This window comes from Mycena indigotica (genome assembly GCF_014461135.1).
Source record: "Mycena indigotica strain 171206Taipei chromosome Unknown Mind.scaff0013, whole genome shotgun sequence".
Lineage (NCBI taxonomy): Eukaryota > Fungi > Basidiomycota > Agaricomycetes > Agaricales > Mycenaceae > Mycena > Mycena indigotica.
In genome coordinates, this window is record NW_023503012.1 from 1,237,554 (window position 1) to 1,298,501 (window position 60,948).

General features: G+C 50.2%; 7 protein-coding genes across 7 annotated transcripts; 4 read left to right on the top strand and 3 right to left on the bottom strand.

The window, feature by feature from the left end:
- Positions 1–13,635: 13,635 nt before the first annotated feature.
- On the top strand, positions 13,636–15,491 carry MIND_01273500 (uncharacterized protein; the record flags this gene model as incomplete). The annotated part of the gene is made up of 5 exons (XM_037369212.1): positions 13,636–14,165; positions 14,211–14,469; positions 14,520–14,642; positions 14,797–15,390; positions 15,435–15,491. The coding sequence occupies 5 exons, from the start codon at positions 13,636–13,638 to the stop codon at positions 15,489–15,491; spliced, it is 1,563 nt and encodes a 520-aa protein (XP_037214418.1).
- A 2,701-nt stretch (positions 15,492–18,192) lies between these two features.
- Positions 18,193–18,651, bottom strand: MIND_01273700 (uncharacterized protein; the record flags this gene model as incomplete). The annotated part of the gene is made up of 2 exons (XM_037369213.1): positions 18,193–18,510; positions 18,562–18,651. 2 exons carry the CDS (start codon positions 18,649–18,651, stop codon positions 18,193–18,195), a joined length of 408 nt encoding a protein of 135 aa, XP_037214419.1.
- A 15,367-nt stretch (positions 18,652–34,018) lies between these two features.
- MIND_01273800 (uncharacterized protein) lies at positions 34,019–37,518 on the top strand (the record flags this gene model as incomplete). Its single annotated transcript, XM_037369214.1, has 16 exons — positions 34,019–34,070; positions 34,121–34,236; positions 34,288–34,344; positions 34,389–34,423; positions 34,472–34,535; positions 34,586–34,607; positions 34,661–34,714; positions 34,762–34,911; positions 34,957–35,068; positions 35,122–35,153; positions 35,521–35,760; positions 35,884–36,313; positions 36,362–36,971; positions 37,018–37,133; positions 37,186–37,280; positions 37,331–37,518. The coding sequence occupies 16 exons, from the start codon at positions 34,019–34,021 to the stop codon at positions 37,516–37,518; spliced, it is 2,373 nt and encodes a 790-aa protein (XP_037214420.1).
- Positions 37,519–37,708: 190 nt separating this feature from the next.
- Positions 37,709–39,552, top strand: MIND_01273900 (CAP10 domain-containing protein; the record flags this gene model as incomplete). Its single annotated transcript, XM_037369215.1, has 6 exons — positions 37,709–37,856; positions 37,910–38,268; positions 38,319–38,432; positions 38,483–38,711; positions 38,755–39,254; positions 39,307–39,552. The coding sequence occupies 6 exons, from the start codon at positions 37,709–37,711 to the stop codon at positions 39,550–39,552; spliced, it is 1,596 nt and encodes a 531-aa protein (XP_037214421.1).
- A 4,699-nt stretch (positions 39,553–44,251) lies between these two features.
- MIND_01274000 (uncharacterized protein) lies at positions 44,252–46,535 on the top strand (the record flags this gene model as incomplete). The annotated part of the gene is made up of 11 exons (XM_037369216.1): positions 44,252–44,509; positions 44,593–44,664; positions 44,713–44,827; positions 44,877–44,914; positions 44,959–45,151; positions 45,199–45,362; positions 45,411–45,669; positions 45,714–45,753; positions 45,806–46,075; positions 46,119–46,205; positions 46,250–46,535. The coding sequence occupies exons 1-11, from the start codon at positions 44,345–44,347 to the stop codon at positions 46,533–46,535; spliced, it is 1,689 nt and encodes a 562-aa protein (XP_037214422.1). The 5' UTR covers positions 44,252–44,344.
- A 1,418-nt stretch (positions 46,536–47,953) lies between these two features.
- On the bottom strand, positions 47,954–49,153 carry MIND_01274100 (Lipase-3 domain-containing protein; the record flags this gene model as incomplete). The annotated part of the gene is made up of 5 exons (XM_037369217.1): positions 47,954–48,519; positions 48,569–48,642; positions 48,701–48,770; positions 48,819–48,839; positions 48,892–49,153. The coding sequence occupies 5 exons, from the start codon at positions 49,151–49,153 to the stop codon at positions 47,954–47,956; spliced, it is 993 nt and encodes a 330-aa protein (XP_037214423.1).
- A 712-nt stretch (positions 49,154–49,865) lies between these two features.
- On the bottom strand, positions 49,866–50,583 carry MIND_01274200 (uncharacterized protein; the record flags this gene model as incomplete). The annotated part of the gene is made up of 2 exons (XM_037369218.1): positions 49,998–50,583; positions 49,866–49,942 (listed from the first exon to the last, which is right to left on the bottom strand). The coding sequence occupies exons 1-2, from the start codon at positions 50,566–50,568 to the stop codon at positions 49,866–49,868; spliced, it is 648 nt and encodes a 215-aa protein (XP_037214424.1). The 5' UTR covers positions 50,569–50,583.
- Positions 50,584–60,948: the final 10,365 nt, after the last annotated feature.

Consider the following 60,948-nt stretch of genomic DNA (forward strand, 5'->3'; position numbering starts at 1 on the left):
TCCATCGGTGGCAGCAAATGCCCCAGTAAGCCGTGGATGACGTTCGATAATCAAGCTATTGAGCTGCTCGAGCTCTTTGTCGGTCCTTGGCCATTGAATGCGAGCTTCTGGTGATTGTTGGAGACACTGGGCTGATTTGGAAATTTACCCCTTTGGAACGTTATAAGATAAAGGCAAGAGTAAATTCCAGATTTTTCTGACTATTTTTTATGTGATAAAATGGCTATATAAATGATAGCTTTTGACACAAAGAAAATCTATGAACAAAGCTGTTCTTTTTCCACCAGAAAAACTGGAAGTAAAACTGTCTGATAAATGCACACATTTACTTACTAATTTGAGCTGGGATTTTGACAAAGGAAAAACCTAGGTATAAATGCTAGATTTATCTGAGCATTGATCTGCAGGAAAAACCTGAGATTTTTCTGACAGATAAAGCAACAGATAAACTTGTCTTTGTCTTTTAAATAGCAAAATTTTCCGTGGCTTTATCCAGTAGGAAAACCCCACATTTTTTCTTATAGATAAATGTCTGGATTTATCCAAAATTTATCTCTACTTTTTCCTTTGTAGAAATATCAGGTTAAATTGGTGGATAAATATAGCATTTATCTATAAGTTTTACCATGTGTTTGTGTGCTGGAAATATGTCAGCTTTATTCCTGGATTTTCCTTGTAGCAAAAACTATCATTTATACAGGGGTTTTGTTATACAAAAAATCTAGAGATAAATTTGGAATTTAAATATCCATTTATCCTATAACTTTCCCAAAGGGGGAATTCCTACATCAGCCAAGTGAGAACTCCAAGGAGGATCTTCATGGCAAAGTGGAGATATTGGGAGACAGTCGATGGAATAAGGGCAAAGATTTGTTGAAGGGAGATGTCACGCATTGTCGAATTGAGGTAGTGCAGAACGAGACCCAAGGCCCCGGCCGAGTCCAGAGAGCGTGCACCCGGCCGCGAGTGTCCACTTCTCGACACATCGTCCCGTGGTATGGGTGTGTCGAACCCCATCGTAGTGATGAATGTGCGGTCATCACGGCTGGTATAAAGCACCTGCCATGGAGTGTCAATTTGTGGGTTGGGAAGTAGTTGTGGTCGACACAGATACAATCGACTGGGGTTGTGTCAGCGGACTCGGAGCCAATGAGCCTCCATAAATGCCAATAGGGTCACTGCAGTGGTGGCCTTCAACAGGTCTATCTCGTCGTCCTCTTCATCATTTGTCATTTGTTAGTACATTTGGAGGGTAAGCAATGACAATGCAGCCATGGCCGTTTGGTGAAGAGCAGTTTGTTTACGCACTGTTTAGACACATCTCGATCATCCATCAAATTATGTTTTTCTTTCATTTTTCCTTATGGGAAGCCTCCTCGTAAAAAGATGAATTTCTACCTAAAAAAGTGACAGGTTGGCACTGCTCAGGAAATATATCTAATGTATTTTCCCTTACGGGAAGTCACCCATTCTAACTTCTGACTTAGAATGACTCACCATAATTGTTTCTGACTGTGCATCAACTGTGCATACTGTCCATCAACTGTGCTTTACTATGCAAACTGTGCATTGACTGTGCATTGACTGTGCATTGACTGTGCAAACTGTGCATTTGACTGTGCATGCAGGAACAATAGAGTTTAGTAATAAACTCTTGACTTGAAATGACTCATTTCAATTGTTCTTGACTGTGCATTGACTGTGCAATTCAGAACAATTGAACAAACAATTCAAACCTTGGAGAGTCATACTGACTCATGATGACTCAGCATGACTCTGCCCAGAGGTATAAATGCAGCTCACTTCCCTAGTAGTTACACATCCTCTTTTTGTATCAGATACTACCTGAATTGACACTGTCATTCACTACACCTTACGCTGTGGTTATTACAGAAGCCTTAATCTGAGGTTATATGGAGATCCCCTTACTCTGTGGGTATACAGAAGCCTTTATCCGAGGTTATACGGAAACCCTTTACTCTTTAGGTTAACACAAGCCTTGCTCTGAGGTTATACGGAGAAGCCTGGACTCTGGGGTTAAACAGAGGCCTTACTCTGAGGTTATACGGAGAAAGCCTTAAATCTGAGGTTATACCAAGATTACCATTTCTATTTTCTTTTCACAGTAGCTTTACTGTTTTTGTTATCTCATCTTCTGTAAGGGCAACCCTGGAGACTCCGACGAAAGCCTAGCAGGGGAGGATCCAAAGGGTGAATAAAAGCTACGGAGATACACGGAGGGACCAACCTAGCAGGGGAGGATTCAAAGAGAAGAAACTCTAAGGGTCTGCCTGCTAGGGCGCCAACTATATACTGGTCATCCGTAACTGCCAACGTAGAGCGCAGAAGGCCTGAGCGGCGTCGCAGGCTCTGTCCCAAGGTGACCGTTGGGAGGGTCTTGATGGATCGGTGATTGTGTGGGCGAAGGAGGCCGAGGACAAGGGTCGGGGTAGGTCAGGGCATCCAAGGGGGCGCCGGTCAGATGACGGTCCGAAGGAGGCCAAAGCGGGGGTTCCCCTGACATCACCCCCCCTCTGAATGTGGCGTCCCGACGCATGATACGGAAGGGTAGCGAGTCGAAAGTTGCTGAGGCGATGTGTCGTGGTTTACCTGGGTACCTCCGATAGAAGTCCGCGACTTTGTCAGGCGCGAAGACGCGGTTGAACCGAACCCACGAGTCGTGTGAAGCGTCGTAGCCTTTCCACCTGATGAAGTAGTTAAGTCATTTATACCTTATCCTAGCGTCCAAGATTTCCTCGGCTTCCCATTCGGGGACTCCGTCCTCTAGTTCAGGAGGCAGTTCGTCATAACCAGGTCGTCCATCAAATGGGTCGTCCTTAGCGGGTTCGAGCTTAACAACGGGGAAGACCGGGTGAAGCTTAGCATAGCGCGGGGGGAGGTCTAGCTTGTAGGTGCCTTTGCTAACCTCTGCGAGTACCTTGAATGGTCCGAGGCGCTTATGCGAGAACTTCTCGGAGGGCCAAGTGGTTCTAATGTCAGAGGCGTCGAGCCAAACCTTGTCGCCGACTTGGATACTCGGGGCGTCCGAACGCTTCCGATCGTAGTACCGCTTATACTCGTCCTTGGCTTTAACGAGCGCGGCCTTTGCCTCAGGATAGGCACTCAGTTTTGCTAGCAAAACCTGGGCTACTAGTGAAGGGTGTTACTAGTAAAACCTGAGGAAGGTCACCCCAGTCACGACTGAGTGCTGTGACAAGAAATGTGACATCCAATCAAATGTGAATATCTCAATAAGTTTGATAGCTATGACTAAGCTATTACCAGATATGGAAAGGCAAATCACTATTTTTTCAGGCTGAAGACCCGTATAAACATCTGGGTGGCTTTGTAAGCCAGGGCAAAAGTTTACATCCTAATTGGGTCAAAATTGATGTATCTTGACACAGCCATCAAAAGTACTGATGCCAATCAAAAATCATTCCACACTGATCACTTTATCTTGATGGCATCAATTCCACCATCACTACAGTCAAGTTCCTCATATGAAATAATGTTGGTGAAAGCCCTGCCCCTATTTTATATTGCGGATATTCCATATAAATTTTATTTCTTGATTTATTTATTGTATTTTTATTTTATATTTTCATTTTCTGTTAGTTTTAGCATGTTCAGTATATAAACATGGTCTGTATACATAGTAAAGTATGATGGAATATTTCTCTGAGTCTCCCTAGCCTTTGGTTCAAGCCTAATCACCTTTCTAAAGAGTGTTGTTGGCCGGAAGATATATTAATGGTTATGATTCTGCTTCTCCACCCCAATTTAGATGGAATAATTGTACAATCAGGCCATTCCATATTCCAGAACACAAATTGTGGAATATTTACTTCTCCCCCAAGGCCGTGGAAGGCTAAAACTTATTGCATATTGAGGATATTCCACATGGGGTGATTCCATATGAGGAACTCGACTGTATCATAATCTAACACCCAAATATAAATAAAATAAATTTTCAAAAAAGTGTGACATTTGTGATGTTTGGGCAGTTGCCCACGTTTTGTGAGTAACACCCTTCACCAGTAGCCCAGATTTTGCTAGCAAATCTGAGTGAATGAGCTGTTTGCTTCGGAGACACTGTTCGCTATCCGATCACGAAACTCGTTTACTGACTCCAGCTCAGAGCGGGCACCTGGCTCAAAACCCATTCGGGGGAGCTGACCAGTGTCCGTCATAAAGGGTACCTGTTGAGTGGAGGAGTGAACATGGTTGTTATAGGCGAACTCAGCGGCAGGGATAAGCTCGTCCCAGTCGTCTTGTTGGTAGTTGGTGAAGATCCGGATGTACTGCTCGAGCTCTTGGTTAACGCGTTCGGTTTGTCCGTCGGTTTGCGGGTGGTAAGCCATAGAGGTGGCCGGTTTGACGCCAATTAAGCGCCAGAGTTCGCGCGTGAAGTCAGCGATGAACTGCGAACCACGGTCCGAAATGTCCTTCTCGGGGGTTCCGTGGTGCCTCCAGACGTTCCAATAGTACAACCGGGCAGCTCCGACTGCGTCTACTGTCGTATGGCACTCAGTGAAGTGAGCGCATTTGCCAAGAGCATCGACAACTACCATGACCGCGTCGTACTCATGAGCCTCGGGGAACTCAATGATGAAGTCCACCGTGACGGTGTGCCAGCGTTCGGGGGGGACTTCGGTCGGGTGTAGCTCTCCGTGCGGGAGCCTTCGGAGGGCCTTCGTGCGGCAGCACAAGTCGCAGGTCGCAATATAGCGTCCGATATGGTGGGACATCTGTGGCCACCAGTAGTTACGCGAAACCAGCTCTAGGGTCTTGAACCGCCCGGCATGTCCAGTGACTCGCGTATCGTGGCAGAGCTCGATAATGCGCCTCCTTAGGTCCTTGTCTTTGGGGACTACGACCTTACCGCGGGAGAATGTCACAGATCGTCATAAAATCACAGTTGGATATTTTGACTATATAAGAAACTTCTATGAAGTAACCTATAGTAACATCTCAATAGTTGTGACCATACTGGCCAATCACTAGCTGATGTACAACTGATGAGATGATATTATAATGACTAGAACAGCTATAGACTCTATTTAAGCAGTACTGAGAATGTGCAAATAGCAAGACCAATATGCTTACCAATACAATGCTATTAGTATAGCTATGCCACTTAATGATCATCCATCTGGTATATTGATCTAGTCATATCTCCACCAGTTCTCGATCAATTCAGATGGGCATAGTCCCATACCTCAGGCTTGTGCTACCATATCACTTTTCCATTGTTTTTCTATTTCAAATTGGATCAGGCACAATGATGACTTGATATCTTGATAGGGAATTCATGGATAATCATAATCTAAGTTGTGTTCTAGGAAGATGGAGCTCTGTTATGGCCCTGTAAGACACACATATTTTTTACACACCCTACATACCTGTGCATATGGCATATATCTAGTTATTCCAATCTCCCAATAACTTACTCAGAGGTAAGAAATAACATGAAGGTAGGAAGCATACAGAGGGGTCCCTGGAGGATGTCATACCACTCATTATATTTTATCCATAGAATCTCTTGTTATTTGCTATTATACACATTACTCCTACGACGCAAGATATTGACAATACAGCCATGATCTACTAGTTGATTATGGATCAAAATGTGTCGAGTTCAGTTAATGAGGTATATATAGATACCCACATACTCTGATTGGTCTCTATATATCCTTAGAGGATGAATTGAGGTGAACATTCCAAGACAGGTTGCATGCAGAACTGGTTTACTGAATAATGGGGTCTATAGACTAAGTACTGGACATTGAGATGCATGTATGGGGGTGTTTGGATGTGTACTAGGACCCTATACTGTAATTAGTTGTGGTTCTGGTATGTGTCATCAGAGGTAGCTGAAGACAGGGTAGGTACCCATAAAGAAAAAGAGAGTGTCTTCGCTATTACAACTACTCAGAAAATAATTTTAAGTATAATACAATACTTAAACTCAGGATTGTAAATACCTTCAAATCAACCTGTTCAGCACTTGAATCAACCTTATAGCTATCCTGGATCTCTCACAGTACCATTATCAGTATTATCTATCCCAAGAATGATAGGTCTATCCTGGGTTATCTAGCACCAAGTGTCTCCAGGAATGGGCTGACCCTAACACTTGCTGTGTGATCACCAATTGGTAGGACTATAGGAGACCATCCTCTAGACCTATATCAAGTTGGATCACAAGGTTCCATGCAGTAGGTCCAAAGATATCAGGCACCTTCCCAGCTTTATCCGCCCTAACCAGCAAGAGATCCATAGTTATCTTTAGCAGTTGATAGAGATCAAATACCCCTGATGAGTGGTTTCAGGGCATTTTTAGGGTGATGTTGACTTCAGACTGAAGATGGACATACTAGAGCCTTGATTTGAGATCTCTAGATATATAGATCATCTACCTCATCATGTCGGAGTACCAAATATTTCCTTTACTATGACTGAATAGTCACTACAATGATCATATGATATTATAATATATATTCCCATCCAGTAGTTATCAAGATAGAGGCTCATCAGTTAGACATCAGCTGATAATTAACATAGGTTACTTCATGGAAGTTGTTTATATGGTCAAATTATGCAACTTTGATTTTGTGACGATCTGTGACATTCTCTGATAATTTCCATTTTAGGCACTTTGTCATGCCTATTACTCAATATTACAGTTATCACAATAGTTTGATTTTGTGACATATGTGACTCCCAGTCACTCTTTAGTGACTTCTCCGGAAAATTTGCTTCTTGGGGTGGATGTCACTTATGTCACACAGAGTGACAAACGTGACAGATGCGCGATTTTGTCACACTTGGACTGAGACCCAGATACCAGGAGAATTATAGCAGCTATAGCAGCATAGGATCCTATCTGATTGTAGACTACTTAAAAATGAAATATATGCAAAGACCTAATCATTAGTAGAAGTTCAGCCCCTGTACAGGCCACTAACTGTACACTTTGTTATGTCACAAGTGTGACATACTTCCCAAAAAGGAAATTTTTGCAGTTAAAGAGCAGAATGATCTGAGAATGTCACAGATCGTCACAAAATCAAAGTTGTGCCTTTTGACTATACACACTGTAAAATGGTATTTTTCAGTGTAACTGAAAATGATGCTTTTTATTGTGGTTTCAGATAGTCCTGAAATTGGAACTGAAAACTGTAAGGGCAACCCCGGAGGCCTGAGATCAAGGTCTAGCAGGGGAGGATCCAAAGCGTGAACATTGGTAAGCGAATACAAATGAAGCTGACCTAGCAGGGGAGGATCCAAAGAGAAGAAACTCTGAGGGTCCGCCTGCTAGGTAGCTGACTATATACTGCTTGTCCGTAGCTGCCGCTGTCGGGCACAGAAGGCTTGGGCGGCGTCGCAGGCGAGGTCCCAGGGCGACCGTCGGGAGGGCGTTGACGGATTGGTGATTGTGCGGGCGAGATGGAGGGCCGGACTGGAGTCGGAACCGGAATCGAACCGGAATCGGGCGCGTCTCCGGGCCGAAAGGGAGGTTCCCCTGATATCACCCCTCCCTTTGAATGCGGCGTCTTGACGCATAGACCGGAACGGAATCGAGTCGAAGGTCGCAGAGGCGATGTGTCGTGGCTTGCCAGGGTACTTACGATAGAACTCCGCAATTTTCTCCGGGGCAAAGACGCGGTCGAAGCGGACCCACTGGTCGTGCGATGCGTCGTAGCCTTTCCATCTGACGAAGTAGTTCAGCCGTTTATACCTCACCCTTGTGTCCAAGATTTCCTCTACTTCCCACTCCGGGACTCCGTCCTCGAGGTCCGGAGGGGGCTGGTCGTAGCCGGGGCGTCCGTCGAAGGGGTCGTCCTGGGCGAGCTCGAGCTTGACGACGGGGAAGACCGGGTGGAGCTTCGAGTAGCGCGGAGGGAGGTCAAGCTTATAGGCACCTTTGCTGATCTCCGCGACTATCTTGAACGGTCCGAGGCGGCGATGGGAGAACTTTTCCGAGGGGCGAGTCGTCCTGATGTCAGAGGCATCCAGCCAAACACGGTCGCCAACCTTAAACTCCGGGGACGGAGTGCGTCTCCGGTCGTAGTAGCGCTTGTACTCCTCTTTGGCCTTAGTGAGCGCGGCCTTGGCTTCAGCAACACCAGTGGCGATCCGGTCGCAGAACTCGTTCACCGACTCCATGGCGGAACGGACTCCGGGTTCGAAGCCCATGCGCGGGAGCCGTCCCGTGTCCGTCATGAAGGGGACCTGCTGCGTGGAGGAGTGAACATGGTTGTTGTAGGCGAACTCCGCGGCCGGAATCAGCTCATCCCAGTCGTCCTGCTGGTAGTTGGTGAAGATCCGCAAGTACTGCTCCAACTCCTGGTTGACGCGCTCTGTCTGACCGTCTGTCTGCGGGTGATACGCGGTAGACGTGGCAGGCTTGATGCCGATTAGACGCCAAAGTTCTCGGGTGAAGTCCGCGATGAACTGCGAGCCGCGGTCGGAGACGTACTTCTCCGGAGTCCCATGGTGCCGCCAGACGTTCCGGTAGTAAAGGCGGGCTGCCCCTACTGCATCGACCGTCGTATGACACTCCGAAAAGTGGGCGCGCTTTCCGAGGGTGTCAACGACGACCATGATCGCGTCGTACCCATGGGCTTCGGGAAGCTCTACGATGAAGTCAACGGAGACGGTATGCCAGCGTTCCGGGGGCGTTTCCGTGGGGTGCAACTCTCCGTGGGGCAGTCTCCGGAGTGCCTTGGTGCGACAGCACAAGTCACAGGTCGCAACATACCGGCCGATATGGCGAGACATCTGAGGCCACCAGTAGTTCCGGGAGACCAACTCCAAGGTCTTGAAACGACCTGCATGTCCGGCGACTCGGGTGTCATGGCAGAGCTCGATGATGCATCTCCGGAGGTCCTTGTCCTTTGGTACAACAATCTTTCCTCGGAAATGGAGAAGACCGCCGGAGACGGCCCACTCGTCAGACCGTGAGGAGCGGGGGCCTCGAGCTTGACCTTGAACCTTAAGAAGTTGCCGGGCCGCTAGTGCGACGGGCTCCTCCAGGTCAGGCTCACCGGAGAGGGCATCATGGATGTCGCGGAGGAGTTCAGAGCCGGGACCGGAAACGGAAACGCCCTCGAGTGCGCGGACGTGGAAGAGTTCAGGCCGCAGAAGGACGATATTGGAGTTGTCGGAATCGACTCCGTGGTCGGGTCTCCGGGAGAGGGCATCAGGTCGACCCATGTCGCGGCCAGGTTTGTGGTGCAGCGTGAAATCAAACCGGGAGAGGTACAGGGACCACCGGGCCTGTCTCCGGTTGAGGTGCTGCGTCTTCCTGAAGTACTCCAAATTCTTATGGTCAGTCCAAATCTCGACAGGATGCGCGGCGCCCTCAAGGAAGTGTCTATACTCCTCGAGTGCACGGATGATCGCGAGCATCTCCTTGTCGTGGATTTCGTAGTTGCGCTGGACATCATTTAAGCTTTTGGAATAGAATGCTACAGGGTGCCACTTCCCGTCCGGGGCGGATTGTGAAAGAACCGCCCCCGTTGCATAATCAGAGCTGTCCGCCTCTAGTCGGAAAGACCGTGCGTCGTCCGGAATCGCCAGGACCGGTTCCGAGGTGACCGCGTCCTTGATTGCTTGGAACGCGGAGGCCTCCGCATCGCCCCAAGTCCACTGCTGGTCCTTCTTGGTGAGCACGAAAAGAGGGCGCGCAAGGGTCGAGAAGTCCCGAATGAACCTGCGGTAGAAGTTAGCGAACCCAAGGAACTGCTGAATGTCCTTCTTGTTTTCCGGAGTCGGCCAAGCGGAGATGCCTGCGACCTTGACGGGGTCCATTTCGACGTGGTTGTGGGAGATGATGACTCCGAGGTACTCGATTGACGATTTTTCAAAGTCGCACTTCTCCGCTCGAAGGTACAACTTGTGCTCTCGGAGTCGCCGCAAGACCTCCTGAACAATCTGCCGGTGTTTCCGGAGGTCGGAATGGGCGATCAGGATGTCGTCAAGGTAGATCATGACATCTCCGGAGAGGATGAGGTCCTGGAAAATGTCATTCATCATCGTTTGGAACGTCGCGGGAGAGTTTGTCAGGCCAAAATACATCACCAAGGGCCCGAACAGGCCTCGGTTAGTCCGGAAAGCTGCTTTCCACTCGTCACCTTCCTTGATCCGGACGTTGTTGAAGCCCCAACGGACGTCGAGTTTGGTGAAGTAACGGGCGCCTTTGAGCCGGTTGATGAGGTCGTTGATCAGCGGAAGGGGGTACCGGTTTTTGACAGTCATCGCGTTGAGAGCACGGTAGTCCTGGACGAAGCGGAGTCCGCCATCCTTCTTCTTGACGAAGAAGACCGGAGACGCCATCGGAGACTTGGAGGGGCGAATCCGGCCCGTCGAAAGCCCTTCCTCGATGAACGCGTCGAGCTCGCGTTGCTCGAGGGGCGAGATGGGGTACACCTTGCAGTTGGTGGGCTTAGCGTCGGGGACAAGCTCAATGGCGTGGTCCCAGGCTCTCCGTTCGAGCCTTAGGCGGAGTTTTTTGACAAATGGCACTAGCTATTGCTAGCAGAGCGGTTGTCAAATTTTCTAGCTATAGCTAGTAGGCTGAAACTGTTACTTCTGTGACAGGCTTCTTAATAGTTTATTTAATTACTATTGATCATTTTAGGGAGTTATCATTGATGGGATCAGTAGTAGGTGGACAAAGTGATCCATGTGGAACCATATTTGATTGCCATCAATGATTTGGCTCACTACATCAAGTTACATCATTTCAGTCCAAATTGGGACAAAGCCTTATTCACTTCATACCGGATCATCGGCCTGAAGAAAAGGAGTTAGCAGTATCATATATATATTATATTAATTATATTATCAATATATATATCAAATTGGATCATTATTACCACTTTAAGTGTGACCATTTGTCAAATATCACTAGCTATTGCTAGCTTAGCTATAGCTGGCATCTTTGACAACTGTCCCGCTAGCTATAGCTAGGCACTTGTCAAATAACTACAGCTACGGGTGTCCGTTCTGGTAGCGTATTGAAGGACTCCTTGTTGAAGACGTCCTGGAACTCCTTAGCCCAGTCCGGGATCTCGGAGGGCGGTGGGGTGGAGTTCCTGGCAAAGGCTTCGGCCAGACGCTGTGAGACGGTGCTACCTGCGCGTATCTCCTCTGAGGGACGGAACGAGGTGTAGAAGATGCGGTCACCATCTTCGAGCTGGTCATCTTCGTCATCCGAGTCCGAGTCCGGTGTCAGATCAGGCAGGTCAGAATCGAGACCGGAATTGGAATCATCTCCGTCCTCAGGGCCAGAGAGGTCCATAGTGCAAACCGAGGGGAACGGGCCGGAGCGGAGACGCTTCTGGAGCAACTGGAGTCACCGCAGCTCAGTCCGTTCGACACGCTCCTCCTCGCGGCAGGTCGAGCAATTGCGGGGACACGTGTCATCTTGACCTCCTTGGTTTCCCAATTGATCTCTGGGTTGTGTTTCCGCAACCAGGAGTACCCCAGGATGAGGTCTTGCTTGCCAAGATGGGTGACGGCCAGTTGAACTCGTTCGGCATGGCCTCTGTAGCGCAGGACCAAGTCCGCGATCTGTTTGATGGAGCCGGCATCATTAGGGGTGCCGTCGACATTGAAGACCGGGATCGGCTGATCAAGAGTGCGGACCGGAATGCCATTCCGAGCGACATAGTTCGTGTCAATGAAGTCGGAGGTGGCACCACAGTCGACAAGCCCAGAGAGCGAGAGCTTCAACGCACTGGTGGTGGACTCAAGCTCCAACGGGAGGTGGAGGGAGTCCGCCCCAGGGGCAGCGGCAACAGTGTACTGCTTGGGCAGTTTCTTCTCCCAGGCAGTGAGGCGGCGAAGGACGATGACCGGAGTCGCGGGCGGAGTCGGAGGCGGAGTCGAGGTGGGGGCAGGAGAGGGTGTGTCTTTCGTTTCGGGCTCATTGTAGGGCAAGGAACTGCATTCATCATACAAAGAGGCAAAACGATTTATAGACGCGAACGAGGGCACACCAGTCACTCGTCACGGGGGACAAAATCCTCTCCGGCCATCGACTCCGCTACCGTCTCCGGCAGGGCAGCTGTGTCCGTGTAGCGGGCGATCAACTCCGCTAACATCTCGTCACCGAGTTGTTGGATCACCTCGTCAAGGATGTCCATCAAGCGGACATCGGCGGGGAGGGGGCAATCCCGGGCAAGATGGTTTGGGTCGCCGCACCTGAAGCAGGCGCGACGAGGGGCACCCCGAGCCCTGGTGCGGTCCAACTCCATAGGGACGGGAGCTGCAGGCGCCGGAGCGGGGGCGCGGGCCGCGGGTGGCACGACTGGAGCCACCGGGCGGAAAGGGGCCGGAGCCGGGATGCGGTTGACCGGAAACGGAGTCCGAATCAAACCGCCAGGCGTCTTGGGGGCGGCTGACTTGATCAGCTTGGCCCGGACCAGGGCCTCGTATTGACGGAAGGCCCGGGTGCGCCAGCTAAGGTAATCCCGGAGGTCCAGGGGGTCGTTCGAGGACGTGATTCCGTTGTTGATCAAGGGATCAAGTCCGTGGCGGAACTTGGTCACCTTGACCAACGCGTCTTCGAATCCGGCGAGGTCCATCAGGTCCTCGAAGTCGTCGGTGTACTGGTAGACATCCTTTGTGCCCATGTGATAGGCGGAAGTCTCCAGCTTGGAGAGAGCGTGGCCTGAGATCAAGGTCCTAGCAGGGGAGGATCCAAAGCGTGAACATTGGTAAGCGAATACAAATGAAGCTGACCTAGCAGGGGAGGATCCAAAGAGAAGAAACTCTAAGGGTCCGCCTGCTAGGGAGCTGACTATATACTGCTTGTCCGTAGCTGCCGCTGTCGGGCACAGAAGGCTTGGGCGGCGTCGCAGGCGAGGTCCCAGGGCGACCGTCGGGAGGGCGTTGACGGATCGGTGATTGTGCGGGCGAGATGGAGGGCCGGACCGGAGTCGGAACCGGAGTCGGACCGGAATCGGGCGCGTCTCCGGGCCGAAGGGGAGGTTCCCCTGACACCTACCAGTGATCATGTGGGATGCTGTAGATGGGGTATAACTAGTGGGAAATCTGTTCTCCACCAGGTCCTTATATACACTTAATACTACATAGATCATATGTCCCCAATCGCCATATGTGCTCACTTGTCACATGAATATCTCTATGTGCTAACATATTGGAACAAGATTTTCCAAGCAGAAATTTAGAAAAGGTTTAGTTTACTGATTGATTCATGGGCCTGACAGAGATGATAAAAACTTGGAATACTGAAATGAGTCCTCTAATACAGAAAATGTCAGACTTCTCAATGAGTTTTTTGGCCTAGAAACTTTCTAGTAATCCAATATTTTTTTCAACCTGGATTTTAAAGACAGAAAATATTATTTTAATTTAATTGTCACAGTGTCTCTCATGAAGGGGTCTGGTTGCATGGACGAGTGAACATAATTGTTATAGGCGAAATCCGGCAGCATAAGTCAAACTGTGAAAAAGTCTTGGATTCTGAGAAAGTGGCAGGCACTTGCTCAAAATAGGACAGTATTAGTAGTCTGCACTATGTGGGACTCGAACCCACGGCCTTGTTTTCATCGAGCACGTTTGGTTATGTCATCACACCCTCCTCTCCTTCGCTCTTCCATGTCGCGTTCAACTCCTCTCAAACTCCTGGACCTACCGCCTGAAATCATTCACAGCTGCCTGCTTCTTTTGTCTCTTAACGACCTAGCACACTGTCTACACACAGGCAACCGCCACCTCACACAAATCATGTCGACCTCCCTCGACATTCGTTATCGCGTCGAGCAAGAATTCGCCGGCGTTGAAGAGAATCCGGATTTCCCGGGCTTTGCTCTACTCCCTCTTGATGCGCGGCTGCAGGCACTTCGCGAGAGAGAGCGCCGCTGGCGGGAATTCGCTCCTGTGGCGCGATACTCAATCGAATATCCTCCATTCTCTGGGGTGGCTCGTCTGTGCAGGAAAGATTGTGCGCTGTGGCTCTTTACTGTGGGTGATGACGACGACCATTTTCTGGTGCTGTCTCACACACTCTTCGCTGTGGATCTGGCGCTCGGCGCCCAGCCCGCCCAATGGCGGACCGTTTTTACGGGATCAACCTTCATCGAATTTATATCACTGCAAGAGCACGACTTACTTGTTATCGTTGCAATGTAAACCATCGTGGCCTGTTTTTCTCACTGACTAAGTCTTGTTAGAACACCTTGTGACGACCACAACTCGCGGGTATCGATGGACGCTCTCATTCTAACGCTTTCCAGCAGCACACCCCATCCTCTTGCGGCGGAGCCTAAAATTCACTTGGGTATTAGAAAGGCACTAGATTTTCCCACCCTGAACGTTGATATCGACGTTGCTGGGGATCTCCTCGTGATTTCCACTGTGAAATGGTTCGGAAGACCGCTCGATCACGATTCATTGCGTGTGTTTGATTGGAAACGGGGTGTCCTCATACCGGTATACCCTTTTGTTTCAAAAACTTACTTGCCTGTGTTCATTTCCTTCAGACACAACCAAACCCCAGTCACGGTCCGCGTCTTGCATTTCTGTCTTCACAACACCTGATAGCTCCGAACACCCTTGACAACTCCCTGGACGTTCTTTGCTTCGGAGCATCGGAGACACCGGATGTATGCGTCCAGCCATACAAACTGATGCTCCCCTCGCTCGTCCCTTCTCATCGGATCTCACGTTGGACTACCGAGCTCTATACTTATCCAAACCCACGCCGTGGCCGCATCGAAGTATTACCAAAAGATATCGATGGCGATTGCATGTTTTCAGCGGCGCGCTTTCCCTGCAGCTCCGGAAACATCGCACATTTTCTTCGCATTCAACACTTCATACGGCGGCTATGGTGCCGCCGGCACGAAGCACCATGTACTCGCGATTCGCCCGGCACCCTTGATTCAAATTATTGGTGCATGTACCGCCGGCGGCAACCGCACGATCGCATGGGCGGATTGGGGCCCAAGATGTGCTGGCTGGCTGGATGCTGCTCGGCAAACAACCACTTGTTTGGCCAGCTGCGGCGCGCGCGGGGTCCGTTACGCGCCGGACATTGGCTTGCGAGACCTCGACGGACCACCACAAAGCCCTTCTCGCCTGCAGTTGCTTGACTTTGGCGAGCGGGCGGTGGCCGCCGCACGGAGAAAGCAGAAGTCTAATCAGTTCATCGACCAGGACTCGGAGTTGAAACCTCCTGTCATTGTCGAACCCAGTGCACTCATATTCGGGGAACCTGCGCCGGATAGCAGCGATCTGGCGCCTTTCGCAGAACCTGTCCGCTCGGAAGTGGCCTACGTTCAAATAACCTCGAAGGAGCGGTATGAGTTTGAAGACGTAGTCTTGACGGATGAATGTATTATAGGTCGGAAGGTAAGCTGGCATTATCATAGTTCAGTCGTTCCACAACCGGGCAGCAGAATCTGGACTCTGAGCAGGGGAGGGAAACACTCGACGTGCTATTTTTCGGGTAGATAGGGCATCAATTCGGCGGTCAGCAAAAAACAATTTCTTCACAAGGCTTCAAGTTTAGCGACGATGCCGCCGGCCCAGAGTAACTTAAATGCTAAACTTATTCACGAAAAGAAGCCCGGGCCCACTTGAACAAAGTTGTGAATCATGATGACGATTGCTCAGGAATATTATTACATGCTGAGACTATTACTAGGAGTACACTGGCAATGTATTCGTACGCGCTGCTGAATGGAAAAGAATCTAATAATTAGGGCTCCAACCATTTCCATTTGTAAATATTTACAAATGGTAATAAACATTTAAACACCCATTTATTTGTGAACATGGGCAAACATAAATTAAATACAAATAAATAGTTCAAATGGTTTTCACTCCAAACACACCCAAATCGATCTCAATAGTGTGGTTTAAGTATCTTTGAACCTTAGAAACATTTACACTCATTTTAGAACCAACATTCCATCACTACGAAGTTTATATTACAACTCCTCCTTAGCACTGAGCTGCATTTGATCTTTGATAATTTGGTGATATAATCAATAGGAAATATACTTTGCATTGAAAGGGACTATTGCAGCTTGAATGAACATATTTCTCATTGGTAGATGCATATAGGACATGAAAATTGACATGATATATGGCAAAATTTGTAAACAGACAGCTCAATTTTACTTGATGGGAAGAAACCATTTACAAATAGTTTTAAACATTTATTACTGTTTGTATTTGTGTTTCTATTTTATTTGAAAATTTCACAAACAGAAATAAAATAGTTGGAGCCCTACTAATAATCGAGACCGCGTGCGCGGGCGGTCTGCTGCGGCCTTGCACACCCAGCAGAAGTCATCGACGGCATCGACGTCCCGGTCTATTTGCACGCCAAAGTTCTGTACCCACAAACGTCAGTCGGGCACGTTATGAAAGATTGACCCACCTTGATGCATCGGGTGTGGTTTGCACAGGGCCGGCGGTGGCGCTGGGAGTTTTCGCAGTCGCGGCGATCGCAGTCTACGATGGCAACAACGAGGTGGCGCTGGAAGTGCTGTGGATGGCATAAGCAGAGAGCGAGAGATCTTTGCAAGAGCACGCACGCCCGCAGCGGGTCCAGCGGGTTCCTTCACTGAGGGCAGGGTTAGTAACATTCAACAGTTAGATTAGGCTCATACGCGATGCGGCGGCACATATTTGAAGTGAGTGGAGTGTTTGGATGTTATAGGTTTTGGTTTTCGTGGTTGGGAGGAAGGGGCAAGAGGAACACTCTGAAGTTGTGTACCTTCCCAGTCGGTGCAGCACGAGCTTATAAGTATATCCAACCACCAACGACCGTCGTCAAAGCGCAATGCTCGGCTAGCGAGGGACGCAAGGGGGGTTCAAGATTCGAAACATGGATATAGGGTCGGAAAGTTTTTTTCCGACCCTCTGGGGACCCCCCCCCCCTCCCCCTCCTGCCTTATATAGTAATATATTCTCACGATCAGCGTCATGTGACCACTGATGCGATCAAAAAAGTGGGATAAAAAATTCAATCTTTGTGAAACTTTTTTTTGTGCAAAAATTCTATACATGTGTATGTATATATGTGTAGGTATGCATATACCTGGAGTAGTGATGGCCAGGTTCGGTTCGGGTTTTCGGTTCGAACCCGAACTTAACCGGACCGAACCGAGGTTTGGTGTTCGCGTTCGGCCAAAGGCCTTTCCGAACTGAACCGGAGCTCGGGTTCAGCCGGGTTCGGGCTTTTTTGGCCTAAAAAGGCTGGTTCGGGGCCGGTTTGAACCGGGGTTCGGCGTTCAGGTTCGCTGAATCCGGGTTTTGAACCGAACCGGCAGTCCGGGGTTTGGCCAAACTGGGCCAAGAACCGGACCGAACCGGACTTGGCCATCACTAACCTGGAGCCTTCAGACACACATGGCAGGCCATATCAACTCTTCAACATGTTCACCTCTCATTAATTACCTGATGATGGGCCTATGACAGAGTGGCCTATCCAAGCTTATGGGCCTGAAAGTATGTAGATATAAGTATGAGAGTTGTGAACTATAGAAATTAGAGTGTATACATTATATTTTCAGTGTCTTTACACTCATATAAGGCCCAAATCTTTCATATACAAAAAGTTTTTTTTACCCCCCGGGGACCCCCCCCCCTCCCCCCTACCCCATGTGCCTGATAAGGATCTTGAACCCCCCTTGGAGGGACGGATTGTCGGGAAGACGGCGAAAGTCAAAGCACACAAGCGAAAACGAGTCATAACTCCCGTCCGCTCTTTGTTTGTGCGGCCACATCATGATCGGCATTGCACTGTCGTCACTGTCAGTTGCCGTACACAGACTCGGAACGAGAGCCCGACGGGCCGACGGCCGACCGCACAAACGACGGTAAAAATAAGTAGGATTGGTAATATTCCCCACGAATATTAACCCTCGTTTACATTCGTTGCCTCCACCTCCTCAAACGTTAACCCCACACCCAGTTTCTGACGCTCGGAATGGTCCAGTTCCCCACACGATCCCGCAGGCACCCGTTTTGCGAGGTAAACCGTGCCGTTGGACCCAGTAATACCACTCGCATGTTGTAACGTTAGTGCGACATAATTGATGTTGTAACGTTAGTGCGACATAATTGTGGCCATTATGGTCGACTACGTCCAGAACTTCTATTCCATGGCCTGTCGCCGGTGGAACCGTGCCCATATATGACTCATGAGGTGGTGAGCTCAAAGGAGCGGAGAGTGGGGCGGGCTATGCCCGTGGCACTGAAGGAGGCTCGATCGAAGGGGCTGACTTCGGGGGTGCGGAGGCCGAGAAAGCGGCCGCTCGCTGCAAGTGCTGAGTTGGCAAGGGAGAAGGAGCCGGAGATATTCTCCCAGGAGAGACGGTCGCCGGCGTATAGGTCGAGGGTGAGGCTCCCGAGGGAGCCGGTACTGTTTTCACAGAGAGATTTGGGCTGGTTCCGGGCGGCGACGAGTGTGTATCTGCCGAGAAGGTTCTCCAGGGGATATGGGAGGGACAAAGCGGGCTGTTGTGAATGAGGGAGGCTTATGACAAAGGGGACACTGGTAAAACGCACCAGCCATGAGACTACTCTGTTCGTTGCGGCATCCCAGTGTTTGGGCAAGTCCTTTAACGTCGCATTCTCGTAGTCGTAGTTGCGCGGCATGGTGGAGAAGGCGAAGGGTGGGGGCTCCAGCAATGGAGTCCCAGACCATATATAGCGTGAAAGCCGAGCCTGGCAGCCGTATTGCAGTGAGCGCGGCGTCATCAAGGCACCTTGAGGGACGAACTAGGCATATGAATGACTTGATGTATAGAGATGGGCATATATGGCGCTTCATATACCGCACTGGTATGTGTTACTAGGAGATGAAGGTCGGGCTGCGCGAACGCCGAAAGTTTTTGGCGCAAACTACTAGCGGAGCCTAAAATTGCGCCATTGCGACCGGGCATAGACTTGACGGCAACGGAGACGACGCCAACCTGGGGCATCTTCATGACAAGCACTATGAAGCTCGATTCAACCCCGAAGGCACCAACATGCTCATCGACGTCGCTGGCTGGGGAAAAAGGTGATGGCTGAGTCAGTGCTGAGTCATCAGATCCTCCCACGTCCGTCGGCACTTGTCCTCCCGCCATGACCGACAACTTTCCTCGACTTCCGCCAGAACTCGAGCGTGCGATATTTGAGCTAGTGGCCGAGGTCTATCCCAGGACAAGATCCTCCCTCGTTTGTGTCGCTGCTCGAGTGCGCACCTGGTAATCATGTTCTTATTGTCAGAAATCCTTACTTATACTGAAACACTTATAAGGATTGAGCCGTGGCTCTACAGAACCCTGATTCTTCGCGATAAGCTCACATCCGAGCGTCTCCTGCACCTCCCACTCCAAACCGGCCGACTTCTTCAGGCATTCCGTGCAGCGAATCATCATTGGACGGAAAGCATATCGACCAGCAGACATCTTGGCCCGGGACATACCAGATGCGACTACAGGCAGTTAAACAGATGTGACACTTCCCTTTGGATATCCATTCAGATGCAACATTTACCTTCAGATGTGACACACGGGCACAGATGCAACAGTCTGGTCCAAAAACAGATGCAACAGTAGAAACACGAATATTTTGTTTTAAGTCATATTTGTTAGTATTTGTTAGTGTTGGTTAGTGTTGGTTAGGGTTCAGTTAGGGTTCAGTTAGGGTTCAGTTAGGGTTCGGTTAGGGTTCGGTTAGGGTTCGGTTAGGGTTCGGTTAGTTAGGGTTAGGATAAGGGAAAGGTACGTCTATATATACTGTTGGGGGAAATACTGAGTTAATGTTGTAACTATTTGTTAGGGTTTGGTTAGGGGTTTGGTTAGTTAGGGTTAGGATAAGGGAAAGGTACATCTATATATGCTATTGGGGGAAATGCTGAGTTAATGTTGTAACTATTTGTTAGGGTTTGGTTAGGGTTGGTTAGGGTTATTTTTTGTCAGAGGAATATTAACTACCAGTGTGATACAATCAATTGATTGCTGTTATGGTGTCGCATCTGGGCCATCAAAAATAGACACACCCGCAGGCATGGAACAGACGTGACACCTGTCACCTCTGTTTTCCTGCCTGTTGTCGCATCTGTATAATCCTCATCTTGGCCCTTGCCCCGGATACAACACACATTGCCATCGGTACCACGGTCGACTTTGGTCCCATCTTTGCCGCATTCGGCCGACTACGCCATGTGCACACTGTGAGCATGGACTCGACAACGATGTCCCTGGCCAACATGGCGGACCCAGTACTGCCCGTCTGGGCCACCCTCACGCATCTTGAGCTCGTCAACCGCTGGCCTTTCCAAAACCCGAATATATTCGCCTTCGTCGTCGCTCTCCCCGCGTTAACGCATCTAGCACTCTCCAGCGACCAAGACTGGACCGCGACGCAGCGGCTTCTGGACAGTTGTCTTGAGGAATCAGAGATGACGCTTCGGGCATTTGTAATATTGTGCGATTCTGAGGTGTCCGGGGAGCTTCTCGCGCGAGATGTGGTGCCATTGTTCCTCGACAACCCCCCGCGTTGTCGTTTGCCAGCGCAACACATGGGACGAATGCGCGCGGGAGGGGCCCAACTTTTGGGTGTCTGCAGACACTTTTCTCAAGAGAAAGCAGAATGGCGAGGTAGACGGTGAGTCAATACACCTGCGTAGTAACTCATTCTTATTCTTGCTGCAAAGCCACTGCTTTTCTCGTCCGCCGACCCAAATATCCTAGGAAGAATAAAGGGGCTGTGCCGCGCTCCCAGCAACACCGACCAAAGCTTTCCGCTCGATCATGAACCTATGTGGCTTGAGCCTTTCTACAACGCTTGGGACATTCGTCTTTGCCACAGGCTATGAACATGCCCACCGATGAGTTTCGGTATGGACGCTTGGAACTTTGGTCCACCGCCTATAAAAGCAGCATAGAGCGAATTCCTTCAATACCATCTCACAGTCTGTCCTCTCCCTCACCAATACTCAACCTCTTCGTCGCTTTCTTTCCACAATGTGCCGCCAAATAACGTGAGTTTGACTGCAGGTCTTTCACATTTCTCATCATTTTATCCAGAGAAGGAACTCGTTGGATGCGTTGTGGTGTATGTTTCCTTCTTTCATGCTCGAACTAACAGCTAAAGGCGAACCTATAGCATTACCAAGTCCACACAGTCGTCATGGTCGTCGACTGCCACAGCTACGCCTGCGAGAAGTCTCGCCTGCATCGCTATGGCTGCACCGACTCTACGTGTACCAAGTAGAGATGGCGAGGTTCGGTTCGGTTCAGGTTCAGGCCATTTTTTGGCGAACCCCGAACCTAAACTTCGGTTCAGGTTCAGCTTTGGGCTGAACTCCGAACTGAACTTTAGGTTCAGGTTCAACGCGGTTCGGTTCAGGTTCAGAACGCGTTCGAACTCCGAACTTGACACACGCAAACCTATATATAGTTGGTACCTACAGAACAATGGCAGACAACTACAACAACCACGAGGGATGTAGCGGACGATGACGAAGCCGGCGGCAAAGGCGCAGGGAGCGGGATAACAGCACCGGCGCGGGGTCATCGGCCAGGCCGGTGTTGAGCCCGGGCCCAAGCCAGAGCACGCACCTGCTTCCCCCACGCACCTGGTCCCTCCACCAGCTCCTTCGGCGCCGGTGCGACGCCCAGCCCGCCCCAGCCCCAACGTGCCGCTGCTCGCCTCCCCCGCGGGCCCTCCCTCCTTCCTGCTGGCACCGCGGTCAGCGGGACAATCCTCGGCGTGCTCGGGGCCGCCTGGGCCGTGCTGCTCCTGCCCTGCGTGTGCATCTACCGCGCGCTCCTGGGCCGCGCGGCGCACTCGTAGGGTACCGGTCCCACTGGTGTAGGCGGTGATGGCGGGAGTCAAGAGACAGCTGGCGCTGATACCCCATCCAAATCAGGAATATCGGCCATCTAATCTGATTGATGGGGCGGTCCGGTGCCTCCGGCGTTCGGCGTTCGAACGTGTTCGGACCAGGTTCAAGCAAAACCACCACCGGCCGAACACTGAACTGAACTTCAGGTTCAGGTTCAGCCTTGCGCTGAACTTTGAACCTGAACGCGCGTTCAGTTCGGTCCGGTTCAGGTTCGAACCGGAAGGCCGAACCGGACGCCGCCATCGCTAGTACCAAGGTAGGCCTCGCATCTAGATTTCGTTGCCCTTCTGATATAACTTCTTCACCAGAACTTTGGCCCTAATCTCGAGCGGGACAACGACCGCCTCAAAGAGTTTTGCCGCGAGTGTCGCGCTGCCCGGGGCCAAGCGCCTAGCCGACTTCGCTATATGACCAGCACGAACCATGCTCGTTGGGGCATTGTAACTACTATCATGTATACTTGATGCTATACAACCGTCAACAAGATAGATGGCATCTCTCTACTAGGACCAGGCTGCTCAGTCAATGTGATGGATGACGACCTTGTGCTTTCCGTTTTGCGTCCTCTGATCCTGTTATCAATCTAATATCCAGTGGCAGGAGGAGTGACGAGAATAGTGGGACTGGGACTCGTCAAATGGGACTGAGTCCCACGTTGATGGGCCCAGTCCCACTTTGATGGGGCGAGTCCCATTGCCACGGCGCCAAGAGCGCGTAGCCGAGCATGAGAAAAGCAATCAGAATCGGTAATCAATCAAAAAAACATAAAAGAAGCGCCGCGCAGCGGGCCTCCGTGGCGAGCGGCAGCCCGCGGCAGCGTGGGGGTCCGGGGCGAAGCCCTGGTCGGGGTCCGGGGTGGGAAACCCCGGCCGTCGCGGCCGGCGCCGCCACCCTGTCAAAAGTTCACATGTTTACCAAGTAAAATAGGACAAAAGACACCGGAAAGAGATGTCACGCTCCGCGCAGCGGGCCTAGCGGCGAGCGGAAGCCCCCGGCAGGGTGGGTCCAGGGCGACGCCCTTGGTCGGGGTCCGGGGTGGAAAACCCCCGGCCGGCGCCGCAACCCAGTTGATGCGACCCATGTCGATCCATCAACTAGGGTGATTTGTCGTAACCGAGTCCCACTCCGGGGCTTCGGGAATGGGACTGGGACCAGGAAAAGTGGGACTCGAGTCCCATTGTCCCAGTCCCAGTCCCATTACTCTCGTATATACTCCAGTGGCAGAGTGATCAATTAAATCAGCATCCAGCTCACTTATCTGAGGGAATATCCGGATTCTTTTCACATTTCACATCTAAAACTTGGTTTTGCAAATGATATGAGTTTCTGTTTGCGGAAATTACACCACCAAAAATCTTTCAATCAGTCTGAAAATTTGAGGATCTATTGAGAATATGGAAGGGTGTAGGTTCCCCAAAGCACAAATTGATTGGATCAATAATTGCTTGTTAATACACAAATTACCTATTACTTATGGTGATGATGAGTATAATAGCCATTTTTTTTTCACTTATCTCTGATATATTGGGTATATTTTGCTGCTGAACCTGGCAGATCTAGTCTTATATTTTGTAACATATTTGCCATATTTATTTGCTACAGATTATGGTTATAAAATGGTCTGTTGAAGTCACAATACAGAACTGTCATTTTGTGACGATTTGTGACATTCTCTGATGACTGCACTGTCCAATAGCAAAAATTTGGAAATTTGTCATATATATTGCAGTATATAATCACATCACATAGTGGGTGACTTTCTGTAAGATTAGAAAATATGTTTCTGAATAAAATCTGTATTTTGCCAAGATGCCGGGCCTCCCATCAGGACCCCGAATCGGAGATCTGTCGTTCAAGGCCAACAAAGGCCTTGAATAGACTGAAATCTGAACGAGGGTTTACCCCCCCACGTTCAGACCTCCCATCACCCGAATAAACCGGATTGGGATGACACATTGACAGCTCCGCGTCAACTCCGACTCCTCCTCTGGCATGGTAATGGTGTTTGTGGTGACATTTGTCCCTATTTGGTATCTCCCAAAAGAGACATGCCTAATTAGGCATCTCCCAAAACGGATAGGCCCAATTAGGCATGTCCCAAAAGAGACAGGCCCAATTTGGAAGTGACCCCGGGAGTTGGTCCCAATCAATAATTGATGGGCCTATAAATTGAGTGATAGTTGTGTGATCCATGTGATGGCAGTGTGATCTCTTGTGTAAATGGCTGATCTGACTTGTTTTAGGTATGATAGGTGTAAAATATACACAACTATACCCCTATAGAAGGCAGTTTCTCAGTGATATATAGGTAAATATGTGTGATGGCACTGTGAGATATGATATAAATGTCTGATATGACTTATTTAAGTCTAATAAATGTAGAATACTACATTTTCTCAGTAAGATTCATTACAATTCAAGCTATATATCATACAAAATTCACGTAGTCTGTGTTTGAATAAGATAAATCATACACTAATATAATAAATGATGGTTAAGAAAAATAATATTTAATATTGAGATAATACAGAGTTGCTGTCAGGGGAACCCCTCCTTTGGACCGACCGAGCGCATCCGAGGCGCATCCGACCAGCACTTCCTCAGACGCTCCGACCTACCCTGACCCTCGTTCTTGGCTTTCTTCGCCCGCTCAAGACCCTCCCAACGGTCACCCTGGGACAGAGCCTGCGACGCCGCTCAGGCCTTCTGCGCTCTACGTCGGCAGTTACAGAAGACCAGTATATAGTTAGCGCCCTAGCAGGCGGACCCTTAGAGTTTCTTCTCTTTGGATCCTCCCCTGCTAGGCCGGTCCCTCTGTGTATCTCCGCAGCTTTTATTCACGCTTTGGATCCTCCCCTGCTAGGCTTTCGTTGGAGTCTCCAGGGTTGCCCTTACAGTTTCCAAAATACTGAATCCACTCTGAGAACTACAGAGTATGTTAGAATGTGAACTGCTGCAACCTGGAGGCACAGTAATGGTGTTAGCTGCGCAGGTGCACGGTGGTCTAGTCTCTCAACGTGCGGTGGATGTGGACCGGCTGGATTGGTTGGTGGTCTTGAACTTGCAGGGTGGGGTGGGTTCACACCTCACACGCGAGGGGGTGTGTTAGCAGTAGCGGGAAGAGCGGATGCATGATAATACACATCTTACATGTGATTGCAGGACTGACCGGAGCCTGGGTTAGGGCTGTGCAGGAGTGGCGTATAAGTAGCATGGTCCGCATGCCTGTTAGGCACGCTTTTATTTTCTCCTTTGTCTCCTTTGTACCCTCAGGTAGTTGTAAGGGCAACCTCGCGAGGCTCGAAATCAGAGTCCTGAGCAGAGGGGGAATCCTTAGTGAACTACTACAACAGGAAGGGACGCTACAGACTCACCTGAGCAGAGGGGGAATCCTTAGAGAACAAGCCAAGGAGCCCTCTGCTCAGGTGCACTACTATATACTAGTGACCGGAGTAATGATAGAGTGACTGCATAGCGACGAACGACGCATGGGAGAAGTCAGGTGTCGCTAATGGACCCTAGGTGAGGCCGATGGCATTAGTGATCCCTGATGGTGACTCCGGAGAGGCTCCCGGAAAGGGGTGGCCAGGGAAGTCGAAGACTAGGGATTACTGGATGTGGGATGTGGTGCGGGCAGTGGAGGGAGAGCGTCAGGGTGTGGAGACACGGAAACATGAGCGGAGATGTGGAGACGCGAGCGGAGACGCGGCGCTTGATGGGATCAAGTGACGGCATCAGGGTTTCCCCTGACAGTAGTGGTGAAACTATCTGTCTATCGGGTACTCAATTGGGGGCATGCAGCCTGGTTAATAAGTGCCGATTTCTGACACAGATCAATACTGTACTATTTTATTCAGTTTGTCAGGGAGGTCTTGCACTTGACTGATGAGTTGAAACCACTACTAAGTCCTATTCACACTTGTATAACACTATGCTACATATTTTATTCAATTTGTCAGTCACATGTTACACTCATGCTGATCTTTTGTCAGTCACAGGGTGTCGACATAAACAACAAATTACTTCAGCCCATCTTCTCAGTCTTCAAAGGTTTGGTGCTTGTGACTGCAATTTTGTATATGGTCTGAATCATTTTCATGATATTGGTCCATATTGAAAAGGTGGTAACACTGTTCCCTATGTGACCCAAGCTACAAAATTGATTAAATTGCTACAGTAGTGCGGTGTACAAGGTGTGTTATAGTGTTCTCCCTTTTTTCCCTCCTTGATAAATTTAATATTCATGAGGCTGAGAACTGATATAAGCCTAGACCCAATTTCAGTCGGAAGTACAATTTCAGTTGGAATTAGTGTGATTCTATAGCTAGATACACTATAAACAATGAATTTCCCTTTTCCTTTTCCCTCCTCTTTCCTTTTTTGGCCGATTTTTTCATTACTCCTTTGGGACCACAAACACCATTACCGTGCCCTCCTCTGGCTTGTTTCCCCCAACAACGACTCTACTGTGCCCAGCGTCTGGCCGCGTAGCCACCACAACATGTGGAGGCCCTGATGGTCGCTAGCCACTACCTCAAACACGACTTATGCGAGCGGCTCCCGAACCTGCCGCCGACAAATTCCAGCGGCAGGAGTCGACTTTTGGGGCTCATCGGGCCTTCGGCGAGGATAACTTTCACATGAGAAGGGTAGGGCATGCTGCAGAGGGGGGGTATTCCACTTTAGGTTCGTATTCGCATGCTTTGCCATACATTCTATGCTAACCGAGTTTCAGAGCTGTCTTTTGTCTCTGCAGCATCCGAGAACTGAGGGATTCACATTGGGGTGGTGGAGGGTATAAGAGGGCTCGGAAATAAAATGGTGAGTTCCATATTCCACTCATCGTCTTTGCTCTCATGTCCAGCCCACATCCTGCCCTGTCCGACCGCTTTGAATTCATCCAATCAAACGGCGTTGTGTACTATCGCGAGATAGGTAGTGCTGCACCGTGGAAAGAATACCCACCTGGCTTCCTGCCTGCACCAGTATGCACTCCAAATTGTCTTCATTGGTGTTGGCCTCACAATTTATAGCCCATTACGACTTCGGAACCACATAGCCTTCTCCAAGCTCAAAACCAAACCCATGCGCAACAGCATCCAGGTGGACCGCAGGGCCCTGTCAACCCAGAATATCAGGTATAGTAGATTTCTCTCTGTTCTTATCCCTGGATCTAACTCGGAGTACACACAGTTTGAACTGCGTCCTATTTGTATAAATCAAGACGACATCCCTATTGACCCGGCTCTTCTGGAACCCCAACATTGTCTCCCACCCGCCCAGAATACCATTCTTCCGTCCCCTCGCCGTCCACTCAATCCAGTTGCGATCAGTGCTCTCACTGGCCGAAGCCAAAGCGAAAAAGTTGGAGGACGGTGTATCATTCTAAAGGGCAAAAAGTGAGCCCGTTCGTCAGACTCAGAGGATGCTCCCAAACCAGAGAAGCGTGGTCGTAAAACAGGCTCAACGAACTTCAAACCTCGGGAGATCAAAAAACTGCTGTCTATCCTACGTGAACGACTGCCGGCAGGTAGGAAGGGCTGGGAGAAGGTGACTGCAGATTACAACAAGTGCAAAAGATGAAGAATTTCACCGAACGTGATCAGCGTTCGCTCGACACGAAGTTTAAATCGGTGAGACTTGGGCTCTCTCACATTCGTGTGTTCTTCTAACTGCTCTACACTAGCTGCAAAAGACAAAAAAACCGACTGGCAGTGCTACGCGCTCCCCACTCGTCACGGAAGCCCTCGAGATTGAAGATCTCATTACTCGGAAAGCTGGTGCCCGTGACATCAGCGATGGCGAGAATGAAGACAACATCAAAGCTATTGAAATCAAGTCAACAATGACACTGTCAGCCTCAGACGACAGCAGCTCAGACGACGATGATGTCGTTGCACCCCTTCTCCCATACTACCAAATCGCAAGTCGCATACCAGTGCACCAGAGCTTATTAGTACTCTGGCTTATGCAATTGGTCCAGCTGGTATGAAGGCTCGAGAAGAATCTCGTAACCAACGCTCATCATCTCATGATTATTCATCACACACATTGATACAGTAATATTGTCAGGGGAACCTCCTCTTCGGCCCGGAGACGCGCCCGATTCCGGTCTGACTCCGGTTCCGACTCCGGTCCGGCCCTCCATCTCGCCCGCACAATCACCGATCCGTCAACGCCCTCCCGACGGTCGCCCTGGGACCTCGCCTGCGATGCCGCCCAAGCCTTCTGTGCCCGACAGCGGCAGCTACGGACAAGCAGTATATAGTCAGCTCCCTAGCAGGCGGACCCTTAGAGTTTCTTCTCTTTGGATCCTCCCCTGCTAGGTCAGCTTCATTTGTATTCGCTTACCAATGTTCACGCTTTGGATCCTCCCCTGCTAGGACCTTGATCTCAGGCCACGCTCTCTCCAAGCTGGAGACTTCCGCCTATCACATGGGCACAAAGGATGTCTACCAGTACACCGACGACTTCGAGGACCTGATGGACCTCGCCGGATTCGAAGACGCGTTGGTCAAGGTGACCAAGTTCCGCCACGGACTTGATCCCTTGATCAACAACGGAATCACGTCCTCGAACGACCCCCCGGACCTCCGGGATTACCTTAGCTGGCGCACCCGGGCCTTCCGTCAATACGAGGCCCTGGTCCGGACCAAGCTGATCAAGTCAGCCGCCCCCAAGACGCCTGGCGGTTTGATTCGGACTCCGTTTCCGGTCAACCGCATCCCGGCTCCGGCCCCCTTCCGGGCGCCAGAGCCACGGCCCGCGCCCCCGCTCCGGCGCCTGCAGCTCCCGTCCCTATGGAGTTGGATCGCACCAGGGCTCGGGGTGCCCCTCGTCGCGCCTGCTTCAGGTGCGGCGACCCAAACCATCTTGCCCGGGATTGCCCCCTCCCCGCCGATGTCCGCTTGATGGACATCCTTGACGAGGTGATCCAACAACTCGGTGACGAGATGTTAGCGGAGTTGATCGCCCGCTACACGGACACAGCTGCCCTGCCGGAGACGGCAGCGGAGTCGATGGCCGGAGAGGATTTTGTCCCCCGTGACGAGTGACTGGTGTGCCCTCGTTCGCGTCTATAAATCGTTTTGCCTCTTTGTATGATGAATACAGTTCCTTGCCCTACAATGAGCCCGAAACGAAAGACAGACCCTCTCCTGCCCCCGCCTCGACTCCGTCTCCAACTCCGCCCGCGACTCCGGTCATCGTCCTTCGCCGCCTCACTGCCTGGGAAAAGAAACTGCCCAAGCAGTACACCGTTGCCGCTGCCCCTGGGGCGAACTCCCTCCACCTCCCGTTGGAGCTTGAGTCCACCACCAGCGCGCTGAAGCTCTCACTCTCTGGGCTTGTCGACTGTGGTGCCACCTCCGACTTCATTGACACGAACTATGTTGCTCGGAATGGCATTCCGGTCCGCACCCTCGATCAGCCGATTCCGGTTTTCAATGTCGATGGCACCCCCAATGACGCTGGCTCCATCAAACAGATCGCGGACTTGGTCCTGCGCTACAAGGGCCATGCCGAACGAGTTCAACTGGCCGTCACCCATCTTGGCAAGCAAGACCTCATCCTGGGGTATTCCTGGTTGCGGAAACATAACCCAGAGATCAATTGGGAAACCAAGGAGGTCAAGATGACACGGTGCCCCCCGCAATTGCTCGACCTGCCGCAAGGAGGAGCGTGTCGAACGGACCGAGTTGCGGCGACTTCGGTCGCTTCAGAAACGTCTCCGCTCCGGCCCGTTCCCCTCGGTTTGCACTATGGACCTCTCTGGCCCTGAGGACGGAGACGATTCCGACTCCGGTCTCGATTCCGACCTGCCTGATCTGACACCGGACTCGGACTCGGACGACGAGGATGACCAGCTTGAAGATGGTGACCGCATCTTCTACACCTCGTTTCGTCCCTCGGAAGAGATACGCGCAGGTAGCACCATCTCACAGCGCCTGGCCGAAGCCTTTGCCAGGAACTCTGCCCCTCCGCCCTCCGAGATCCCGGACTGGGCTAGGGAGTTCCAGGACGTCTTCAACAAGGAGTCCTTTGATACGCTACCGGAACGGGAGAGCCTGGGACCACGCCATTGAACTCGTCCCTGACGCTAAGCCAACCAACTGCAAGGTGTACCCCATCTCGCCCCTCGAGCAACGCGAGCTCGACGCGTTCATCGAGGAAGGGCTGTCGACAGGCCGGATTCGCCCCTTCAAGTCTCCGATGGCGTCTCCGGTCTTCTTCGTCAAGAAGAAGGATGGCGGACTCCGCTTCGTCCAGGACTACCGTGCTCTCAACGCGATGACTGTCAAAAACCGGTACCCCCTTCCGCTAGTTGTACCTTCGAGCGGAGAAGTGCGACTTTGAAAAATCGTCAATCGAGTACCTCGGAGTCATCATCTCCCACAACCACGTCGAAATGGACCCCGTCAAGGTCGCAGGCATCTCCGCTTGGCCGACTCCGGAAAACAAGAAGGACATTCAGCAGTTCCTTGGGTTCGCTAACTTCTACCGCAGGTTCATTCGGGACTTCTCGACCCTTGCGCGCCCTCTTTTCGTGCTCACCAAGAAGGACCAGCAGTGGACTTGGGGCGATGCGGAGGCCTCCGCGTTCCAAGCAATCAAGGACGCGGTCACCTCGGAACCGGTCCTGGCGATTCCGGACGACGCACGGTCTTTCCGACTAGAGGCGGACAGCTCTGATTATGCAACGGGGGCGGTTCTTTCACAATCCGCCCCGGACGGGAAGTGGCACCCTGTAGCATTCTATTCCAAAAGCTTAAATGATGTCCAGCGCAACTACGAAATCCACGACAAGGAGATGCTCGCGATCATCCGTGCACTCGAGGAGTATAGACACTTCCTTGAGGGCGCCGCGCATCCTGTCGAGATTTGGACTGACCATAAGAATTTGGAGTACTTCAGGAAGACGCAGCACCTCAACCGGAGACAGGCCCGGTGGTCCCTGTACCTCTCCCGGTTTGATTTCACGCTGCACCACAAACCTGGCCGCGACATGGGTCGACCTGATGCCCTCTCCCGGAGACCCGACCACGGAGTCGATTCCGACAACTCCAATATCGTCCTTCTGCGGCCTGAACTCTTCCACGTCTGCGCACTCGAGGGCGTTTCCGTTTCCGGTCCCGGCTCTGAACTCCTCCGCGACATCCATGATGCCCTCTCCGGTGAGCCTGACCTGGAGGAGCCCGTCGCACTAGCGGCCCGGCAACTTCTTAAGGTTCAAGGTCAAGCTCGAGGCCCCCGCTCCTCACGGTCTGACGAGTGGGCCGTCTCCGGCGGTCTTCTCCATTTCCGAGGAAAGATTGTTGTACCAAAGGACAAGGACCTCCGGAGACGCATCATCGAGCTCTGCCATGACACCCGAGTCGCCGGACATGCAGGTCGTTTCAAGACCTTGGAGTTGGTCTCCCGGAACTACTGGTGGCCTCAGATGTCTCGCCATATCGGCCGGTATGTTGCGACCTGTGACTTGTGCTGTCGCACCAAGGCACTCCGGAGACTGCCCCCACGGAGAGTTGCACCCCACGGAAACGCCCCCGGAACGCTGGCATACCGTCTCCGTTGACTTCATCGTAGAGCTTCCCGAAGCCCATGGGTACGACGCAATCATGGTCGTCGTTGACACCCTCGGAAAGCGCGCCCACTTTTCGGAGTGTCATACGACGGTCGATGCAGTAGGGGCAGCCCGCCTTTACTACCGGAACGTCTGGCGGCTCCATGGGACTCCGGAGAAGTACGTCTCCGACCGCGGCTCGCAGTTCATCGCGGACTTCACCCGAGAACTCTGGCGCCTAATCGGCATCAAGCCTGCCACGTCCACCGCGTACCACCCGCAGACAGACGGTCAGACAGAGCGCGTCAACCAGGAGCTGGAGCAGTACTTGCGGATCTTCACCAACTCTGACAAAAGCCTAGCAGGGGAGGATCCAAAGCATAAATAAGAGCTACAGAAATACACGGAGGGTGTAAGGGCAACCCCGGAGGCCTGAGATCAAGGTCCTAACAGGGGAGGATCCAAAGAGAAGAAACTCTAAGGGTCGGCCTGCTAGGGAGCTGACTATATACTGCTTGTCCGTAGCTGCTGCTGTTGGGCACAGAAGGCTTGAGTGGCGTCACAGGCGAGGGGCCAGGGCGACTGTCGGGAGGGCGTTGACGGATCGGTGATTGTGCGGGGCGAGATGGAGGGCCGGATCGGAGTCGGAACTGGAATTGGACCGGAGTCGGATGCGTCTCCAAGGGGCCGAAAGGGGGGGGTTCCCCTGACAAGATTAAGTATTCTTTTCTTGATTGAACAATCTTTAGCAGAAGCCCTGGTGTGATTTAATGCTTTGAAGGACTATTACTCTCAGTTAAAACCAGCGACCTTTGGCACTCGCAGCCACAGGTGGAGACCTTTTTAAATTTCCATTATCAAATTCTGTGTAAAGGCTGGGGCCCAGCTGAGGCTTGGCATGAGCTAGAGCTTCACTGGCACCACATTAGGAAAACTCCATCACCCTGGGCATCCTGATGCCAAGGCTCCCAGGCCAGTCCCAGACATGACAGGCCGCCAGAATTGGTCTGGCCCCATTAGTGACATAGCAAGCACCAGAATTTATTATGGCGCCAAAATGTCTCCAGAATCTCAACAGGGTTTCTCCAATGCTATCTAATCTCTCAAATGTGTCACTTCAAATTATGAAAGAAAACAAATATATTTGACTATTCTACATACTACATGTTGTAAATACATGGTGGAGCTCTCGGGACATATTATTTTATTGGTAACAAATGTAAATAATCCTAGTACTTGGGACAACTTATACAGTTCATACCAGAGACAATGACAAATTATATTTTAATAACTTGAACAGATGGAAAATGAAACTTCGACTTGATTTGCAAGTAATGGAATGGGATCACATACTTATCAAGTTCTCAGATAGGATATGAGTCAAAGCTAATATCAACAGACCATTACAAATAAATATGGCAAATATGCCACAAAATATAAGACCAGATCTGCCAGGTCCACAGCAGAATGTATCAGAGATAAGTGAAGAAATGCCTGTGAGATATGACAAATTCAGGTAATAATACTTTTTTGAAAAAGAAAATATTAAGGCTTAAGTGAGATGCATTCAGTATTAACAAATCACGGTCATAAAAAAGCTAGTCTCAATATATTCTAGATTTTATGCCCTGATACGGAACTTTAATTTTTTCCTTGACCAGGTTAAGTTTTCTTTTCTTGATTATTGATTAAAGTTGTTAAACATTAGAATTATGTTCTGCTTTGGGAATAATCTTTAGCAGAAACCCTAGTGTGATTGAATGCTTTGAAGGAAAATTACTCTCAGTTGAATCAAGCTTAAGCTCCTGCCAGGATAATTTGCTAGTGTATACTAATTTGGAATCTGAATTTCTGAAAATACCTGCATTTGCTAGTCTCAGACCCAATTGCCACTACAATGCTGTATGTACTAGTACAGAAAACTTTTTATTTACTTTTAATCAGTTTGTGCTACGCCGCTCGTCGGGCAACGTCGGCCCTACCTTGAATCATGCCAGAACATTCCGGCAAGTCACACTGTGACCATCAAACCTTCAACAGCAACAACCACTCGAACACCGAGCTACGGAGAACGACTCCACCTTTGTCTTGGCGCGCATTGGCTCAACTCCGCCCATAGTCGGCTGACTTGTGCCGACCTGACATCGGACCCAATCGCTCGTCTGCCGCCATCCGGCCTGCCCACGTCGATACCTACCGCGCTGTCAGCTGGCCGATGAGAATGGCCCCTCGAAGCGCAGGATGTTTGTCGGTCAGAATACCTAGATGCCGCCACAGGCTTCCCACCCGAAGCGTCGAGGCATGACGACCCGCCCCCGTCGCTGCTGCCCACATGCAGATGGGAGGCGTCGCAAAAGGGAATCCAGTTTCCACGCAATGTGTCATCTTGGAGGATACTCCGCACTTGCAGGGCTATTTTTGGCTCGGAAGTTCTGTCTTTCACCGTGCGGCCTCCGAGTTGCTGAAGCTGCTGATGGTCGCAAATATGCCGCAAGGTATATTAGTCTAGTCCCATTGAAGGACGCTTCGACCCTCTTGGACGCCGACTAAAAACTTACCCCGCAATGTTCCTTTCGTCCGTGGCAACCCTTGTCCTCCTTGGCGGCGTTGTCTCTGGTGAAACCTTTAGTCTAAATACGGGACTCACAAACTCATCTTTTTTGCAGCGCTACCATCAGCTCCTGCTCCCCACGCCTGCGCGGCCGCGGTGGCTAAATTCAATGCAGAGCGGCGCGCGGCCCGGGGACTCGCCAAGCGCACCTTCTACCCGAAAATGCTCAACGTATTACGGCTCGCCTTCCTGCTGAAAGGCATCTGCTAACTTGTCTTCCAGCTGACATGCGTATTATCACCCGAAAGCTCGTTGGCCTCGAGCTATGTTGCCAATTCAGTTAGTAAAGCTTCGAATGAGCTGACCCGCCTGATAATTCACAGCCTGTCCGTTCTGCACTCAACGTCGACAACTCTCCGTGCATTTTACCGCTGCTATGCATTCTGATCGCTCAACGTTTCGTCAGCGGCGTCGAGCTTATCGTGGATGTCGGCGTCATGGACACGACGACGTGCAAGCCGCTACAAAACGTCAGTTGTTTTCCAAGTTGGGTTTTTTCTCCGCTGACTTAGAACTGCAGGCCATGGTCGAACTCTGGGGTCGTAAGTAGCTTGTTAACTATGAAGGTCTGTCGGATAACGTGGGCCGAATGCAGCGAATGCGGTCGGGCAGTACAGCAGCACCTCTCTTCGTGGCGCAACCAGCACCGGTGTGTCACTTCATCTAGCATTTATCCTCAGAAACTAAGCGCCGCAGGCTCCAATGGCATCGCCGAGTTCCAGACGATCTTCCCCGGCGCTCCCGCCGGTGCCGCGAACCACCTCAACATCCTTGTGCACCAAACGGGCTCGGAATCCTCGTCTGTTGTCCACGTCGGCCAGCTGTTTTTCTATGATTCTTGGAACAGTAAGGGGAGACACTTTGCTATCGCAATCTCTGACACCTTCATAGAATTTGTCGGGATGTACACCAACTACAACAAGAACACCAACCTGCAGATGCTCAATGCGGATGACCCCAACTATGCGGCGGCCAGCAGGAATGGCGTGGACCCGATCATCGAGTGAGTTCCACTGGCACTGCGCGGCGAAATCGTTCTGATACGGCTTCCGGTAGTACTGAGAGCATCAACGACGACTGGCCAGAAGGTGTGTTGTCTTCCTTGAAGTTCTTCATTCGACCTTACTTATATCGGGCCTCGGCGCTCCAGGTATTATTGGCTATATCAGTAAGTCGCAGATCTTGCCAACTAGATAGCGGCTCAAGTATCCCCAGCTGTGGGCGTCAACCTAAACAAGGTGGTGCAGTAGAGCCTGAGATCATAGCACAAAGCATGTACTTTGCTACCAAGACACACCTGTGCCGCAGTGCCGAATCCAGGGCGGGAACGGTGCATGAGATGATTCGGGCGGAGATACAGAAGCATCGCAGCCATATACAAGTTGTTTCCGTGGAATGCAAGTCGACGGCAAGAGCTACGACGTCATATGCTGCCACGTTCTGTCTACGTGGCAGCGGGCACGTGGTCCCGGAATCACACCTCTTCTCCTCCCCCTCATCGTCCCCACTTGAAGATGCGCGTCTATGCGCTCACATCCTCCGTCCTCGCCCTCCTACTCCGCTCCACGACCGTGCGCGCCGATTCAGGGACAGGCTTATACCCGCCCGGCCTACAGCCGCTCATCACCAGGGCCAACGTCCTTCTGTCAAGCGGGCAGTTCAGCGAGGCGGCGCGGGTGTACTCAGAGGCCATCGGTGAGTCTACAAGGCTTTCCTTCGCTCGTTGGTCGCATAGTGCTACGTTTGCGAATGCATCGCAAGCGTGGCCTATGACCGGCTCCTGCTCGCGTTCCATTGCCACGTCTGACGCCTCTCCAGAGCAGTCTCCCGCGGACTACCTGCTTTACTACAAGCGCGGGACAGCGTATCTCTCACTGGGGCGCCATGGCTCCGCCCTCGACGATTTCACCCATGTCCTGACCCTCACACCGCTTCCGTCGGCCTATCTGATGCAGGCCCGCATCCACACCAAGGAGGGCGATTTTGCTGCGGCGAAGGCGGCGCTGAAGCTCTACAGTGGTGGCGAGAAGGAGACGCTAGAGCGGGAGGCCCTGTTAGGCGACATTGCGGAAGGCGAAGCAGCCGCAAAACAAGCCAACCAGGAGCGGTCGGCGCAGCTCTGGAATGCCTGTGTCGAGAACTCAAGCCGGGCTCTTCGGATTTCGACTCACAGCTCTTCTGTGCGAAGTTTACGAGTCGAATGCTCTCTTGGAGCCGGTGACATCGAGGGTGCCGTTGGTGATATGAGGTGTGTTATTGCTTTCCTCCTTTTCCTTCTCGTTAAAATGTTTTTAAGCCGTTTGACATCGCTTCTCCCTGAATCGCAAACCCAGGAGCTCAATGCTCTTATTTTCCGTCTCGCCTTCTTCCTCCTTCCAGCCTCCCCTGTTGCGACCAACGCGCTAAAACAATGCTTGCACTCAGACCCCGAATCGCGGCTGTGTATGCCTCTCCACCGACTGTCCAAGACCCTCGAGCGTGGTTTTGCCCTGCTCGAAGATCAAACGAATGCTGGCGACTGGCGTGGAGCGTTGGCAACTCTGAAAGGGACTGGGAAGAAGGGCGACATATACCGCAAATTCCAAGAAGCCGCGACGGAGCAGCTCGCCGCTCAGCATTTAGCGCTCTTCACGCTTGGGTCGGGCAAGATCCGGTTGCCGAGTTGGGAAAAGACGTCGCCCAGACGGAGAACGCTTTTGCGAGCTCTCTGCAAGGGGCACACCAACCTGGAGCTGCATCGAAAGGGCGAAGAATGGTGTCAGATGCTGTACAATATGGAGGAGGGTGACAATGATGCGGACGCGCTGAGAGGTTTGGGCGAGGCGTTATTGGTTAAAGAGGAGTGGGAGGATGCGGTTCGGATGCTGGAGAGAGCTTTCGAGGCCACTGGGCGGTCCGACCGTGATGTGAGCAAGTTTTTCTCTCGTTTTTCGTTGCTGACATGACGACTAGTTTGGCGGAAGACTGCAAACGGCACAACGACTTTTGAAGCAAAGTAAAGCGAAGGATTACTACAAGGTCCTCGGTGTTTCTCGCGATGCGGACCCCAAAACCATCAAGAAGGCTTTGTGTGTCGTTTTTTTCCCTCTCATTCATACCCGTTGTCTGACCAAACTCCAGCCGGAACGCGGCCAAAACCGCCCACCCTGACAAGGGTGGCTCTGAACAAAAGATGGCCGCCCTGAACGAGGCGTATGAGGTGCTTTCCGACCCAGGTATGGCGCTTTGCTGCTTTTTTTTTCTGTTCCTGCTCACGTTTGCGTAGAATTGCGACAGCGTTTTGACAACGGGGAGGATCCAAACGACCCCATGGCATCGCAGGGTGGCCACCCGTTCCAGCAGGGCGGGCATCCGTTTGCGCAGTTCTTCCAGGGCGGCGGGTTCCCGGGGGGCGGGTTCCCAGGCGGCGGTGGAGGAGGCGGCTTCCAATTCCACTTCAGTCATGGCCATTAGTTAGGGCTGTATTAATTATATTTACTGTACTTTTGCCCTGCTTTCCGTAGAACCCACGGAGTAGTTATTCGCATCTCCGAGGTCTGGGCATCGCGGGGATATATGTGACTTACCCAAAAGAGGCGGAGGGATCGACAGCTTTCTTTCCTTCCCCCCCTTCATGACGATAACCCAATAGCGCACTGACTCGATGTCGTCTTACTCGTCGTCCAACGGCCGCTTCCGCAGTCGGCTCTCACGGAAGAAATGGGGAGCGCCAGTTGTTGCTGGCGGAGCATTGGGGCTCATTTTGCTGGTGACGGTGGTTTCGAAGGTGTTCTGGGGCGGTGGGGATACCGGTATGTGGCACTTGTCCCCCCCCCATAAACGCGGTGTTAACAGATTGCTGAAGACCTTGACTTGCCGCCCCCACGAAAAACGGGCACACAGCACGACTTGCCAGACCCGAGCCAGCCGCATTACCCCGGCGCGGGGTCGTCAACGACGCTTAGCGCTGTCGATGAGCTCTTTGAGCGGCAGTCGCAGACGCTGGAGCAGGCTGCTGCGCGGTATAGACTGAAGACGGACCGTAATCCACCGAGGGGGTACGACAAGTGGTTTGAATACGCGCGGGAGAAGAGGTGCTTGGTGGACGACTACGACCAGATATACCGCGACTTTGCGCCGTTTTACCAGCTGGCTGATAAGAGGGAAAGCGAGAAGAATGCGGAAAAGTTCTTCCCGCAGATGGTCAAGGCGGTGGGGGCCCTGGTGCGTGTGTCTGATATTTTCCGTGCTTGCAGGGGCTAAACTGCGTCTAGATTCACGAGGAGAACATCGGGATGAGGACATTCACCATGCAGGAACATCGTTTGGGCACGGCGGATGAGTGGACGAGCAACTACGACGAGCTTTGGAACACGACCCTCACCCAAGTGCGTGTTGTTGTCTTCTTCTTGGGTTATATGTGTAACGAAATGGACAGTTGGGACCGTCTTTACCCGACTTCAAACTCATCATTAACCACCGCGATGAGCCTCGAATAGCGTTCGATGTACGGGCACTTTCACCCGAAGTAGCCTTCAAACCGGAAGACAAAGCGCCGTTTCGCAATGCGCCCAAGCCCACGTCCAAGTTTTACACCGACGACGGCCACTGCCTGGTGCCCAACGACCCCAGGGGCTTTTTAACTTGGGCAAACGGCGCAAGCTCATGTGAGTTTTTGACTCTCTTTATTTGTCAAGCTAATATCCCCAGTCCTACTCTACAGCGCCAGCGCCGACTTCACCACTGACCTTTATCCGGTGCTCAGCCAATCGAAGATATACCCATGTTTCTCCGACATCCTCTTCCCCAGCCCCTTCCACTACAAGCGCTCCAGCTCGCATCCGAAGTACTCCAAGCCGGACAATGTGGGCTGGGCCAAGAAGAGGTCCGTACTTTACTGGCGCGGCCAGTCGACTGGTGGCTGGATTTACGGCGAAAACTACCGCTCCTTCCCGCGCTTCCGCCTGATTGACATTGCGCGCGAGCCGAAGAATGCGGGGCTCATGGACGTGGCGATAACCGCGTTCTACACGTGGTTCTGCCAGCTCGAGGGCTGCGACGGCGAGAAGATCAGCAAGGAGTACAATATCACGGGGGAGAACGCGCCAAGGGAGGAGGTTTATAATTACAAATACGTGCTCGACGTGGACGGCAACGCGTTCTCGGGGCGCTATCTGGGGCTGCTCGCGAGCGGGTCGCTGGTGTTCAAGGTGTGTACGCCCGTTGGCTGGCTGTTTCCCCTTTTAAACAGCTATTCTGCAGTCGACACTCTTCACGGAGTACTTCCACGACTGGCTGCAGCCGTTTGAGCACTACATCCCTGTTAGACCAGACCTGTCTGACCTTGCGGAGCGGGTGCGGTGGGCGAAGGCGCACGACGAGGAGGCGCGGAGGATACAAAAGGCGGGGAAAGAGTTTGTGGATCGGGTGATGACAGACGCGCAGAATGACTGTTATTTTTATTTGGTGTTGTTGGAGTGGGCGAGGTTGCATGCTGGGGGGCACTAAGTAGTAATCCTGCTTTTTAGACTGAGAAGAGCGATATATTTGATGTCCATGAACTTCATCAAGTCTGCCAAATCGTCCGAAACTACATGTACATAGAGCACTCACCCCAAAAAATAATAATGCTTGTCACATCATTCTGATTTGGCTCCAAAATCATTACATATTTAGCTCAAAACTATGCTCTTGGATCTGGCTCCGAGGGTTGGGGTGTAGGGCTACAAAGTAGTGAGAGATAGAGAGATATTAGTGTACTCAGGCCTACTTCTACTGTCTTATATGTGGGTAGTAGGTGATATGTGGATAATCATAGATAACAGAATCTAAACGAGAGTGTTGATAGTGAGGTGCTAGATAGCTGACTATGTACTGTCTCGTGATACCCAAGCGTAATTATTGCTCCGAGCAGTACTAGTATGCCTGTGCTATGTTACATGCCAGGTCCCAGAGGGATTTGGCAGTGATGATAATATGCGGGAATCAGTGCTAGAGATGGAGACATCTCCAGGGTTGGAAAGAGGCTTTCCCTAATGAGGGTACATGAGAATGGTGAGATGTAATTTGGTGAGACTCATAGGTGATTCAAGTTGTCTGCCGGATGAAATAATTGAATGTCAAAATGTGAGTTAGCTGGTATTACACATGATCATTTGCGCTGTAGTAGCCTTTCCAATCCAATATGAATTTCAAAATAAACTTCCTGTTGATTATATTACCAAATCCGGAAATATAAAATTGTGGTCAAGTAATAAGAAAATATAATTCGAACTTTTCGCACATAAATGGGATTTTCAAAACAGTGTCAAATTGTTTGTAACACTCAGAACTTGAAATACTTGAACTTGTGCTGTTGATATTAATTTCAGTCTGCTAGCAGCTAGAGGTTGTAAGGGCAACCCTGGAGGCCTGAGATGGAGGATCCAAAGAGAAGAAACTCTAAGGGTCCGCCTGTGAGGTAGCTGACTACCCGTCACTATATACTGCTTGTCCGTAGCCGCCGCTGTCAGACACAAAAGTCCTGGGCAGCATCACAGGCAAGGTCCCATGGTAACCGTCGGGAGGGCGTTGACGGATTGATGATTGTGCGGGCAAGATAGAGGGCCAGACTGGAATCAGAACCGGAATGGGACTGGAATTGGAGTTATCTCTGAGAGGCCAAAAAGGAGGTTCCCCTGACGGAGGTGGAAACTATGTGAACTATTTATTTGCAATCGATTTCTGTTTGCCCAAGTTCACAAATAAAATGGTCACTTATGTGTTAATTACTATATCTGGAAATGAAAAGGGCTGGAGTCTTAGGTAGCATTAGTGCAGAGGGAAATACTAAGCATAGTAGACAAATGAAATATCACTGTAGGATTTGGAATGTGGCTAGCATAAGAGTCAGTTTTCAACCAAGGTTTCTTTTTGCCTAAAACAAATGCTTCCTGCAAGAGGTCCTGGAGTTATTTACCAAATTGATCATTTTGTAACCAAGTTGCTGGAAGGGAAAATTACTGTTTTTGGAAGTAGTTGTTACAGATTAAGAATCAGAGATTTTATTCTTAATCTGTTAGAAGAAGAAACAGAAAATTCTTGTTTTTGTACAGAAAATACCAGAGGTTTGCTTTGGATAAGAATTCATAGTTGTTTGCAATAGGAAAATTCTTTATAGCAGAATGAGAATGTCATAATTTTATGTATTTTGGAAAGCCTTCCAAAAAAAGCAATATTTGCTTTCTTCTGTTATCATCAACATGTAGCAAGACAAGGTACTGATATATACATACCTAAGCTTATACAATATACCTTATATGCAAAGCTTTCCAAAGTCATGATAGCTTATCATCCACCTTATCATGAGAGGTATTTGTATCACTAATCAGTGTTGTCCAGATTATACCTGCACTGCGAAGATCCCGGATTGTAGGGCTTGATACTTGCTCCATCAAAGCCTCAAGCTCAGGATGAGAGCGGTAAAGCCATATAGTCTGAAGGAAGCTGGCACTAGATAATGAGCCCAGGAACTTAGAATGACAACCATGTATAATGGCAGAGATTGAATATCGTAACGATATCATCATGGATATACTTGATGCAATAAGTCCCAGTAAGATCTAAGCTACTTGTTAGTGATTTAGCTGCTATGAGAACAAGTAACAAACTGAGATCAGGCTAAGCTAGATTTGTCTATCAGTATGGGAGACAGAAATAATATAAGAACAGACCTTGAGTTGCACCTTTTCTACCATAGCAACAGCTATTCCAGGAGCCCCAGTTTGGCTGACCATATTGAAGGACATGAACTGATCATCTGGTGATGGACCACTTCCCACTAGTTAAGTTAGATCAGGAATACTGACAAAGTCAAGATGAACTCACTTGTCCAAACCATTGTTGCAACTGTTTTAGCCAGAGCATTCTCAAAGTCATGCAAAAATATAGCTTTTGTTTTATTATTGGAGTGCAATATTGAGTCATTGCTGAGTATAAGTCGATTTAGTTGTCTGTGTTTATGTTTGTAATGTAGATATATATTGATCTCAACTTACAAGTCACCCACAGAACCTAGTGCATTTGTTGTTTGTGCACTGTACAAAGACTCCCACTGCAACAGCTGTAAGCTAATTATCATATATATATATAGATATATATATATATATACTCACAACACTCAGTGGAGAGAACATTGGCACCAAGCTTGTTGAAAGATGTAATGTTGGTCCTTTGTATGGCTTCCATATAGAGGAATTTTTTGTAAGATCTGGTACAACTGATATTGCTTGGAATGTTTGAGAATCAATAAGTGCTGTTTGCTTCACTGGAGTTATAGAACAGCGAAATGGCCAGATGTGAACATATTCAGTGCTGTTAGGGCCTTGGGATATCTTAATGCTAGCCCTTGGTCCCTGCATCTTCTTTGAGTCAATAATCAATATTGATGGCAGTGAGTCATTAGCCACAAAGAACATAATGCTATCTGTGTTAGTTCCTGTTGCACTATGTATCTGAGGGTTGACAGTAGACCAAGCATTATCAGCTTGCCAGCTCAGAATATATACAGTATCTGTCCTATTCTCCTGCAAGAGCCCAGATGATGATATGACCCAGCCTGGCTCTCCTGGGTCATCAGCAGCAGTAGGGACTCTTGAAGAGTTGCCTGTGATAAATCCGCATTGAACTGTTATGCCTGTTGCATTGACTTCTACAGTCCCTGGAGTCTTGTCAAGGTCATTGAGACTAGGTAAGTCATATAAGGTTTGGCCAATCAACCCAATTGTAGAACCAGTCCGCAGAGACATGGCAAGGAATGAGGAACTAGCAGAAACAAAAGCAGAAAAGTCCTATGGATACTAATCAGTGGTAAATACATTTAATATAATTTTTTGTACGTTTGATGCCTTGGGGAAAAAATCTCCATTAGGCCAGTCATATGCTGAGCCTGAGAAATTGAATAATGCAATACTTTGTTGGGTTTCAACAGAGTATGTCCTGGTTGCATCAAATGTTTGAAGGGAAAACAATGCTGATATGGTAATATGGAGTAATGCTACCATCAAGAGGTAAATGCAAGTTGAGAGTACTCCTGTCACTGCAACTGGAAGTGTTTTTTGATACCAGAGGTATTGAAGAGCCGAGCCAATGCCAAGCCATGCTGCTGTATTGTCATGTGTTGCTGTAAGTGTTTGTTCTGTAGTCAAGATTCTTTGTGTTGATAGTTTTTGCATAATATAGACAAGAATTGCCAGGAAAATCTGAAAATATAAGTTTATCTTGCATTAATCAATATTGCGGTGAAATTTACTGTGCCAATAGCAGTGGAAAGTGCTGTGATGGTGATTGATACCTCATGCTGTATAGATAGAGGAAAGATGATCTTTGTTTCCAATTCTAGTTGTTGAATCACTAGCAGGATGACATGTGCAATGACCAGAAGAGCATGGAGGATGATGGAGACCAAGCCTAGCACCTGCATTGGGACAAGACTTTGGTAGTGCCAGGATTTCACTAATTCATTACTAGTATGAGCAAATGGCAGTACACACTAGAAGAAGAGAAGTGAATTTGAGGAATACTAGACACACCTAGATGGCTAAACACGGCTGGCTTCATATGGTTGATGGGGGTGTGTGTACGTGTTGGGCAAGTGGTGGATAGCTATAGGCATGTATAAGTACTACAAGAACCTGGGAAAATCATCTTGAATCAAGATTCTTGGAGAATCACATCTTCGACTCGCAATCATGATCACCTCAAATGAATGTTCTACCATCTGATATGTAGCGCTGCTCGTGCTGGACATTGGCTGGACATATCTGTACCTCTAGATGATAGATCGCCATTCGCCTCCCAAAATAACTCACAGCACATTCATCATTTCAATGATTGATGGATGGATGGATGGATGGATCATCCCGTCGGCCCCGCGATGCAGTTGGTCGGCTATGAATGGATGTCAAAGTATTGCGTTATTGCCTTGGTTATTGCGGTGGTTACTGTGACGTGGACTCACGATGGAAAGAAAACTTGAAGGACGATTCTCCCACAAGACCCCGGCCAGGGCCCAGGGGTCGAGCACAGGTTACTGTACATTTAAAGATGTTCACCAGACAGACGTCCGCCACATGCACATTGTCGACACATCTAAAATTGTCCATCTAAAGACAGGGATGTTGGAGAAAATGTCGCGTAATTACTAAACGCGGATCTGTCAAAGTCGCAGTGCGTGGCTTCTGCCCGCCACCTGCCTCCTTCTTCGCTTCCCTCCTTCCCTCTCTGTCTGTTTGGTCTCTCCCTCGCGCCACTGGCAACGACGATGTCGGGATTCCTCTTGCTCGTTGCCGCGCTCCCGGCCGCCATCGTCGCTTACGTCCTCTTCCATGCCCTACACTACCTCTACCGCGACCTCACCTTCTCGCTGGCGCACATTGGTGCCCCCAAGAGCGCGAGCTGGCTGCTGGGCAACTTCGGGGAGATGATGGTGGGTCCTCTCGCCACTTATACTGCCCTCTTTGTGTTATTTTCTGCGTGTGGTGGGAAGGGCGAGCTAATGTGAGAGGACAGGCGGACCCAGAGCGGACGGAAAAGTGGCGGCGCGAGTTTGGCGCTAATTTTACGTTCAAGACGCTGTTCGGGGTGCGTACTGTCTGGTGCTTTCTGTAGAAGGAAGGCTAATAGAGATAGGTCCGTGAGCTCCATACATCGGACACCCGCGCCATCGCCCACGTCTTTGCCAACGCATCGGTCTACCAGAAGTCGCCTATCACCCTTGCGAATATGAAGCGGCTGCTTGGCACGGGTGGGTTGCTATTTCCGTTTCTTGTTTGACGCTGATGCATGCTGGACAGGCCTGCTGTCAATTGAGCTGGACGAGCACAAGCGTCAGGTGTGTCTCTTGTACTTGATGTTCTGTTTTATAAGTATCCGTAGCGTCGAATCCTGACACAAGCCTTTGGCCCTGCGCAAATTCGGCTCTTCACGGAGACGTTCTACCAAAAAGCAGCCCAACTTCGCGATATCTGGGCGGGCGAGCTGTCGGAGAACGAGGCGGCCGGTCGGGACACAACGATCGACGTGTTTGCATGGCTGAGAAAGATGACATTAGATGTTATTGGCGAGGCTGGTGCGTGTTTCTTCCTCTATATTTCCATGATTAAAGAATTGCTGCAGGCTTTGACTACCAGTTCCACTCTCTGTCGCGGGACCAGAACGCCGAGACGGCCAAGTCGGACGAGTTGGAGGACCTCTTCACCGAGGTTCTGCATTCGCCCAAGGCCCCGAGAAACGTCATGTTTCGGCTGGCGCAGAACATCTACCCGGTTTTGCGGTTGATTGTTCGTTCACCCTTCTTATCTCTTTTCCTCCACTAAAAACCTGCTCAGCCCCTTCCTGGTACGCGCGTGTTACATGCGCTGCGCATGAAGATGGACGGTATTGGCTTCCAAATTCTGGCGCGGAGCAAGGCGGCCGTCGTCCGTGGGGCGAACCTGGGCTCGAAAGCGGGGGAGAAGAGCGAGACGAACGGGTCAGGCAACATCGGACGCGGGGAGGGGAGGGATTTGCTGTCAATCTTGCTCAAGGCGAATATGTCGCCCGACATCAAGGAGAGCCAGCGGATGACGGACATGGAGGCCATCGGACGTGAGCATGGAACTACTTTCATTTCGGCTCTTGACTTATCTTAGAAATTCCGACGTTTTTGTTTGCTGGACACGAAACTACCAGGTAAGGATTTTGCTTGCCTTCAAGTTATTAGTTTGCTCACATTTCGTCTTAGCTCGGCCGTTTCGTGGTCTCTCCACGCCCTCTCCGTCAACACTGCTGCCCAAACTAAACTCCGGGGCGAGATTCTGGCGTTAGCAGCGCGGACCCCGCACCCTACACTGGACGAACTGACCGCGCTGCCTTACATGGAGTGTGTCATCCGCGAGACCCTTCGGCTTCACCCGCCCGCGGTCGCGGCCCAGAGGATGGCCATGCAGGACGACGTTCTCCCGTTGGGCAAGACATATCTCGACCGTTGGGGGAAGGAGTACGACAGCATGCCGTGAGTGTCTGTCATTCACAAGACGAATGCTGAGGAAGCACAGTTTGAAGAAAGGACAGCTGATTCATATCCCCATCCGCGCGGTCAACACGGACAAGGAGATCTGGGGCTCAGACGCGGAGGAATTCCGGTGGGTATTGTCACTTTCTTCTTGCCTGAACTAATTCATGGCAGCCCCGAACGATGGACCCCGGGATCGCCGCTCCCGCCCGCTGTCGCGGGCATACCGGGCGTGTACGCTAACCTGCTCACCTTCTTGGGCGGGCCACATAGCTGCATCGGGTACCGCTTCTCCATCGCCGAGTTCCGCGTAACGCTCTTCACACTCCTCTGTGCATTCGAGTTTGCCGCCGTTGAGGAGATCGGCGGCACGAGCACTGGCCTGCAGAAGCCTATGGTGAAGCGCCAGCCCGAGCGCGGTAGTTGTCTCCCGTTAGGCGTCAAGGCGTATGTCGCGTGAGAGAGGTACTTTTTTTCCTTCTCGTTATTCTTTTCGGACCGTGGATATAGACTTATCGACTTGCTGCAACATTTGTACTCTACGCTACATACGCATAAACACCCCTCCCACATCGGCATTCGCTCCCTACCTATTTACTCAGCTGCTGTCTCATTCTGCCTGTGCTTCGTCTGTATATATTGTGTCTTGTGTACTTAGTGTACGTTCCTGGGATAATGGGATGGACTTGTGCTTCTGCTTTATGCGAAATCGTTCCGCCTTTCAATCAGCAGCCTGAGTGGAGCCTTATAGTTATAAGACTATGTACTTAGCTGATTGTCTTCTTTTTGAACGAATAGGTGTGCAGACACCGTTAAATCAAATTCTGGTGAGAACTTGAACCATAGAACTGCGGTTGGATATAGTCCTGGCCGACTAGTATTATTATGGAGAATCATGCACAGAAAAATCATAATTGAGCCAAAAGTCTTAACCTAGCCAAGGACCAACATACAATAATAAATATATTGGGTGGTTTTAAAACAGTGCTGGCCTATGTATTATGATATTATTATGCCAAATGCATAATAATCGTGGAATAAATATCATAATATGGTACTCCACAGCATAATATATCCATAATATAATATAATAATAATATGAAATATTATATTTAATAAATATAATATAATATTTGAACCTGCTCCAACAAACTTTTGGAATTTTCAAACCTGGTTTTCAGTGATAATATTATGCAATGCTCTGAAATACTTAGTAGCTCATCTAAATCTCTCTGTTAGATCATGTAGAGAAGGTATTTCAGTCACATGTCAGCAGTGAATTGCCTTGTTTGGAAATTATCATCACATTACATAATTTACAATATTGAGAAGGATGTTACAAGTGTGTGTGTGTTGGTTCAGGTTAAACATCCTCTCACTCTAGTAGTGGTTGATATCTACTATATATCATATGGAGTCTTCTTCAACTGAGAGTATTATTGCCAACAGGTAGAAATATTCACTATAAGAAAGAAGACCATTTACAGTATATAAACACTTTGAGGACAAGAATAGAAGTTGTACTAGGTAGTATACAAGCTGATTTTGTCCAAAGTTCATGAGTTTAAAGTAACATATAAGTTGCTAGAATAATGTATTATGCAGCAAGTTGCAACTGTAATAATAATATCATAATAGTATCATAATAGTATCATAATATAATGTAATATAATATTTGTTCGGGCCCCCAGGCATAATATAATAATAATAATGATATGGCAGAATAATCAACCGTAATATAATAATGGCCAGCACTAGTCCTAGGATATATCATGGCCAGGACAACACTCAGTGGTTGTGTTCACAGAATTTTCAAAGTTCCCGATCGGAATCAATTTCTTGCATTCAACTAAATCCCAAATGAACGACGATCTATACTCAGTCCGTACACTCCTTCCCGCCAAACGTGAGCCCAGCAAAGTACGGGCCCAAATGGTCCTGCACGCTCGTCGCCAGCAGCCCGTTGCCGGTCACACACCCGGTGTTGTCCCGCCCGGGACACGCGAGCAGGTTGTCCCCGCTATCGTCGACGACGTGCACCTCGCCCTGCGTGTGCACGAACCCGAGGAAGAGCGGGGGCACCACCGGGACGGGGTCGTGCTGGTTCGTGACAAAGCCCATCGCGTCGGTGGCGAGGTCGGGCGATGGCGCTGACGAGGGGAAGAGGCCCTCGAGGAAGGACGCGAAGGCGGGGTTGCCCCCGCGCGGCTGCCCGAACCCGACGACGGTCACGGGGACCGCGGCGAGCGCCGGGTCGGGGGACGCCGCCAGCGTGGTCTTGATCAGGGCGCCGGTAAGCGACGAGAGCGCCGCGCCGAGGGAGTGGCCCGTGACCAGAACCTTGCTGGCGCCGGTTGCGGACAGCCCGGACATGACGCCGGCGAGCAGGCCGTCTGCGGTCCGCTCGAAGGTCTTTTGGAAGCCCTCGTGCACTGTGATGTTCTCTGAAGGGAGTGTCAGCGATGGGACGGAGGATTGGAGACGACAACGCACGGTCTTCGGTGTCTGGGAAGCGAGACGCGTTGAGCGGGACCAGGCCGAATTGTGCATCATTGAGGATCGAAAGTCTGGAGGATTATTAGCAACGAGTTCCACAGAAAGGAAGTCTGAATTAAATTCACGCACAGTTTCTTGGGATCGGTCCCCTCATGAGCTACTACAATCGCGTCGTCCTCCGCCGAATGCGCAATATAATCTACACACAAAAGTCAGCATGAGGCTTGGGAACTTCCGCATCACATACAGAGCGGAATCGCGCCTTCATCTATGCAGGGACTTGGCATAAGAATACGTTCAGAATGTGTACAACTTCTCACCTCCGCCGCTCTGCAAGAACGTCACACCCTTAATCGCTTCGCATGGCGCGCCACAGCTCCACGCAGCGAGGGACGCCGATGAGCAGTAGGCTGCGCGGGCGAACTGGCCCGGGCGGAGGAAGGCGTCGCTTGCAGACGACACGGACAGCGGTGTCGGTGGGGGCGGGGCGGGAGCTTTGGAGGAGGACGAGCCGAAAAGGCCGCCGAAAAGCGGGAGCGCGAGTGTTGAAGGCAGGGAAATGAGAAGGAGGGCAAAGAGCATCGCGGATGCGGGTGGGCCGGCCAGAGGGAAAGAACGTGAATGAGAGGAGGAGAGAACGAAAGATGGGGGCGCCGCCTCAGCACGTCAGGCCTGGGGATGCGAGCCGGGACTGTATAGGATCGCATGTAAGAATACCCACCTATCCGAGTCGGCCATTTAGCTGATCATCGCGCGGCCTTCTCAATGCTCGTGCACGTCAGCGCGCATCCGAGCATGTCTCGTTGTCGACGTGTCGTTATGCGCATTCAATGGGTGTGAAGATGGGCTGGGCTGGCGTCGCGTCATGCCAGTGGGTAATGCGTTGACTCTAAAGCCTCTAGTGCAGAGCCTGTGCTGGAAGAAGAAGAAACGCACATGTTGACCAGGAACCCGTCTAGAGGATCTCCGGAGGTGGGAGTGTAAAAGGAACGAAACGCGTCACCTTGACAACCAGGTAAATCATAGTGATGTAAAGATGTCGGCATCGCGGACCGGGCTTGAACTTTCCCTTGAAGATTCGCCCGGCGCAAGGTTCCTCGATGTAATTATACGGCACAAGTGTGATGCCCTCTAGTTCTGATCTGCACCAAATGTGCATCTGACAATAAGTAAGTAGGGCTGTTGTCTTCATTTGTAATATAATTGGTGTTTATGTGGAGTTCAAGATGATTCATAGAGTAAGATAATCGAAGTAACATACAATAAGGGCCAAATATCATAAGGAGCAAGTTGTTCATGCGCCTTCTGTTTTCATGCGCTTCTGATCCCCGCCACCCGAGCCGTCAGTCTGACGACGCTTCTGTCGGATTTCTAGGAACATGTTAGTATGAACAGTCGACTCGAGCTCGGAGTTTCTTTCACGCACGTGTAATCGACTCCTGGCTCCGCTTCAGCGCGCCCATGACCGCCTCCAGATCGTCCTCGCTTTGCTGCACGGCATCCTCGCGCTCCTGGAGGGTCTCCAACTCCGCAATAGTCTCCTCATGCGCCGCCCTCTCCCGCTCGTAGCGCTGATCCGCGGCCTCCAGCGCCTCCTCGTGATCCTCGTCGGCCGCGGCGAACTCCTGCGAATGTTGCTGTTCCGCCCACTCCAGCGCAAAGCGGTGCTCCTCCTCCTTCGCCGCGAGCGCGTGTTCATACTGCTCCTGTGCCGCTGTCAGATCGGCATGGTGCATTTGCCGCATCGTGCCGAGCGCCTCCCTGAGCTGCGTGTTTTCATGGTGGTGCGCAAGCTTCGCATTCACCTCCTCGGCCAGGGCGTCTCGCACCTCCCCGAGCTCCGCGTGCAGGGCGTCACGAGCCCCGCGGAGGATGTGCACCTCCGCCCGCAGATTGTCGATGATGTCCAGCTGCGACTGGTGCGTCGCCCGGATCGTGTCGATCATCGCGAACCCGTCCTCGCCGTCCAGCGCCCGTCGTCCCGCTTTGCTTTTCATGGTGGTGGCGGAAGGAGGAAAAGGAGTGTGGAAAGGGGCGTCGTTATTGTTTCAGTTGTCCTGATCGAATGATACATTGGTGACGCCGGTTCGAACCCGGGCCATCGTATATAATGATGATAGTGAAGACTGGAATATTTTGGCGCAGGACTTCATGCCCACATGAACACTAAACCTGATCATGACCTGTCGAGCTAATTAGAGTGCTACAGTATCTGCCTCCTTTAATGCAGTACTTGAGCAGAGATCTGGAAGAAAAAATCTCCGGCCAAGTGCAGCCAAATACAGCAGTTTGGTATCAGTTCAACCCAGGTTGGAATCTTTTCCAAAGAGCTTGATTCTTCTGCTTGTTGTATGCAGTGGCATCACACATATTCTTTCATCACAAGTAGGCAAGTTGAAGGATGTGCATGTAAAATTTAGACCACCAAGGGTTTGTAAGACAGGGTGCATTCCTACTAGGGCCCAGTCACTATCTCCTCTGCCAGGTAAGTACTTCTCTCAATAAGGTAAGATTCAGAATCATCTGACAAGTAATAGGATCAAATTCCGTGGTCAAGCTAAAAAAAATTGGATCAACATGTCCAGGTATGTTACCGTATGTAGATACAGTAAGATGTTATCAGGTTATGTAAATTGATGATAATGATAGTGATGATGTGAAAGACAGTCACAAATTTACTCTATGCCTTTCCTGTTAAAATTAGTCAAATCTTGCTAAAATTCAGCCTCAGTGTGTTTATAATAGCTGTTGGCCGAACCTGGACTCAGAGACTAGGTTCAATTCAAATTGAATTCCTGGACCAGACCTGAGCTTTGGGGATAGAAAAATATATATTAAGCCCAAGATGCCATGAGATAGTCACTATGTAAACAGGGCAATAGTTGTAATCCTTTCAAGTTGGGTCTTAATAATGACTTAGTGGCATAATTGCAAAGACAGTTATTAAAAAGTCTACTTTTGCTACCTAAGGGCCTGCTCAGTGTCACTGAGTTTGACCCCAGACTCCGCTAAAATGATCCCGTCGCCAGACCATTCCCATGGCATGTCAAATGTGTCAAGAAATGTTACAACAACTTGATGTCATGCTTTAGGCTAGCAACAACCATCACCCTCCATTAAACATTGTTCTCCTTGCCAGAAAACAGATTTTGAGAGAAAGTAAACACATAGATTAACTACAAGCGCTATATTATATTTAAATCCCAAATTTCATATGAAACAATGCAACGGTAGTGGAGATTATCTACGTGTCTGTGTCTGATCAGTTGATACTTGTTTGGCTGTAGGAGAAAAGGGTTACTCATGTGTGACCCAAGGGACAGTGATATTTAGCCAAGTTTCCACACTGGCTAGAGGATTGAAGCCAGTGACACTGAGCAGGCCCTAAAGGAGATTCCTTTTTATATCAGAAAGTCTCGGATAGTGATGGCCAAGTCCAGTTCGGTCCGGTTCTTGGCCCTTTTTGGCTGAACACTGGAACACCAGAACACTGGTTCAGTTCAAAATGGGATTTTGCCGAACATGAACACCAGTTCAAACCGGCCCCGAACCAGCGTTTTTGGGCTGAAAAACGGCTGAACCTGGCCAAACCAAGGGCCAGGTTTGGTTTGGAAACGGCCTTGGCCGAACCTGAATGCTGAACCCGCATTCAGTCCAACCCGGTTCACCGGGTTTGAACCAAAATCCCAAACCGGACCTGGCTATCACTAATCTCAGATTGCAATTTTGTTCTTAAAATAAGAGAAACTTGTCTATACAGGAAAGTCAGAAGTAATATCTCTTTAAGTAATCAAGCAATAGTTACGATTCAAAATCTTCTAACATGTTAGCATGCAAGATACTAGGAGAAGTCCACATAGAATGTGATCTTGCACTTATAATTAATCAAGCCTTTAAGACCATTATGATGGACCATGCTAGAATTTAAATATGAATAGAATCTTAGTACTTATTCAATAATGAGTTCCTTATCAAAAATAGGGTTTTTTGACACAAAACTGGTTTCTCAGCACTGACAGCATGAGGTTGGAAATCATCATCAATCTTCATGAGTTTCTATCAATGGCATCAGGATCACATATAGTCCCAACATAATTGGAGCACATCAGAGAGACAAGAAATACCCACAAATATCATAAGGGAATATGTAGAAGAATAGGGCTGGAAGCTCACTATATAGCCTTGTCAACCTATAATTATTGTTTTCAGGTCAAATTTTTGTATAATGTATACTGCCAGGGTTCAAGTTAAAACAAAATTGTGGCATATTTTTTGAGGTAGTATTGCTAGACAGTGTTACTTGAGGTGACTCAAGCCCTTAGGCATTTAATATTAAAGTTGCATCGTTGCAGCTTGGCTTTGGCTAGATGCATAGCTTATAAGTGTTGAAGAGTAAAAAGTGGGGGTAAAGAGTCTATATCCTAAACTAGGTACATGAGCTTAATTTATAGTACTTGATATGCGCAGCGCGCAGTCGGCGCAGTCCGCAGTGCACAGCCGCAGTCCGGAGTCCGGAGTCCGTAGTCCGTAGTCCGCAGCCGCAGTCCGCAGTCCGGAGTTCGCACGTGATCAGTGCTCCGTCAACACTCCCCCTCGAACGAAGCAACTGTCCTTTAAACTTGAGTCATACCAAGTTTACGGACTTGCTCTTGGTGCTGTATGTGGGCAAGTGGTTTGGTGAATATGTCCGCACGATTATCAGCTGATGCGCAGTGATGAACAGTGACCTTGTTAGAAGTCACAACATCGCGAATGTAATGGTGTTTGATGTTGATATGCTTTGAGCGAGCATGAAATCAAGAGTTGAATGTAAAGTCAATTGCACCACGATTGTCCACGAAAATTGGAAAGGGTTCCATGTTGGTTACACCCAATTCGGAAAGAGGAGTAATAAGCCATTGAGATTTGCGTGCCGAATGTGATACTGCGACATACTCTGCTTCCATAGTGGATAGAGCAACGGTGGCCTGTTTCTTGGAAGACCAAGTGACTGCTCCCCCCCGCAAGGGTAGAGACATATCCAGAGATGGATCTACGGTCATCAACACTGTTGCCCCAGTGTTATATCCGTGCCGACTCCGGCATCCGATTCCGATATCGACTCCGGTATTTGGTTTTTACGCAATGAAGATTTACTGAGCGTTTCCAATTACTCCGACTTATGATCTATGCAATCATCTATGCCTTGTTCCTCGTATGCAACTCCTCTTCTACTTTACTTGACTTTGTTCTAATCTTGTTACTTACTTTGTTATACCTTATTCCGTTTCCGTTACTTCTCGTACTATAAATACTTTGATGTATTATCACGTACTTCAGTTTGTAAATTAACGTTGCTGGTCTCTATCTTCCAGTGTCGTCTCGACTCCGCTCTTCTCTTCTTGTCTTGTCTTGGTCAACTGGAAGCCCCGGTCACCCAAACATCCTTCTGTGGTGTTCCGCCCCAAGTGCTCTACGATCTCGATTCCGTTTCCGACTTCGACTCCGTCTCCGTCTCCGTCTCCGTCCCTTTGGTCGACACGGCACTTAACAGTATTTACAAACTCACTTCCTTTTGACCATGTCAAACGTACGCCTCTCTTCTGACAACATTGACCCCGCCAATACTGGTCAACGGCGTTCATCCCGCTTCTACGAACAAATGGTTCCTCTCACTTCGCTATGGCGAACTTCACCTACAACGCTGGCGCTCCTGTCACTTCGGTTCCTGTTCCCGTTCCTCGGACACCTACTGGCACGACCAACCCTTTCCGGCCTGGTTTTGTCATGTCTCCGCAGGATCCTGATCCAAGTACTATCCCTATGCCAACGACTCCGCATCCAAACACGGGTCATTTCTCTAGCGTCAGTTCCCCTCCCGTCTCTCCTACTTTTCGTTACCGACCCCTCACTCCCACACGCCTTCACGACATCGAAGAAGAAAGCGAGCCAGTCCCGATGTATCGGCACGCTTTTAGCAGGCCCATGAGCCCTGCTCAAGGTTGCTCCGGAAACGGAAACGATTCCGGTCAAGGTCAACCAAACTGCAACCGCTCTCCGACTCTTAGTGGCAAGCCGAGTCCGTTCTTGACTTCGCCATCTAGTCGATCTACGACCCCTCCTGGTTTCCCTGGAGGTGGACCTCCTGGCGGTGGTGGACCTGGCGGACCTGGTGGTCCTGGTGGTCCTGGTGGCGGCCCTGGTGGATCTGGAAATCCATTCTGGGGTCCCCCTAGAGGTGGTGGTGGCGGAGGAGGCGGAGGAGGTGGAGGTGGAGGTGGTGGGCCACCTGGTGGAGGTGGTGGTGCCGGAGTCCCTCGAGCTGGCTCTCCGGGCCGTGATCTTCAACGCTATGATGATTGGCGCTCCAAAATTTCCAACATTTCCTCACCAACTTTCCTCAGCGCAACAATGCTGCGCCCGTTCCAATCGGAGTCTTCTCCGGGCACCAGACACGTTCGACGGTTCCGAGCCCGGGGCTCGTCCCTTTCCTCACCCAGTGCTATATGCACTTTGCCGAGCGTGAGCAAGATTTCTCTACTGATGACGAGAAAATAATCTACATCACCTCGTATCTGCGCGGAAACGCATTGGCGTATTTTACGCCTAACCTGTATGCCATGAATCAGGGCCAGGCTATTGCGATTCCGGCTTGGGACGGGAATTTTCCTTTGTTCATCAAGGAACTCCAGGACAACTTTGGTCCTCAGGACCCGGTTGGCGACGCGGAGGACAAAATCCGGAATGTGACGATGAAGTCCGGTGATAAGATCACCACTTACATTATCCAATTCGACACCCTCGCTCTCATCACCAACTGGGGTGATTCCGCTCTCCGACATACCTTCTATTCCGGTCTTCCTAAACGTATCAAGGACGACATGATGCACTACGTCTACGCTAATACGCTGGACGGAGTCAAGCAAACTGCCCGTCTCATCGACGGCAAGTATTGGAAGCATGAAGCGGAGAAGCAGAGGGAGCGGGAGTTAAGAGATTCTCATGGTGGTGGATCTGGTTCTGGTTCGGGCTCTGGCCATTCCGGTGGCCATTCCGGTGGCTCGAATTCTGGGTCTGGGGGTTCTAAAAAGGACTCCTCTTCGAAAAAATCGTCTGGCTCTTCTGGCTCCTCTGGCAACAACTGCGGAAACGGAAACGTCTCCGGTGGTAATTCGAATTCTGGCAACAAGGGCTCCAACAGCTCTCAGCAACAGGCTTCCTCGTCATCTTCCAACAATAACGACAAGACGAAGACAGCCAAAGCGCACGCTTCCCTTCTTGGTCCTGATGGGAAGTTGAAGTCAGAAATACACGAGTTCAGAATCAAGAACAAGCTTTGCCTCTTCTGTGGCAAGTCTGGGCACATGGCCAACGAGTGTCGAAAGAAGAAGGCTATGTTGGACGCACGCGCCACTACCATCACTCCGGTGGCTGCGTCTCCGGCGGTCGCCACTCCGGTCGACAACACTGAGTCAAAAAAAATAGTCAGCGACTCGGTCCCTCGGTCCCTCTTGCAGCCGAACCGAGCCGCGTTGACTCCAGGTTGCTACCGGAGGTACGTCTCAACGTGTCCGCTCTTTCTTCTCACGCCCTCTTTCTCGATCTTCACGTTTCCGCTCTCGTCCCGTCTCCGGGGGTTCCGGACTCGATCCTGTCAGGAATAGAGTCTGGTTCAACCCCAACTCTTTCCGTCGTACAACGCATAGCGGCGGGATTCAACTCCCGCTTGAGGACTCTTATCGACTCTGGATCATCTCATTGTTTTATATCTGCCTCTATCTGTAAAATGAAGAATCTTTTGCCCTATGCTGTTTCGCCTGTCAAGCTACGGTACCTCGACGGCTCCTCATCAACCATCAACCAACAAATCCGTCTTCTCATCCGCTTTCCGTCTGGCGAAGTCCACCTTGTGGAATTCTATGTTACCCATCTGGACTCTCCTTGCGAAATGGTTCTTGGATATAGTTGGCTCAACCGCTTTAATCCGTTGATTAACTGGTCTGAAGCCACCGTCTCTTTCCGTTCCAACACGTCTAGGGAGTCTTTGTCGACAAAACTGGCTACTATCACGCCTGCTCCTGTTGCGATCAGCTCCTCTACGAGCGAGGACACTCCAGAATCGGAATCGATTCCGCTCTCTCCGGTTGCTCCTATATCGCCCCCTTCGCCAACAAATCTTGGTCCTGTATTGGACGATCCGTCTCCGGTTGACACTCCGTCTCCGGCCATAACTCTCACGCGCAAGACTCCTCTTGTCGCGCCCCAAATCTCTCTTGTTTCTGCTGTGGCTTATCGCTGTGTTATTGCGGATAAAGATACGTATCAGTACACTCTTCGTGCAGTCCCTTCTGACGAAGCCTTTGCTCGAGCAGCTCAAGCCGAGCCTGAGGTTAATGGTCTCCCACCCGAGTACCAAGACTATGCCGATGTGTTCTTGGAAACGGAAGCCTTCAACCTTCCGCCCCATCGCGAATTTGATCTCAAGATCGAGACCGTTGATGGTGAAGAACCACCCATCGGACACGTCTATTCTCTGTCTCAGAATGAGCTGGAAGCTCTCCGCAAGTTCATCGACGAGAATCTCCGCTCCGGGTTCATTTATCCTTCGCGCTCTAGTCATGGCGCGCCTATTCTCTTCGCTAAGAAGAAAGATGGCAGTCTTCGCCTTTGTGTTGACTATCGCGGACTCAATCGCATCACGAAGAAGGACCGCTACCCGCTTCCGCTGATCTCGGACTTGCTTGATGCACCGGGAAAGGCACGTATCTATACAAAACTCGATCTGCGCCACGCCTATCATCTTCTCCGCATCGCACCCGGAGACAAACCAAAAACGGCATTCCGCACTCGCTACGGCTCTTACGAGTTTCAGGGTTGTACCTGAAGGTCTTACCAATGCTCCTGCTGTGTTTTAAAGATTTCTCAATAGTCTTTTCGCCGACTTGCTGGATGTTACAGTTATCGTCTATCTTGACGACATCCTAGTCTATTCAGACGACAAGTCGAAGCATGTCGAGCATGTTCGGGAAGTCCTACGGCGTCTCCGCGAGGCCGGACTCTACCGTAAGTTGCCAAAGTGCGAATTTGGCGTCACGACTACCGAGTATCTGGGCTACATTCTCTCCCCTGACGGCTTTTCGCATGTCTCCGGAGAAGGTCTCCGCGATCACGGACTGGCCTACGCCTAGGAAAGTTAAGGATATTCAATCCTTCCTCAGTTTCTGTAACTTCTATCGACGTTTCATCTTCAACTACTCCGACATCACGATTCCGCCTCACTCGTCTCACTCGTGCCAACGGAGCCGTAGTGGTAGTATTTAGCCTAAAACCAGTAGGTGCACTTAGGAAATACATTGCCTAGGCTACTAGGTACAGCCAGGGGGCTATGTACACCTAGAACTTTAGCCTAGCACTTCTCCCTGGGCCAAAGCATTATTCTTATAGAAATATATGTTATTATTCTTTATCTAGTGTTCTGTTACCTGATTCAGTGCCCCTATTTATATAATGTTTTTAATGTGGAACCATTTTTGATTGCCATCAGTACTTTTGATGGCTAGATCATGATCCATCATTTTTGTCCAAATTAGGATTATTATTGATACAGGCCTTCCCAACTATATACCGGGTCATCGGCCTGAAGAAAAGGAGTTTAAAGTATTATATATGCATTATTATTAATATTATATGTATTAGATAACAGTTTACTCCATCATTGATGCTATATTGATCCAGAGACCCTCAAGTGATTCTAGCCTAGATCACTGGGTACACCTAGGCTAGGTGTATTTACTATCCTAGGCAATGCATTTCCTAGGTGCACCTAAGCCAGGAGGCTAATTCTTACAGCTACGGGTGGCCAACGTCCGCTGGAACTGGTCCACTGAGTGTCAAGAGGCTTTCGACTACCTCAAGAAAGCCTTTGTTGAGGCTCCGATCCTTCACCACTGGGTCCCAGACCGCCAAATCACCCTAGAAACGGACACCTCCGACTATGCTATCGCCGCTATCCTTTCCGTCTCCAGCGATGATGGTGAAATCCATCCTGTGGCTTTCCGGAGTCGCTCTCTGGGGCCATCAGAGCTTAACTATGACACACACGATAAGGAATTACTCACTATCTTTGATGTGTTTACTCACTGGCATCAATATCTTGAAGGCGCCCCGATTCTGGTCGATGTGGTCACCGATCACAAGAACCTTGAGTATTTCTCTACTACCAAGGTTCTAACTTGGCGCCAGATCGGCTGGTCCGAGTATCTTTGTCATTCCAACATGACAATTCGATTCCGCCCAGGTAAACTTGGGGGTAAGCCTGATGTGTTAACTAGACGATGGGACGTCTACCCAAAAGAGGGGGATAAGTCCTATGGAAAATTGAATCCGCAAAATTTTCGCCCTATTTTCACGTCTGAACAACTCAACGCCTCTCTCCGCGCTACCTTCCTTGAAGAACCTGTGCTTCGCGCCTCCGTCATTCTGGATGTCAAGAAGCTTCACGACGACATCCGCGCTCATATCAATGACGATCCCGCTGCCGTCTCCGGCCTCTCCGCCGCGAAATCTGGCAACTCATCGCGCTGGAAACTCGATGACACTGGTCTCTTACGCTATGACGATCGAATCTGGGTACCACTCGTCTCCGGTACGTCTCCGGAGTTGCGACTTACTGTACTCCGACACCATCACGACCATATCCTCTCCGGTCACTTTGGCCAGAATCGTACTCTCGCTCTTGTCCGACGCGAATACACTTGGCCAGAACTCAGAACCTTCGTCAAGGACTACTGTGCATCTTGTATTACATGCGCAACAAGAAGCCAAGGCATCGACCTTATGGTCTGCTAAAGCCTCTCCCCGTTCCTCTCCGTCCTTGGGATTCTATCTCTATGGACTTCATTGAGCAGCTCCCCACATCCGGTGAATTCGATACCATTCTAGTCATCGTTGATCGTGCCTCCAAACAGGTCATTTTGATTCCGTGCGACACTCACATTTCGTCTCCGGAGCTCGCTCGACTTTTCCTCATTCACGTCTTCTCGAAACACGGAGTCCCATCCCACGTCACTTCTGACCGCGGAAAGGAATTCGTGTCCTCCTTCTTCCGTTCCCTTGGAGAACTACTCAGCATGGAACTCCATTACACTTCGGGTTATCATCCTTCTGCTGATGGGCAAACGGAGCGCATGAACCAAACTGTTGAGCAATATATTCACATCTATTGTTCTTACCAACAGGATGATTGGCACGAGTTACTGCCGATCGCAGAGTTCGCACTCAATAATGCTCCTAACGCTTCTACTGGCATATCACCCTTCTTCGCGAACAAAGGCTACGATCCCTCTATTACGATTCATCCAGAGCGTGATGTGGCTAATGTTTATGCTAAGGGCTACGTCGTCGATCTCCAAGAGCTGCACGAGTTCCTCAAGGAACAGATCAAGTACGCTCAGGAGCAATACAAAGAGACTGCGGACCGGAAACGCATTCCGGATCCGTCTCCGTCTATTGGTGACGAAGTCTTTATCTCGACCAAGTACATCAAGACCAAGCGTCCGACTCCGAAGTTCTCAGAAACACATTTTGGTCCCTTCGAGATCATCGGAAAGCCCAGTGCTGCATCCTATCAAGTCCGTCTCCCGAAATCCCTTTCTCAAGTTCATCCCGTCTTTCACGTTTCCCAAATCGAAATCCACACACCCAACAAATTCCCTGGTCGCGAAGAGCCACCACCTGCGGCAATTGAAGTCGATGGAGAAGAACACTTCGAAATCAAACAAATCGTTGACTCCAAGATTGATCGCCGTTTCAAGGGTCCGGCTCGACTCCGCTACCTGGTCGAATGGCTTGGTTACAAGAACACTGATGAACAATTCACTTGGGTTGGTGCACCTGACTTGGAAGCTGAAGAGTATATCGAATCCTTCCATCGTCAATATCCCAACAAGCCTAAGTTGGATTAACTTCACTCAACTCAATCTCACTCCGTTTCCGGATTTTCGAGATAAGGAATTTATGATTCTATTTACATTATACTTCTAATATCGTCTTGTTTTCGATTCCGCCCCGAGGCGTCTCCGACTCCGCTATTCGGCTCTCCCTTTCCCCTTGTCAACCTTCATCGGAGGCTCCTTGTCCACATCCATCGCATCATCCTCTTCGACTTCTTTCCCTTCCTCCTTGTACGGCTCGCCCTCTGCGTCCACGGACTCCGAGTCCGCCCTGTCCCGGGTCCGCCATCGATGGCCTTCCTCCTGGATGAACGCATCCCAGTGATCGAGGGTTTTCTCGATACCCTGGACGTGCTCGGCCACTTCTTGCGCCGTTGTTGCCAAGTTGACCCCGCCGACGTTGTGGCGAATCTCGCGGCCAAGGTTTTGCAACCCCATGACCAACCG